Here is a 72089-nt window from a genome sequence, read left to right on the forward strand (position 1 = left end):
CAGAAGACAAAGGAAGTCCATATTCTCAAACTGCGTGTCCAGTACCAGTGCCTCAGTCCTCCCTTTCATACTGCTCGCATTACTTGAGAAATTAAGTACACAAAAAATGTCATTAAACGTTATCACATCTGTCAAAAGAACTAAAATAAGGCAATTATACAGTTTCCAGGACACACATGACATTCAAAGTCTAACTTTATATGAGGAACTTACTTGAGGCTTCATTAATAGAACTGTTTAAAGATGAGGATCTCAATGAGCAGAGCGTTATAAATTATACCACAAATTAGTACTAGTAAAAAGTAATAATATGCGTTACTTACGTTTCATGCATCCTTCAATCCCCAGGTAGAAATGGACGGATTTATAGCTATAAAGTGATGGGTAATTTGCATAACCTTTCAAAAATCGGGTTTCCTTATGTTTTGTTTCAATGCTTTGAGATATATCACTGAAATTTGTGTGAGTGCAAGCTGTCCCTACGATCGTCCTTAGAGTGTCTCAGAATTTTTTTAAAACCTTTAACAATTTTTATGCCGGAAAAACTTCCAGAGCGCTGAATTTAACCCTAGTTGATGCCTCTAAAATTATGCTCAAAAAAAAACTAAGGAAGCTACAGAAAATCTGAGACAGACTTTTGAAGAACGTTGTGACAGCTTGCTTTCCAGCAAGTTTGAGTAAGATATTTTGAAGTATTGAGACAAAACATTGGGAAAACCGATTGTTTAAAAGGCTATGCAAATTACCTATCACGAGATAGTTATGCAAACAATGGTGACACTGTGGATACCAAAATCTTCTCCTATATCTAGGCTTTCAGAAAATGTATGATTTACGGGGTTTCTGGGCTTATTAATCACCATGGAATTGTTAGATTGAATATACAAATATTGCATCATTTGCTTATGTCAGCGTAACCCGTTGCTTTGTCAATAATTAACCAAGAGACGTCAAATACTTGGTTCTTGTCATTTGATTTCCAAATAAACCTCAACAACTCTGTAAACTGGTTTTTGCTGTTGCGGAATGATAGTATGTGGTTAGCGAAGCGCATCTTGGAGTTGTTATTTATGAGGCCGATGTGAACCTTTTCCTTGTTGACTCCTGTTGTTACCTTGGCCTTGTACATGACACTTTTGACTTGACAGCTACCTTCCAATGGACATGCAGACTTGTCCCGGCTATTGCAATCAACAAGGTCATCTTAACTCTGGCCTCCGGTGATTACGATCTTATTTGAATTCATTATTATAGCCAGGTTCTTAATACAGGTATAACCAACTTTGATTGTGTTTCCGGGGTTTATTTTGAAACTTACAGACAAGAACCAAGTCTTTGATGACTCTTGGTCAATTACTGACAGAGCACCGAGTTACTCTAACATAAGCAAGAGATGCAATCTTTGTATATCAGGAAAGCTGCACATTATTAATGCTGACAAATCTACGCTGTTAAAAAAACGATCTGAGTTGGTTTTAAAATGTGGCCACCAAAACAAATGTAATATATCAATTTTAAGAACCACGTAGAATCAGAATGGAAAGTGCCAACCATACAAATCAGAGTGTAGAGCTACAAACCCTCTCACTTCTGTCTGAGAATTGCAGGATGCATGAAACTAAAGTAACATATATTTTCACTTTGTAAGTGTGGTAATTTGTGTTATTATCTATAACGAGTCTCATAAAAGGAGTCTCATAAAATTAAACTGTATGCAGCTTAGATATGTTAATTGCCTTATTACGGCAATTAATTTCGTATGCAAATGAGCTAAAAATCAGATTACCTAGTTACTCAACTTTAACCTAGAGGTACAAATGCAAATTGTTAAATGTACAGCTGACATTTGGCAAAAATCAATACATTCAGTATTGATAACTGCCTTAATTATCAAAATTCACCTATATGCAAATGAGATAACAATCAAAATGTCATAGATTTTAAAGCTACAGTTAAGCTAGACCTAATATGATCAATGCCCAAGGTGGCTTGGTAAAATCAACGCCCCAAGTCTACAATAAATACACCAGAGTTACAGTAATACTTAAATCTCACAACATAATTTAACCTAGGTTATTATCAGTAAATAGCAGAGGTTTGGTCAAATTCTGTAACTCAGTACTGATATATTGCTACATTGCAGAAATTCATCAAGTATGTTGATTTCTTACATTTACAAAATATACCAGTGCAGTCACCCTTGACTATTACCCGGTGGCGCAGCGCTGGGATCAACCAACCAATCAATCACAAAGAGCCATGCTTTCCTTCTATCTTTCAGCTTTGAACCAATCCGGCTACCATGGCAGCCAAGGGTTTTTATCAAAGATGTATCCCAACCGGCACAGCTTCAAAGTTTCATTAAAGTCTACCCGAAGTGGTGGCTCAAAAAGTAGACCCCAAACTCAAAAAAATTAGATTTGTACTGTTGATAAGCCCTCTTTAAAAGATGCCAAACTAGGGGCCTCGGCAAAGACAGACGGCATTCCAGAAAGAAACACTATTTGGGGAAAAGCTACATTTATAGATATCATTTGCATCCTTGAATTGCTGGAGCTTGTAACTGTGCTTAGCTCGCGTACGGCTTGGTTCAAACGAGAGATAGTCGGAAGCTCAAATGTCAACCAGATTATTGATGATCTTCTACACCATAGTAAGCTGGCCCTTAAGTCTTCTGGACAGCAGTGATGCGCACTGTAACGCTTCCAACATAGATGTAACACTACTTTATAATTCTCTACCCGTTTGTAACAAATCGGGCAGCCCTTCGTTGCACCATCTCGATTTTATTAGTGAGAGTTTTCGTGTGAGGATTCCACACTGATGAACAGTATTCTAAATTTGACCGAACCGGGGAGAAATAAGGCAATGTCTTGATAGCAGAGATAGTAATCGTAAGTTTCTCCTGAAAAACCAAGAGTACTATTTGCCTTTTTAACTGTCTTGTCAATGTGTGTATTCCATGAAAGATTCGAGGCTAAGTCAACCTCTTAGTATTTTACAGACTTTTTAATTTTAAGATAATAAATGTTTAAATAATATTGAAATCTATTGGTGATCTTGGTCGCGTGGCCGCAATGATGCTACATTTTCCTTGGTGAAACGACACACCCCAGGTGTTTTCCTAGATCTCTAATTGTCGGAGGTCGTTTTGCAGTGCCTCACAATCTCGGCCTGATTTGACATATCTATACTCAACACAGTCGTCAGCAAAGAGACGCCCTTTAGACTGAACACATTGAGGAAGGTCATTGATAAACAGTAAAAACAGTATAGAACCAAGTACACTGCCCTGAGGACCACCACTCACAACAGGTACGGTATCAGATGTTGTTCCATCCACGATCACTTGTTTGGTTCTGTCAGTCAAAATGGAGCGTATCCATTTCAATGAGTTACCGCTAATGCCGTAAAATTCCAACTTACGAAGAAATCGTGCGTGAGAAACCCTATCAAAGGTCTTAATAAAGTGGAGGACAGGAAGGTCATGTTGTTAACCACTGTTAAGAGCTACTGATAATTCATGGAATAAGGTGAGAAGTTGTGTTTCACAACTACGCCTCGCCCTGAAGCCATGCTGGCAATCAGTAAGTATTTGATGTTGGTTAAAATGCCTCATGATATTGCTCAGAATGATATATTCTTGTATCTTACAACATAGGCTTGTTAGTGAGACTGGTCTATAATTACCAGTTGCGAATCGTGCATCATCTTTTGAAGATGACAGAGACATTTGCTGTCTTCCAGTGCTTTGGAACGCCCGGGATATCACACATTTTCTTGAATAAAAGTTTCAGGAACACTGCATGAAAACCCAATAATCAGATAAATTCACATTAATGAGTTGCCTGTATTATGGTATAATACACGTGAATTCACATGAATCAACATGAATACAGGCTTGCTGAGTACAAAAAGTGGATTCTTGACTGTATCCATCTGTATATGCACTCTTCAGTTTAAATACAGGCACTAATCAATGTTAATACAGTAAGTATTATAGGGTTTTTATGCAGTGGAATGGGGCGATTTCAGAAGATTTTTCTTTCAGGACTCGAGCTGGTATCAAATCCGGTCCACATAATTTGTTAGGATTCAATTGCTTTAAAAGTTTACTGACGCCTTCTGTGCTGATGGTAATTTCCGGCATTGCCGGATATAAATTCCCCGTTGGTATGGCGATGTTTGTTTTATCTTCCTGAGTGAAGACCGACTGCTATTGTTTATTAAGATAACCTAATAATCATTAAATCATGCTCATAATACTTACAGTTAGGTTGGATCTAATCATATATTTACAGAAAAAAGGTTTGTCACCATCAATACCTCGACTATTGATATATACCCTTATTACAGAAATTAGTTAACATTCAAATGAGTTACAGTCAAAGCATTGAATTTCGATGTATGGCCTAACCTACAGTAATGAATTAAATATGCAAATGACCTGTAAATCTGTAAGTTGTGCCCAACAAATTTTAGGTGAGAAAGATTTCATGACAGTTTGAGTGCTTATGCAGTAACATCAAATTTGATCTTGCAATTCCTGAGAAATAGCCAATTGCGCAAATTAATTGGTCATGCAGATTCCTGTTATTTATGCAGACAACACCTACAAATATATAACCGAATATAAATCTTAGCAGGATTATTCTATCTACAAATTGGTATGAGATTCTAACCAATATAATTTAAGTTATGACTGACATGTGTAAATTCCAACAGAATGGTCATCTAGCGGCCATATTGGATTGAGTGAAACATAAATGGACATGCATATATATGCTATGGGACATTTATCAAGTATTAAATTTGAGAGCAATATGACCAGTCACGTCCGAGAAAAAGCTCTGTACGTAAGAATAGCCTAGGCATCTATAAGCCCTCGTTCCAGATAGCGTCCGGCGGTTACTAATTATATCCTCTCCTGAATTATTATATATATTTATTAGCATGACATTCCGGTAAATGCATGCTGATAAATATAAAAAAATAATAAAATTGTTTCAATCCAGTGAGTGACAAAAAATATTTTGTTAAGAAACATGAAATGTCAGTCTGCGAATAAACATGAGACGTGGTTAAGAATTGCACCAGTTGCTGTAGATATGGATCGTTATAGATTGGTAGTTAGGACAATTAAAAGGTATCAGAGTAATTTATCGTGACGCAATAGATGCAGTAATAACGATAGATTAAATCTAAATTCAAAGATATCATTTCAATACTCACAGACTCCTTGCTGATTTATTTATTTCATAAAGATTTCGTGGATTTGAGTTGCTGCAATCAACGTCGTAGTCGTAGCACGTACACCCGGAAGGACAGTGGACATCTTGAACAAGATAAGAACACATAATATTATGTATTCAGATACATTGCTAGATGAGGCGAAGCAGCGCTCATATAACAATTTCCTCGAGATTCCGTTTCCATATACAACTGCAATTTCTTAAAGAAGAGAAACGCGACTCCATTATATAAAGCTAGATAGCCCACCTATTGAAGAATATGTTATCTTCGTAGTCATGTTCACACATTCTTTTGCTGACCATGAATGTTGCATAGTAACTATACGGTACACAACCTTGCTAAAAAATATAAAAGTTTTTAACTACTCAGGATTCAACTCGCTGAACATTCTTTAACATACCACAGTACATTTCATCGTCGGTGCCCGGACAGTTTGCAACATTATCGCAAATATACTCTGCGCTGACACATGTAGTACTATTTCGACACTGGAAACTTCCACCTGGACATCTGAAGTCTCCTGTACAAGGAATTAAGGGATCGTTAAGTTATTATGGCCGGAGGGTGGGCCGGCAAATTCCTCCCGTGCATCAGTCAAAATAAGTGAACCCTCCCCTACCAATTGCACCAACATTTTGATGAATACACTTTTAAGATCACAAAAAATTCATAACACCCCGCTCCCACATTGCTTGAGTAAAGCTGCACATTTTAACACCTCTGGAGGGGAGGGCCAATAGTATACAAAAAAGATTCCCAGGCTTTATCAAATGACCCCCCCCCAAAAAAAAAAGATGCATTCAATTCTCCTCTTCTCTTCTGACTTGCTATATTTCTGAAATCCCACTCCAAGTGATTGGACAAAATTTATAGTTGGGTTGTAATTCGTTTTTGTTTGTAAGCATTTTTGAAGCGCCATGAAATTTCACACAAGCCTGTCTGAGAAGGTCACCATTTTTGCGCAACGTTTAGAGAATAAAATGAGGCAGATATGGTGCTTCATCCTTAAATATCAGATCATAATACATGGGAGTTTATTGGGCACACCATTAACATTTCCAATAAAAAAAGCTATATCTGTTCATGTAAATATGCTTGACAATCCATGGTAATGTACTTCGCTTGCTGCGGTAGTTAAAAAATACAAGTACGAAAATTTGAAATTTCGATTTAATTGATAATTTTAATTCACTAGTCTATAAGAAAACTATATAAGACTTTTTCAATACAAAACTAGCAATATATATATATTTATTGATGTCTGATAATTGACAGATATGTTCTCGATCGGAATAGGGTGGTTACAACTCGTATGTGTATAAGAAATTTGATTCCGGAACTTCACTGAAAATGTTTATTAATTATTAATTGGAGTGTATGGAAATACTGTGAATATTTTTTTTTACAATACTAAAACAATATTTTAAATCTGTGCATTTTAGGTGTTTGACAATTTATACAAATGTACTTGATTTAAAGTGTCTATGAAATGCCCAAAACAACAACTTTTAAAATCAATCTCTATTCCCGTTGAGTCTTAAGATCATCGTCGTAAACCGTGCGCTTCTTTACGGCAACAGGTTGAGGCTACCGGTAAGATATTTTCCTTGGTGTGTGGAGCGAAAACATGCTCTGGCCCGCGAGAATGATTAAGATTCACTGTTGCTCACATTCATGGCGATGACCGCGTATACCACAGTCCCTCCACCAATTTGTACTTTAGTATGATGCTGGTTGCTAATACTTTGTTGGGTATCCTGAGCGTCGCGTCCACCAGACTTTTTTGACTATAGCTTTATTTGTAAATCGGATATCAGGATTTCATACGCCATGTTAGATTAATATATCATGAATATCAATTAGGCCAATTTGACGTCATTTGTACCTGGTCAACAGTATGGATATACCTCAGCTGACTTTAGAGACTCAACCGGCCCAGACTATACCACTGTAAAGTTAAGTATTCAAGGATAGAACACTAATTGCCTTTTTGAAACACTTTTTGAACGCGTCCAGACGTTCAGAAATTTAACACTACGTGTTCAACCAACGTTCAATTTTTGAACACACGTGTTCACATTTTGAACATTACGTGTTCGTCAGACATATATTGAACACAATAGTGTTCCATGACTGAACACACATTGCACACGAAATGTGTTCAAAAAATTGAACGCATTTACGCGTTCAAAGGGCTGTAACACTCTTTGAACGCACTGACGACGTTCAACGATGAGTGTTAACGGCTAGAACACATGGTATGCACTTGTTTAACACCTTTCAATTTTGGCATTCAGTGGGTGTTCAAGCCTTGAAATAACAAAGCAGACCATTGATATACAGTAAAATTATTTTATTATAAAAATACACACACAAAATCTTGTGTAAAATACAATAATTTAGTATAAAATGGGCAAATAAGCATGGCCACTTTGTAAAGATTGTCAGAGGAAAATATCAACGGTGTAAACACTTTCTTATCACAACATTAACAAAAGAAAATCCAAATAACACACTGTAGACTGTTTTCAAACAATATGAACAAAGTAATGAAAAACAGGTTTTACGTAAATATTGTGGATTACGTCATATGTTCATACTTTTAAAACCGTACAAAAATATCTGTTTTAAAAAGCTCAGAATTTGGCTTATTGTTTTGAAAACACGTATATGTATGAATTGCATACTCCATTTTTGTATGACGGTTTCTAACAGAAATTTCCTTTTGTATAGACAAATGTAAACTTGGAAAAAAGTGCACATGCTACAATGTTGTCCACACTAAAGTAAACACAACATGTCAAGTTGTCACAAAGTGTCACAGTAAGGCGCAACATTAGAAAGTGGGTAAAGTGGGTCCAGTGTAAAACCTATTTCCTTGTCCAACAAAGTAATTCGAGAACGAAAAGGTTTGTTTGTTTGTAATATCTTTAAATAAAGATGTATATTAAAGAAATCGTACCCGCCGTTTTGAAGACAAAGCTTCGGATGTACAAATTTGAGGACGATGCCACGCATTCACCTATTAGATAAGCTCTGCGTCGCTTATAGCAAATTAAAGCTAAAAATAGTAACAAATCGAGAACAAAAAACGTGTTGATCTACAATACAAAATAATCTAAGATTTTGTAGGCTATGATCAACTGAATTTAACTGGAGCATAAGTCTTTGTAGACGGGAAGTTTCCGTCATCAGATGCAAGGGTAGAATGAAGAATTAAAGCAGAAAGCGACAGAAAGTTTTGAGTGAAAATTTCATAAAATTCAAAAATTCAGAGTGTATATTTTTCACTCTGAATTTCTGTCGGTTTCTGCTTTAATTCTTCATTCCAAAAATACAGAAACTTATCAAAATCCAGTTACTGACCCTCGAAAGTTTAAATCTACACTAGTGAAGAACTGAGGTTCTCAACTGTGTTACCAGATAGCTACCTGTACATTAATCATCTTCAATTTCTATGCCATCAGCTTCTGTAATTATAATAACTCTTCGATTAACAAAAAATCCAACTTTTCACATCCTGAAAATAATGCAATTATAGGTAATATAGCGACATGAGACTTTAAATAAAGACAAGGTGGCCTTATTAGGTAAGGAAAAGGGGTGACTTTGGTATACAGTGCCTCTTTTCGATACTGTTACAAAATATTGGCTTTTTCTTGTCATCAACTGATGAAAAGTAAAAAAGCCAACTCTCAAATGATGAAACAATAGAGTGTACAGTCTGCGATGTTTACCTAATGTTTTACATGCGATTGTGATTACCAAAAGACATTTGTTAGCTGTGATTACGCAGCGGCATGAACCTTTACCCGAAAGCGGTCGAGACGCAACGGCCCAAAACACCGCTGCGTATTCACAGCTAGTGTATGGTATAGCCACGGAAAGAAAAAAAGGTTTCTTCTAGTATTTTAGTTATTCCAAAGTACTATACAAATAATTTCAAAGGATAATAATACATATACAGGTGCTTCAAAATTTAACACCTTTTACTACTTTGGAGAAAAAACTTACCCTTTCTGGTCTTGCTTCCGCATGATCACGACTTCAGCGTGCGTTTACAAGAACAATTTCGCAACTTCCGTGTTGATGCATGACGGGATAAGAAAAGGCACCAAACTTGAACACCTAGTGTTTAGGAGTAGAACGCCTCCTGCACGCCGATGTTAAAATTGAAACGTTCATGGTGGTTATCTGATTTTCTTTTCAAAATTGCATAATTTCAATCCGTAATAAACGTGTAAAATTGTTTTACAGTATTGTAAAATTTCTGTAATACTAAGTATTTGAACACTTAAAGGAGATGGTTGTTAACACTCGGTGTTCAGGTTTAGAACACCACTGTTAATAATATGATCACTAGTGTTAACAATATGAACACTAGTCGTTAAAATATGAACACCGACATCTTCATTTTGAACACGTAAACACGCGGCTAACGTCCGCTATTTTTACAGTGTAGCCAGGTGCCTGAAAGCGTCCAGCAGAAGTTGACAAGTTCGCGTACTATTCACATTTCACATCGATACAATGCATAATGTGACAAAACAAACCCGGCGGAAAGTTTATTTTCCCTGACAAAACTTGCTAATATGTAATTAATATCATTTGATCATTGCCCCTCCGTGAGCTCGATTTACAATAAGATAAGCATCAGAGTTGCCAATTTAAGGAACGATGTTCATGTGACAGATCATTATACTTTTATTCAGATTTGCAGTTAAAATTCAAAGAATGAAATCACACAGCGAATCATTATTATTTTTGATTACTCGTTGAAACTGCTTTTTAACGGAACGGGTACTCACGAGGATCAAGTGACCCCCTCCGTGCTCTTTGAAAAATACATGAACCCCCTTATAGCAGTTTTCAATTTTAAGGTGACCGCTCCCCTGGATTTTGCCGACCCACACCGGTCGTAATACTGCACGTTCTCTAAGTCTAGATATTATTTCAAGCCGTAACAACTTCCACAGAATATAACGACTCTGACTTTCCAGTCGCATGTTGTAGAGGAAAACAATTAATATCGTTGAAAAATATATATTACGTATTTTAGCTGATGAACCTGGAGGACGACATTATGTGATGAAATAATTTATAGAATCTTCGACTATTTAGTGATCTTTTATATAGATATATTTTATTTGTAAAAAGATAGTTTAAAAACAACTGCGTTATTTGCCAAAATGTTCATTGAATTGTGGAAATAAAACGTTGTTCAAACATTGGTATTGAATATAGTCCAGTTGAAATAGAGTTAGAACAAAACAACAAACTGCAACATAATTTTTTTCTTTAGAATGCATTTTGGAGAAGTACCCAGAAATAAATATGAAAAGTTTAATCGAATCTACCTTGCAGAAATATGTCAAATTTGAATAAATCAAATATAGCTAGTTGACCATGATATTATCATAAATAAACGTGCTATTTATGGTGTTCCCGGTCATCTCTCCGTTGGTTTCGCTCTTACCTGGCATACAGAACTCAGCTTATTCAGTATCTTGGATGTGAGTCGGATACTTAACCAATTGTTAGTGGCGTCCCTCAAGGGTCTATTCTCGGCCCTATACCTTTTTCTTTATTTTTATCAACGACCTTCCCCTTTGCCTTAATACTGACCATGGTGAGTTAGATATGTTCGCTGACGACCAGACTTTGTGTGTCACGGGTAATAGCGTCAATCAAATTATTTCTCGTATGAACGATGTTTTCTAAATCTCATCGTTGGTTTCTAATAATGCAATGGCAGTCAGCACCTGGATATTTTAAATATATGGTTATTGCTTCTAAAATTAGACATGTTACTAACACCGAGGCCTCTATTTGTGTCACTATACACGAAACAATTATCTCTAATGTCTCTTCTCACATCCTCGAAGGCGTTTCAATTGATTCAACTTTACGTTGGGATGCTCCCGTTGATAATCTGTGTACGGAACTTTCTATCAGAATTAGTATCCTTCGCAAACTACGTCAATTTACCTCTACGAGTACTCTTTTGATTGTGTACAATGGACTTCCTTTCTTTGATCGATTATTGTTGCACTGTTTGGGGCAATACTTAGAAGTCAAATCATTACCGTATTTACAAACTCCAGAAGAGGTTTGAAAGAGTAATTTTAGGAGTTGACCTGAGTGTTCCTTCACGAACTATCTTGTTGACTATGCACAGTCTGGCTGCCGATTAACCTACGTATTGTCTATTTCACCGTGTTATTGACATTCAAATCATTGAATGGCCTCGCACTCCCTTTTATTTGACTGACATTTTTCATCGAATTTCATCAAACTCCCGTAATGCCAGTCATTGAAATTTGTATCTTCCAAAATTTAAGACTGTCACAGGTCAAAAGTCTTTCTCTCTCCATGCTGCGAGTACACGGAATACAATTCCCCCTGCCATTAGAAACAGCTCAAAAGTAAAGTTACGAGATTATCTTATGTCGAAGTTTACAAATGAGGGTTCAGATTTAGATTAATTAATTTTATTTTGTTGAATTGAAGATGTTACTCATTTTTATTATGAACACTTGCTGTATGTACATGTACATTGTATTTGCTATTTATACGCATGTACTTTTTCGAGCTCTCAGAGGGCTCTGATGTAAATTACACTTAGTTTTGTAAAGCAGATCACCCTCTTAAAATAAATTCTAATCATTATAAAATAATAATAACTGCCAGCCGTCCGACAAAACAACATAATTGGCAAAATGTCAAAGGTTTAACAAGCCATTTCAGTAAATTTCAAAGTCTGGCCATATTAATTTGGCTCAGGGAATCATTTGGGAGATGTAATGTTTTATAGAGGCACTTCGTTGATTTGTATAATTCCAATATGGTGGCCAACATACCTACAAAGGACATTTTCGGTCACATATCACGTATTTAGCAAGCTATTTCGTTGAAGTTGAAATTTATTTCCCAGACATAAAGAAACATATTTGGCGGTTCAATAATTCGGAAAAGGCACTTTGATAATTTGGATTAGTTAAATATTGCTGCCGAAGCGCTCTGGCCCTGATCTACTTTTGTTTATAGAAATTTTCATTATAATAATGATATGTGAGATTTAGAAGATGTAGTCAAGCACACTGCGTCCAACTATTGACGATCACATGCATTTCTAAATAACTTTGCCAATATTACACGAGATAAAAAGTTGTGAGATACCTCTCATCGTTGTGGCAAGAGTGAAGCAGGCGAAAACAGTTGATATTTCTCATGAAACTGTGTATAATAAGTGCATAACTGAGGATCTATTTTGTTTTGAAAAATAAGAAAGAAGCCCAATATATATATATATATATATATATATATATATATATATATATATATATATATATATATATATATATATATATATATATATATAAATCGAGTGTGATCATGCCATGCTACAAGAGCCCAACGAATACCCGTCGCTGAACAAATTAATATCGGTCCATAAAGGGATGCGGCCATTGCTTTTACAACCGTTAAACGGGTTTCGGCAGATCACGGTCGTGCAGTTTGCGAGCCCTCACAGGCTCGAGTCATCCATCATACAAGCTCGCTCCTCAAACCCGTTCCAGGACCATGAAGATAGTCTTCACATTAACATTGCTGGCATAAACATTCAAATACCTGTCAAATAGTCTATATCATAATATGTATTATTGTGCACTTAAATTTGTTTATCGTATCACGTTTTCTTGCATCAAACGGTCACTGTTTGCCATCAAGTTCAAGCCATATACAATTTCAAGGCTACGATAATTACTTGACGAAGACTTGTCGATTGCACACTGTTTATTTTTATGCGTAAAGATAAGCCTTAAACATGAATCTTACCGCATATGAGTATATCCTCGTCTTCTTCCTGTAAACAGTCACCAACGCCATTGCAGAGTTGATGCAGAGGAATACAGTAGGAGTTCTGACACTTGTAAGTATTCGGTGCACAAGTCATGTTCTCTTGAAGAGGGAAATATCATCGTAAGTATAATAACAAAAATAAAGATATGCCCAGAATTCAGTCAGTGTCAACTGAATTTTAGCTGACTCCCACCTCATTTACACTGAAGGCTACAAGACTAAAAAAAATACAGGTGCACGAAAGTGTTTACCTAGAAGTGAGATGAGATGACAATTTACAAGGATCAACGCACGGGATTATCACAAAAATACAATGGTCCTCCTCTTTCTATGCAATTTAATTTAATTACACAACAAACTTCAAAAGCGTATATATTTGAGATTATCTTGGTAATGAGTAAACACATTGCTCACTGGTCATCCGTTGCAAAGATATTAGTTTCGTGCATAGTTTTCGGCATATTTTATCATTACTATTCACTTTATTTCTGAGTGGTTAAAAACCGTTCACAAGACAAAGAGATTACGAAACAGAGAAAGAGGAAATAAGACAATGCAATACAATATCATACAATACAATACAACACAGGACAATATTAAAACAAACACTAAAAATCTTTTAAAAATCAAACGGTGCGGTATGCAATTGTCTCCAGTGATATTGCAATCCTAAATAGTGACATAGTGACATAAGTAAACTCTTAAAACGACTATTATCAGTACATTGCAGTCAAAGGGAACAAGCTATATATGGATTCCTAAATAAAACTGATAAATTGTTTACACGATTTTGTGAAAAAAACATCTATAATACTAGGGTATTATTGTTACAAACATGCACAGTGCGAATACATGTCACAATCAAATCACACCGAAGTTAAGGCACAATAAATATTTAAACAATTTTGCAAAAAAGTAATATATATATATATATATATATATATATATATATATATATATATATATTATATATATATATATATATATATATATATAAAATCTCAAATAATGTCAAATACATGCTCTTGAAATTTGTGGTGTAATTAAATCAGCTTGTAGGAAAAAAGGACCATAGTATTTTTATGGTAGTGCTCGAGTCGAAAACTGAATAACACAAATTACTTCAACTACAAGTATCTGTTATTTAGTTTCATAAATCCTGAAATCTTCAGAATCTGGTGCCTGAAGATTGCAAGACGCATGAACCTTATAATATATATTTTTATACACCTGCGTCTGTAATGTATCGGGTTTCGTCGTACAGTCGCTAAGTCCAACAACTTTGACGCGGAGTAAAATAACTTTAGACGTTATGGGACGCTATTTGACCTTTGACATAATAACAATTTTACGTAAACAAGAGGCTAAACAAGGGAAGGTTATACATTTTTTTTTTAAAAAGTGTACTTCGAAACATTCAGTTCTTCATGCTGTGAATGATGGTCATTTCAAAACCTGTGAATTTGAGTGAAATTATGCCGCCGACCTACAATTTGAACCACGTTCACTGCGCTGTGCAGGTTGCAATTTTTTACCCATACAGTGTGTGCGCGCGCCTAGCGGACGCGCTGAAAGCATTATCAGTCTGATCGCGCTCGCTCAGTTAAATGCGCAATGGACAGCCTAAAAACGCCCTAATTTCGACTTTTTGTGGTAAAATTGGACTAAAATGGTTTAAAATAATAAGCACTGTGCAAAATGCTTGATATACAAGCATATATACACAAATACTTAATCTGTAAATGTGCCAAATACGTCAACTATACACGTACGTATACTAATATAATGTATAAGTACAGTGTACACCTGATGTGCAAATATCTGCATTACGTATACTCTTGATGTGAATAGATATATGCTACACATGTCAATGTAATGAAATGTTCCATATACAAAGACATAAGTTATGTGTGCAATTAATTGTTTTCCATACACGTAAATATATGTAAATATACTGAACGTTTTATCAAGCATTTTTTTTCAGTGAAGGTTATTCACATACGAACGCTTCGGTATTGTCCTGCACGCTACTCGTCACGGACAATACCTCTTGTGCACGATGTACAAGGACTTAAATCCTGGTTATTTGTGAACAACCTTATACTATATATATATATATATATATATATATATATATATATATATATTATATATATATATATATATATATATATATATATATATATATATATATATATATATATATATATATATATAATATAAGATAGTATAAGGAAAGATAGATAGAATGCAGACAGAAAAACAGAAAGATAGATAGGAATGCAGACAGAAAAACAGACACACTGCATCAAAACGCAGTAATACAGATAAATTCACACTATAAGTTGACTGTATTATCGAATAATTAATACACTTGAATTCACATGAATCCACATATATACTTGCTTGCTGAAAACAAGCTATGGATTATTTACTGTATTCTTCTGTATATGCACTCTTCAACTAAAATACAGACAATAATTCATGCAAATACAGTAAGCATTATTCGGTTTCCATGCAGTGACAGACACAGTCTGCCAGACAAAGGCAGAGAAAGGGGAGGAGAGAGACAGAGAAGGAGACAGTGAAGGAAAACAGAGAAACAGACGGACAGACAGACAGAGACAAAGATTTATTGACATTACCACAGTCACTTAAATGAGAAGCATCCCGGCATCCAAGCAAATAGCCGTACGCATCAAAGTCATGGAAGCACCACAATTTGTTGTCAACACAGGTACCGTCATTGCACTGCCTGTACCCAATGGGGCATTCTGTCGACGTGTTCCGATGCTGTGAATCACAAGTGTATTCGTCTTCTGCAACACCATCAGCACATCGAACACAGTCCGAGACATTGTCACAACGCACGGACATGGGTAGACAAGCGCCATCAAGGCACTCGATTCCGGAGCACAGGTCTGTAACATTATCGATAAAATATTTTGTTTGTAAGGCTAGCTATGAAAGCGATGTTACATACAAAATGCGAAATGCCTAGATTCCGTGATGCACAAAGTATCATCCACTGATACCAAGATGTTATCAAGATTTACGGATTAAACTAACTCTCATCCACACAGTTTGAATACCGAATGATAATATGACGCATGACAAGCATTAAATGACTATGTTACAAAAAACATCCCCTAAATAAAGGTACTGTACTCATCATTGAAAGAATATTGCCTTACTAAGCTCTTTTGTATTACCAAGGTTTAAGTTGGACTCTTTGTGAAGAATGGTGACAGTGCACCTGTCTATTGGGATTTAGGGAACATCGATTGTGACCAGAAAATACGCATGTATTGAGCATTTATAATTGTATGAGTATGATTCCATTGCTCAGATCCATTTGGCTACGATGCTGAATTAAATTTGTACCCTTCTTGGTTTAAACATAAATAATACTATTTTAATTGGAAATCTGTCTTTGACCTCGAAGGGAAGAATCGAGTAGAAATCGCACGTTCATTTGCTGACCACACTCAAGACAACCCTATTTAATTTGGTCGAAGAAATATTGTTGTTGAGACAATGCATTTTTTGCTCATTGTTGAAGTAACTGAACATATCTGGAACTTATGAAAGGCTAATTCGACGAAAATCAATAGCACTTAATAAACACACCAACGTGCTCTATAGTGCATATGGCTATGTTTGTTGATTTTTTTAGGTCGCGAAAATTAAGACTTTTTTCTGTGGATATTGCGCAGGGAATTCAAATTTGTCTTAGTACACTTATTATGAGTAATATTGTAAAGGTGTCCACTCATGTACATTCTTTTTCTTCATTTATCAGAAATACGACTGGCAACAATTAGATTAATCAAGGTGAATAAGAATCTGCTCTGGCCTAAGAGTAAGTCGATGCACTTGTTGTGATAAAATCTTAGGTGGGTGAAATAATTTATTTTTTCTGTTTTCGAAATTGAGTGTTACTAAACGGTCTTTAACAAACTAAGCAAAGTAGACTTTCGTGTTCAATTGCAGCTTAACAATATTTGTTACTAAAACGCTTCATAGGTCTCATTGTCAGCTTCATGCTGCAATAGGTAACGGACACTCACGTCATTAGCCGTCATAATTCAAATTTAAGTACTTAAAATATAGGCATGTACAGGTCATCTCTTCTAAACTCTAGGGTGACATTACATACACAAATCGTGAGATCAATTAAGTTTTATTACACTCGACGCTTAATTCAATTCTGATTAGATTATGTACTTTTCTTTAACACAACTACTCACTGCCACTTTTTCAAATGTCATCAAGTTTAAATGTTTTTACGTATGAAAAAAAAATTATTACAAAACACTAATCACTAATTAAGAAAGGGATAGAGCACAAACAGTAAAACTTTACAGGCTACGTGTCTCAGCTGGGACGGCACAAAGCTCCAGAGTTGAAATAGATACTGAGATAAAGTAAACAGCTCTGTGGCTTGCTTGCAAGGTTGCGCAAAGTCCTCAGAATAAATGAAGCGTGGCAGTGAAAATCTTGAAAAATGTTGAAATTAATAGTGCTGAGTTTCCAAAGTCTTGTAGTAACACATCAGTGATACAATCTTAAAAATCCCGACTGAAAATTGTGCCGCCCCATGGTTAAAAAAGAGAACAATCAAGAACCTCTAATTACTGCTCTAAAAATATCTCCACTTGTGATTAATTGAATTTTCGGAGAACTTTTAACATGACTAATTGATTTCAAGGTCATGAAGGACAGTAACCTTAAGAATGTATTAGACAACTTTTACTCAGGTCATCTCTGGTGTTAAATGACGTACATAACAATGTTAATAAAAAATCGAAAAATGTTACTTGCTAAATTAAGGGCTTCTCTGTTAAGTAGAAGTTTCACCCTACTACGACCGTACCTTTGTCGGAACAACCTTCCTCATCACTGTTATCTTGGCAGTCTTTTTTCTGGTCACACCTCTGTTGAGCAGCAATGCACTTCCCATTGTTGCAAAGGAATGCCCCGTTGCTTCTGTTACAGCCACTAAAATCTGTAATATCAAACGACATGTAAATCAAGTGCATTTACATTTAAGATTTTTACTTCGATACTTTTATTTTTAAAGGCATTTAACGTCGACAGAGTCGCAAACATCTGAAAACATTACTTTCGTCTGACTCATATACCACTATCACATTGAACAGGTGATGTACTTCTGCAACAATTAAAGCCAATTGCTGCCACCATTTATGCAGTGATCATAATCGTCGTCATCTTGATCATCATGATCATCATGATCGTCATCATGATCATTATCATTATCATCATCATTACAAAAACACCCTCTCACTATCATTGGCAAGGGAAAATTGTATTCTGACAAAATGAGTAAGGGACACGTGAAATCAAAAACATTTTCATTATCACATGAGCAACATACAGTTTTACAAATTTTGGTCCTTCACAGTTTCACGTCTAACAAAAACCAATCCTCTAGACCTATTGGTTGTCCTTGATAGAGATACTCAACTTATAAGGAGGGGCAAGACCAGGGGTCATCCTGAGTTTTGAAAAAAAAATATTTTGAACAAATTCTGGTTTGCTGCTGACATATTCTTTTAGTGCATTGATTTGGTAAAAAGATATCCATTTAATTAGTGAGTTCAAAACAGGTCAAAGATAATGTCAGAGTAACCGAAAACGCAAAAAGTCTTGTATAGTTGATGGACCATATGCATTAGAGATCATCACATGAAGGAAAGTCAATGACGCAGTACAAAGCACGCAGCACACTCCCGTATTGGAACTTACAACTATCTCAATAAGCCATTATTCTACCCCTAAAGTAGTGATTAATTGTTGCGTGGATCTCGTATTAGTGTTTCACATTGAAAATGGTCAAATAAGTGACAACCGTTGTTTAATTGGCTGTTAAAAAGAGCCAAACAACAATCATTATTGTTGGTGATATGAATATGAACGCCTTCATTCAAAAGTATGAACAGTAAAGTAGTCTTAGATTGCGAGAAAATAAAGATCAATGTAATATACAAGGCGATTTTGAAGTCAATGACTCTTTTAAAATCTTATCACACGATATCGTGAGAAGATGAATTTTCTTTGAATAGAAATAAGCATGAAATATTTTAATTTTTGATCGCCGAAAAGTAGTATTTATAGTTAATCAATCTTCGTATTTTGCTGCTGCAGAAATTGGCCGACCAAGAAACAGTGACTACTTGATGCAGTGTATATAACTATTTATATAAAGACCGACTGTTCTGTAATTTTCACGGAAAAACTCAAAAGACAAATGAATATGCAATGAAATAATAACGAATGAGTAAAAAAACAAGAAAATATAAATAAGTAAATAAATAATAAATAATAAATAAATAAATAAATAAATAAATGATCATTTAATCGAATACGTAAATAAATATGCACATATTAGATAAATTAATGTCTTTTACTTTCAATGAATTTATCGAGCCTGAATTTGCATGTTACAAAGAATTCCTGTGAGCACGTAAAATAGCACTTGCGCACAAAGCCAATTCGATGAATGTATTCCCATCATTGATTCACTCTTTTCATATAATATGTATTTCCAAATTTGATAACATACAACGTAAGGCAAAGTTGTCTTTGACTCACCACAATGCGACTCATCTGATCCATCAATGCAGTCCATTTGGTAATCGCAATATTTAGACAAAGATAAAACCTTTCCATTATCGCAGATGAACCCACTACTCTTCAAGTATTCTGGAATGGTCAAAATGCAATTATGAAGTGTATGCTAATTTTGGAGCAAAGTATGATTTGTCTTTCATTTTATAAACTACCATTGATTTTTAAGTGAGAGGGATTATTTCCTGATGACGCTAGGTTCAATTATACAAAGTATAAGTCACACTAGAGACAAGCATATCATTTAATAAAGTTGTATATGGCATGCACATGTGAAAAGACAAGGCATGATAAATATTGAAGCTCTCGTATTGTTCATTTGCAAGTAAATACGCAATTTGCGGTGCAGAGTCCGTAATCTCCTTCATCAAAATTTTAAAGGCACAATTTTGTAGGTCTTGGTTTAGATGCTTTTGGAAACAATACGATGAATAGTAAACGTTATTTAATTGTTTCATTCTGATTAATTATAATGCGATGGCTAACAGTTAGGCATAATACAAAACACTGATACAAAATAAATCGTTAAGGACGATGGTGATAGCGATGACGATAATGGTGATGATGATGATGAAACGAATCTTGAATAATGACTATGTGATTGTACTGCCAAAAGAGCACTAAATAGCACCACCGCGAAGCAAATACTGGTGAAAAAACCCAAATCCAAACATTTTACTAAAGAACTGGTCTGACTTAAGCAGTTACAGGTGAAGTGATGGCGTTTCCAAGTGTGATTGTTTTTACTAATACGTAACTAAGTACATTTGTTACGATCAAAAGACATAAAAATGATTTTCGAGACGGTTAACACGAGAAATAATTAATCATTATCAGAAGACCATCAAGCAGACGATATCAATTTCAAAGTGAATTCAACATCGCATGACATATCAGCTAAAACACCTTCAGAGTAACAAACACAAACACAAACAAATGCAGACGAAGAACCAGTACACGACAGGTTAGAGCACTCTAAGCATGCAAAAGGAAACTCTATCTTGTTTTTTAGGAAAGAAATTAAAGTGGAGCATAAGTTTAAACGACCCAATCATAATCATCCTAATCACGCAAAAATATACAGCAAAACGTCGTTCGGAAAATTAAAAAATTGAATGTGTTGATTATGACGAAAATGTTCGCCCTCCGGTCTATGACAATTTACAATAATGTGTGCACGGCCGTAACCTTGGCTGTAATAAAAGGCCATGACATCATTTTTTTAAACTACTGTCGCTACAATGATAGTGATTGTACTACTGCTGCTACTGCGGATGATGACCACAACGGTTTCATTTGGAAATGTCAGTGGAAGCATTCTACATAAAAAATATAGTTTTTGAGAAGAGGCCGTTTTGTGGAATTTTACAAACTACGAGGTGACCGCTAGGTCGTTTGCTCAATTGAAGTACATTTGTGTAACCATGCACCAGACCTCTATACCCATGAAAAGGTATGAAGTATTTAGTGATAGGTATTGTAGTTTTTGTGAATCAGGAGTGACAAAATATTGAAGGAAGAAGAATTAAAGGAGAACACGAAGTAGAATTCGAATGAAACCATAGGGGCCAACGTCCGTTGGTTTGGGCCCATTGAAATGCAAATCAATAAATTTTAGAGAGAGACTTCACAAATAAGGTATTTAGTGATTACTATCTGTAATATCATCACAATTTCACCTTGGTTTTACCTTGTTTGTTATGCAAACTTGTACGTTTACATAAAGATCTCCGTGGCGTAGGATGTATGTAAATATTTTGTGCGGTAACTTATCATGTTGCAAACTTGCCATTCCGTATCGACTGTGTCAACAGGACTGAACATTGGTCAATCTCATTTTAGAAGAAAATCATTAAAAGTGACATTGGCATTTACTTAGAACCACGTTGAACATTGTTTCCCCTCGAGCATTTATCCAAAATTTACGTGAAGTATTACTTTTTGTCAGGGGAAGAGCTCCAACAATATGGTGGTTTCCATTGGATTCGAACTCACAACAGAACGGCACCCAGTCGCTTAGCGTAGAAGCCACAGACAAAACCGCTCGGCCAAATCCCCAATCTCAAAAAGATTGGTTCAATAATCGAACTAAGTTGTTACATTTTTCTGACTGCGACCCCTCCACACGCTGTAGAGTTCGGAACCGCTCACGCTCGTACGCTCACTCTCACACAAACTTTATCGAAGCGAAGCAATGAATACAACGCTTTAACTGGGCGAAAGACAGCCTCGGGGACAAATCTGTCCACCAGCAGAGCCATCAACCCACCAAATTATAAACAAATTATAACTTGGCCCCCTGAGTGCAAACGAAGACAATCATACCAGTACGACAGTAGAAATGATACCAAGGTTCCAATACCAGGTATCTAGGGATCTTCTATAACCTTTAGGAAAAATTACTCTCGAACTTGAAAAACAAGTGATTGCACGAAATGTTGTACATACTTTAAAAATGACATGCGGATAAAACAATAGCACCTACTTTGTCATACTTTGAAAGTGTCCCCATCTCGTACCTTGAAGTCACTTTAATTGCAAACTTTCCTTGGAAGAAGCACATCGAATACGACTTTTGGAGGGGTTTGGAATTAGGGTAAGGGTTAGTTTTAGGGTTAGCATACTTAGGGTGGTTGGAAAGGCTATTTCTCAGAGTTAATGTCAAGTTTCAAGTGTTAGAATCAAGATATTTACTTCAAATTTTCAGGATAACTCCCTTAGTTAATATTTTCTCGAAAGAATATAAAAATTGTATATTTGCAGCCATGATTTTGAAATATGACACCAGTAAATATTAAAATTTATTTTTTCATATTTTTTTTACATATTTGAATTTAATAATAATTGGATAGTATTAATATTACCAAATTAGTTATGAATATGTTGACACTATTTATTGTAAGATTTGTACGGCAGGATTTGTAAATAAAATTTGTTTTTATGATTTTACATGGGTTTATATATCAAAAAATTATTAAAAATTCTTTCAAATTTCAAAATGTGATTTTTCAAAAAGTACTTCAAATACAGTAAAATTGTGCCGTACAAATCTTATCTGTAACCTTGTTAATAGGCTGTAAAAATTCCATGTCCATATCTCATTTCAAAGTTGGATTAAATTGGTATACAATTATGTAGGAAAACTGTTATTCTGTCAAAAATGTTGAAAACAAGCCATATTTGCACCCCTCGTTTGAAGTCATAGAGCAGTTTTTTTTGGTTAATCTCACTTTTGACACCTCTTTGACACTCAAAGAATCTAAAAATGCATTTACAATAGCAGTCACTCACTCTGAATGCCAGCACCGCCTTGTCAAACTTTCCTGAAAAACAGCAAATAATGACTTTCCCTTTTCAAACATTTTATTAAAAGCTAGGGGACCTCTACCATAGTTAATACACTAAGGACTCCCCAACTTCTTCTTATTTGGTCAGTTTTTCAGAAGTTTTAACAGGCTATAACTCTGCAATGCCTTTGTGCCCAAATGTCTAGTTTTTTTATTCCACAGAGAATGTTGACTACTTTTATATTTTAATAGTTTTGTTGAAATTTATAACTGACGCTCTAGCCTTTCCAACCACCTTAAAATATTTTGTTTTCCTACCTAAGAAAATAATAGGGGGGGCTCAAGGAACTCTTTCCCTATCTTATTTCATTAAGAATATACCAAAATCAGCAGCCATTGTCAATTACTTAAGTGAATGCCTACAATGCAATCTCAGTTGAATGAACTGATGGAGCAAAGTAGAGTAGCAAAACCTGTACAAGGGCTGATAAACAGAAACAATAAAAGATTCCTTTATAGTCGGACATCAGCACAAGATCGTTAAAATGGACAATTTGAACATTTCAGTCAGCCAACAATAGGAAGGGGTTTGCAGCATCAGCCTCCCCCACACTTACGCAAATACACACAGATATAAACAGAGTCACAAAGAACAAGGAGCATGCAAACGAAGGCCTAGAACTATTTACGATATGTTAACCTCAAGTAGTGCATTCATCGTCAGCGCAAATGCTCCACCACCAAATACATGTCATTTAGCTGAAAACATCTTCAAAATATTTTTGGTCAAAAAAAAAGTTATGAAACGGGCGTCACAAATTTCAATTCCAAGATGACAGTCATTAATCAATATCAGCAGGGAACCACATACTCAAAAGTGACACCAGCCTCGGCGATATAGGACCAAATAAACCCATGAACAATGGGTGCATAAAGCAACTAAGGAACAATACCTTACTTGTCGACAATTACTCTCTATATGTCGTCTTCCACAGTGACATGATAACGATGTCACTTTGGTATGTCCGAGGCTGAATTTATGAACAGTTTGGTGATAATTTTATTTTAACATGCTCGAAACAACTTGTCTACCAATTCATTTAGCGGCATCATCCATAGCAATCAAGACTCCATGAAATAAATATTGTTTTCAAGCAAAATTTTAATAGTCATGCTGTTCCCCTATTCTAAATGAATTGAACTGTTCAAGTCGCTGCCTCAGTACAGGCTGGTCGACTTTGCTCTAAAATATGAATGATTTTGCTTCTAATGTATGTTCATGGTTAACACGTATTTTCCTGATTCCACATATTTAAGTCTCCTATAGATGTAGTACCTTATAATTATCCTACGTGCATACTGCATAGACTACAAAATAGCATTTAACCAGTGATGTTCCGTATACGTTATATTCTTCCGTGTAGCAACACCAAGTCCAGCTTGCGCAACTACAATGTGTGATTCACTTTAAAAATTTACTTGCTCAGAACTGCATGTACTGTAGAAAAACCAGTAAACTGACACGATTAATTGGCGAATTTGACCACAGACCCCCGAGGATCAATAATGTGACCCATTTACCACTCCTGGCGTATGGCAGTGGTATGAGACAATTACGTCGCCAATGTCATAATGACCGAGCTGATTTTTAAACCGTAAGGCAACAGTTGGAAAGCTGCAGACTGAAAACGAAGACTTGGCATTCCGTCTTTTGGACAAAAAAGTACATGTGTTTCAACGTGTTTGTTTACGAAATATGAATGTTTCAGAGTGATCAAGCCAATGGAAATAGACATATTTTTTTACTGACTTTAGACATACTCTTCCCAGGTTGAACCAAACTTAACTGATATATATATATATATATATATATATATATATATATATATATATATATATATATATATATATATATATATATATATATATATATTTACACACACACACACACATATATATATATATATATATATATATATATACAGACCCGCCAAAAAGTATTTACGCACCTTAGAAATAAACATTAGGCATAAAATATTACTCGAAAATTCCCATTAATGTGACTTTTTTCAGAAAATAATTAACCTACGACAGGTTTAACCCATTTTAATCAATAAAGACCTGTTGTGGAAAAGTAAATACAGACGTACGGCGAGTGTTTTCGAGCTAGCAAAAATTCCTATGGGAATTTCAATGGCGACGTACTCATTTGCATATCATTTGCATCTAATTAACGTTGGCGCCAAATTCCATGGGGTTAAATTTCTTCTATTCATATTCAAATATCGACCAAACAGGGTTTTTTAAATATAATTCTGATTAAATTTTGGGGCGGGAAAATCTGCCAGACTTGCTTATGAATATTCTGATAGAGGTCGCCGGAGGTTACAGTATAATTTTTGTTTGTAAACATTGTGTGAATGAAACCATGCCCAAAGTTCGCGAACTTCCGGAATATATGAAAGGCCAAATAGAGGCACTTCATACTCAAGGTGTCAAAAACCGGGAAATCGCAAGGCAGCTGGGCATATCCGAAGGCAGTGTGAGGTACAACATCCGAAAACTGTCGCAACATGGTACCATGGCCAACGTACAACGGTCTGGACGTCCGAGGCGAACGACTGAACGCGAAGACAGGATGTTGGTGCGGACTAGTCTGGCTGACAGGTTCGAAACGGCCCGTGAACTCCGTGCAAAATTTCACGAGGACACAGGGAAACTCTTGAGTTTAAGTACGGTAAAATCACGGCTTTACAGAGGAGCTAGCCTTCGTGATGTGTTGCAAGAAAAAACCGAAATTGCAACCCCGGCACATCGCAGCACGTACAATTACAATTTGCTCGACGTCATGTAAACTGGACATCGGCTCAGTGGTCCCGTGTTGTTTGGACCGACGAGTCAAAATTCACGGTATTTCGAAGTCGCGGGAGAGTGTACGTACGACGGCGACCTGGTGAGGAGTATGAAATACACTGTATAAGTCCAACTGTCAAGTTTGGTGGTGGTAGCGTCATGGTTTGGGGATGTTTCTCTGCTGCTGGTGTTGGCTCGGTTGTTCGTGTCGAGAACACCATGAATCGTTGGAAGTATTTAGACATACTCCAAAACGAAATGCTACCGTCGGCAATGAGACTTGTCCGGCCTGATTTCATATTTCAACAGGATAATGCTCCCGTACACACTGCCTTGGATGTCAAATCTTTTCTAAAACAATCCCCCAGATTATGGCTATCCATTTGACAATTTTACAACGTTTGATCGAAAATCTGTGGAAATTGATCGATTTGGAGGTACATTCTCGTCCAATACACAGCGTTGATGACCTGTACAACCGTATAGTTACTTCGTGGGAACATTTTCAACAAGATATTTGCCGGAAACTTGTCGATACTATGCCAAACCGGCTACGAGAAGTTATCCAGCGAAGGGGTGGACATACCCATTATTGACAGTTGGTACGAACGTTCGATTGACCTCATTAATATTCATGATGCTTTAGCGTTGTTGTTCCCATAGAGAATCGAACGATTTTCAGACCCTTGTGATACAACTCTTTTCACGCCGTGATTTTCTTGTCCGGAGTTTTTGTGAGATCAAAGATTTTACGATTTTTGTCTTTCACTTGTCACCTATTTACGAAATATAGTTTGATTTTTCCTGAAAACCTTGTACAGTGTGTGCTATTCATTGTTTTCAAAACATTTCATCGCTGAAGCTGGGTGCGTAAATACTTGTTGGCGGGTCTGTATATATATATATATATATATATATATATATCAACGAGTGATGTAACTTAATATTGACATTGTTTACGTCAGAAAAAATAGTGAAGTCAGCTATTTTCTTTAAAATAAATTTGTTAAAACGAATCACCATATTACAAAGTGTAAACTTTTCAGGCTACTTATCTCAGCTAGAACAGCACAAAGCTCAAGAGTTGAATCAGACAGGCTGATGAGTTAGGAGTCCTTTGGCTTGAAGGCATGAGGTTAGTCCGTGCAATCTTCACAGAACGAATCCAGCGTGCGAGTGTAAGTATGAGTGTGTAAACAATGTAATCCCGAAAAAGTCTGTCCGAAAATCTTTACTGTCCCGGTATTTATACTTAAATGATTATATAAGCTATCAGGACAACCTGGAATTTCTATTGATATGCCAATTGATGTTCTCAAGATATTTTTACTTGTTGTAAACATGAACTTCCAGACAGTTTTGAACATGACTTGTTGAATGCAAGGTCATGGTGGAGAATAACCTCAAATGACCTTAAGAACGTTTTGGACTGATTGAACTCAGGTCATCAGTAGGGTTAAATGACCTACATAACACACTCCCTCTTAAAAGAAAGACATATTCAAAAATCCTTCTTTTTACACAAGTGGTATTTAAAGTGTGAAAAATAATATACTCTGAATACGAGAGCGAAGTCATAAATCAAATTGTCTCCATCGTTGATATGTTTGATGTCAATTTTAAACTCGAGTAATGTGAAACCCAATCTTAACAATCTCTGGTCTTTTGCCTTTTAACATCTGCAGAAAAACAAGAGGGTTGTGATAAATATCAATTGCTATCGGCTGATTTGAAGAAGTAACATATGCTTCGAAATGCTGCAAAGCTAATATCAGTTTTAATATCAGTTTTTCTGGGATTAGTTTAATTTGTATGAAACATAGGGCACAGGGTAATCTATCCCATGACTATCATCTTGCAATAGAACAGCAGCAGTAGCAACATCACTAGCATCTCCAGCTAATTTGAAAGGCAAACTGAAATCTGGTGCAGACTAGACTGGAGCACTTTGAAGTGTGACTTTCAGTGTCTCAACTGCCTGTTGGCATTATTCTGACAAAACAAACTTTATTTTCTTTTTAAGTAAGGGGCCGTCGATGATAAAAGCTGATGCACGACAAACGTAATTCTTTCGTTTAGGGGGGAGGGGGTAAAAGTTCATTTCATTTTGTGTGCGTCAAAATCGCATAAGGATTTTCTATTGTTTTCGAAGTGCGACTTTGCAGCGAGAACGCAAAACTACCTTAGCATACATCGAGAACAGAATGATGACCACAAAATATGGAGAGAGAAGAGACAACGAAAAGACATGAAGGTGAAATAAAAAGTTGTATGGTTTTTCAGTTTGAAACATGTATGTGAAACATTTTCCTACATGTGCCCTTCCGGTATTTTTTCATAGGCGTGCGGATCGTAGAGGTGCGTGTAGGTTTGTCAGAAACAGCATCACAAATTGGTTTTGCATAAGAACTTTCGTTTTGAGGGGGAGGGAGGGGGTTTTAAGTAAAACAAAGGAATTACGTTTCTTTTGCGTCAGCTTTTATTATCGACGGCCCCTCAGTTAGTCAAAGGCTCAGTAATGGTGGAAACATTTGGACAATATACACTGTAGTACCAAGCCATATCAAGAAAGTGCACCAGTTGTCTTTTGCAACTGGGTAAAGTAACTTGTAACGGCACTGATTTTGGCACTAACAGGTTTTTCCTCACCCTGTCCTACTGAATGCCCAAGTAAGTAAACCTGTGCTCTACCAAACATATTTCATGAGGTAGACAGTCAACATTGCTTTGCTAAGTCGTTCAAAAACTTCCACATGAGTTCGATGTGCTCCTCCTAAGTGTCGCTGTACAGGAAAATATCGTCGATGGAAGCTTCACACCTTTCTAATCCAGATATGACGTCATTTATCAATGATTGGAATGCATTCAGTGACTTCTTCATTCCGAATGGCATTAGCTTGTACTGGAACAATCTGCCAGGTGTAACAAGGGCGGACATATTTTGAGCAAGATCCGTCGGAATGAACTTGGCAGAATACCTTCAGCAGATCAAATTTTGTCACATACTTGGCTTTTCCCATTCGATGTAGTCACCAATCCTCGGGATTGGAAAGTGTCTGTCTTAGTGAGAGTATTTATTTTCCTGTAGCCAGTACACATACGTTAGCTTCTATCAGGTTTTGGCACATGTACTCGGTTACTGTTAATAGGTTCAACAAAGTCATTGTCCAGCAAATATTTGACTTCTTCCTAGAGGTATTTTGCTTTCATTGGATTCTGTCTTTATGGATGGTGTTTCACTAGGTTTATTGACGTTGATATTAACATCATGAAAAAAGATGTTTGTCTTCATTACAACATCTCGTAACAACTTTTCATTTTCATGGACCAGTTTTTCACCTGTTATTGTTGTGAAGCTTGAAGGTGTGCCAACTTTGACTAAATATTCTTAGGGATTTTAGAATTTTGGAAATTGAATTTAAAGTACTTTCACTCATTGACAAGTAAATAACACTAATGACCTTCATAATGGTCTGGACTAACTTTACCCATGGGTTGTGTTACTCTAGGACTATTCATATCGAAATACAGCTAAAGCGTATTTATGCGGGATAACAGGTTTTGTCTTCGTCTGTCAGGAGGTAAGATTTAATTTAAATAACTTTTTTTATCAATTTGATAACTTAAGGACCAAAGTAACGGGCATAGAATGGTTTGCAAGGTACCGGACGAAGATGAAGAACCGTTTGATCAGGTTTGAACTTCCATTTTTATCATTCACTTTCATGAACTGTTGATATAAAGCAAGGTTTTTTCAGGCTTATTCACATTTCTTAGTAACTGAAAGGTTTTTTTTCCTTACGAAATTCTGATATATATTGCAAAATATACAGACAATAAACATCGTCTTATAGACATTTCTCTTTAAAGAGCTTGAGAGGACCATGCTCTATATGTCTAAATACAAGCTCAAATGGGCTAAAATCAAGAGACTCTTGAATGGACTCTCTAACGGCAAAGAGAAGAAAATGATTTTTTTCATCCCATTGTGTCTCTGTGTAAAAGAGTAGGTCCTTATCATATTTTTAAGGTTTCATGAAATCGCTTGAAAGCACCCTGACTTTCTGGGTGGTAGGCAGAGGATCTATACTGTTTCATGCCAAGCTGATTAATGACATGTTGAAAAATTCCATACATAAAGTATCAGAAGGCCGAATAAAGTGAAAAAATTTACTTAAGTTTTAAGTACAGTCTTTACCTTTATGTTTCTCATTGATATGGCTTCTGGATACTGAGTAGATGTACACATTATTATCAAAATGAACTTATTTTCTCTGATCTACTTTTTGGTAGCGGCAAAACACTGTTTATTCGTATCCTACTAAATGGTTCCTGAAATGTAGGATTGACTGTCAAGTGGCCTTTGGAAAGATTTGATTTGGTTTTCCTACCATTTGAAATGTGTGACAAGTTTTACAGAAATGTGCTACATTCTTCCTGAGACTAGGCCGGAAAAATGATAGAGAATTTTTTGATAGGTCTTCCAGCCCTGGGGATTTTTCATGGGCAAGACGCGATATTTCCGCACGATACCACTTTCAAACCACTATTTGATGATTTATAACCCTATCGTCATCAACCAAGACATCTCGGGTATCCATTTATGCGTGAGAATACCACGCTTTGTACTACAACAAACAAGACTATCCGAAATTTCAGCTTCTTAAACAACTTAGCCAAACACAAAATATCTGGGTCATTGTGTTATTCTTTAATATGATGTGATCTATCAAATGTCTGACCTTGGTCACCAGACGTTTTACTGGAGCTTTCAGAGCCACTAGGGATAACAGAATGATCCATGTGAAACACCTGACAGAGAAAGGTGTCACTTAAGTCAACATCTGTGAAGTCATTTTAGATTATTTTGATTGTCAGAAAGTTTCTTAGACATGGCTCGAGCGAAGACACATGTATGACACAAATCGAGAATTTCCTGTTCGATTGGCTCTGGATCCTGATTTAAACTTGGCTTATAGGTCACAAGTGGATTTGTAATGACCTTGTCCCCAGCAAGGTCTTTTCCAATAAGAAGGTGAATCCCTTCTTAAGGCATTAAAGACTAATACCAAGATTCACATGTCCAGAAACAAAGTCCGAAGACAAATACACATTAAGGAGAGGAAAAGGAATATAGTCACTGCAATCTACCCGTTAAGAAGAACTTTAAAACCTGAAATGACTTTTAGAAAAGGGCAGGGTATCTGCCAACAAACGAGACTGAGAAACCTCTGCATCTCTTAATCTTTTGACAGGGGATGCGGTTAAAATAAATCACTAGGAAACGATATTAAACCATCATGAATAAACTGTTTAAAAAGACCCATAACACTCCCTAGAGAAGAATTGACCTTGACCTCATTAATTGGTATAGGTGGGGGTTTACCTCAAAAACATGTTTCAAACATGATCAGACTCTAATTGAGATTATGAAAAAACAAAGTCCGTTTGCTGAGATTAACTTTGATCACTCTGACCTTCACGTTTCCTTCTAAATTTTAGACTTTTCTAGATTAAATTGTCGTCGTTTTTACAATAATGACAAGAAAAGGTACAAAATTTGCCAGAAGGCGATTGAAACTTGGGATGTGATGACCTAGGAGTGTAACTACAACTCTGTAAACTGTTGTCATTTGATTTTCTACTCTCTCCTGAGAAATTGATAGATGAAAAGGAGGAGTTAGAATCCCAATGAAGATGATATCGTTAATATTGTTGTAAAGCTCCCTGTGTTGTAATGGTTGATCCCACGTTAGTATTGTGCACATCGTTCGTGCGCAACCCACGTGTATGTGTATCTTGCTCTGTAAGTTTAAGAAGGGAATAGACGACATTTCTCTATGCTGGAGAGCTGAAATTGTCTAGCATCACTAGAAATAGGCTCTGGGGTACCAAGGATCCACGATTCCGAGCACCCCGGTTTTATTGTGTCCAAGGATTTATTTTGATGCCTGTTTTTGAGGCGCCTAGTTGATCTGCGACCACCTTTACTGTCCTCTGAGTGTCGGACCATACCCATCGCATCGATCGAGTGTCGAACGACATGGTAAATGACTGTAGGACTTATTACCAGAGCCACATTTGCAATGTTACCAAAACAGAAGTCTAGTCAAGTTTAGAAATCCATGTCAATACGATATGATATGGCCGTTATTGGTGTCAAGATGACAGTAATGCCACTTTCACTGCTAACGTTATGATGATATTGACGATGACAGCGATGATGATGACGACAATGATGATGCATACCAATGAGAACGGAGAAAGTTCAGATAATGATGATAGATACTTACCACACTCATCCATATTCGAGGAACTCTCATTGCAAAAGATGCTTCCATCACAAACATCAGTAATGTGAAGGCACTCTCCACTTGAACACTGGTACATATTAAGAGGACATCTACTATTACCTGTAATGAATGAAACACGTATTGCTTATTAGGATTAAGATTGCATATCAAGTCTTCAATACTATTCCTATTAATTTCTTGCATAGGAGCTACTTTAGTGGCAAACATTTCACATTCCATATCATCATTATATAGTCGATGTAAACTAAAACGCTTGCAGAACTAACAGACAATTGGGTCATGCTTTGGCAAAGAGACATTGCTCCTTGTTGAATCAAAGACATGCTCTCTTATTTTTTCCACAGTGTTTGATTTGTGAGTACCGTAATTCAGCCCATGGAGAAAAAGGCAGATGTATTGCACACAATAAAACTAATGGTCATGTTATCCCGCGTGATCAGAATGTCTCCAATTTCCTTGTAAACATCATAAACACCGAATGACTTTTTTACCTTTTCCAATTTCATCTTCCCTTCTGGTATAAGAGAACTAGTATTATTTCTTCTAATTTGTAATTTGCAACTCACCACTTTTTAAAAAATCAGTTATTTCAGCGCGATTTGCATTGGCATCTGATAGTAAAAAAAGGTTATATTATTGTAAAAAATACAACAGAAGAAAGAGTTTGCAAAGAAAGACGAATGTTCCTAAAGTTTCGATTTCTGCATGACAAACAACGTGTGTGTTCATGTAAAAGCAAGCGATGAATGAAAGTCCGTATGAAATTTGTAAATATGTCGATTTGTTAATTGTACTACTGTGGTTTGAGGAGATGCTGTTAGATCTTTACTGACCAATAAAAAGACACATCAGCTCGTTTACCGGTCCCATGACTGAATGTCGGCCAAAAATTAAAAATTCATATTCTCTGGTAACTATTCTTGTTGAAATTTACGACAAGTCTACAAATCTCATAGATATACCGGGCAACATGGCATACAATTATGCTCTCTTATGTGTAATCTTAACTTTACCCTTATATCTTTACATTCACATACATCCATCTGGTTTCAAGGTGGATGATCTCTTGCATATGAACCGATCTGTAACATTTGAGGTGCAGCTTACGTCATACCAATGGTTTGTTGAATGGAGATTGGTCAAATAAATAGCAACACAGTTCTGATGGACACTACCGTCTGGCTGTTGACTGGAGAACAGGAACGCGGTATCAAAATTGACAAAGTATACTTTGAATGTCATGAAATAAAGTACTTGTATCAGCAAATTTTATAGGAGTGGAAAAAGACATTTGGCATTCTCGCTTTTCAGTAACAGTAACAACTTTCATACAATAGAAAAGCAGGTGTTATATTTGTTAGGGCTAACAGCTGACGGTCTCCTACATTTGATCATTATAATTGGTCATTATAGCACCATCCTTTAGAGAAAAAGTAAGATATACGGGGAAAATCTACGAAAAATGTCACCAACGTATATATCTATCTATATTTAGGTGTCAATCAACACTAAAAATAGATAGGTACATGCGTGCATAGCTAGCTATATAGCTAGATAGCTAGCTAGATACACACATACACACATACATACATACATACATACATACATACATACATACATACATACATACATACATACATACATACATACATACATACATACATACATACATACATACATACATACATACATACATACATACATACATACATACACACATACATACACACATACACACATACATACATACATACATACATACATACATACATACATACATACATACATACACACATACACAATACACACACACACACACATACACACATACATACATACATACATACATACATACATACATACATACATACATACATACATACATACATACATACATACATACATACATACATACATACATACATACATACATACATACATACATACATACATACATACAACATACATACATACATACATACATACATACATACATACATACATACATCATACATACATACATACATACATACATACATACACACATACACACATACACAACACACACACACACACATACACACATACATACATACATACATACATACATACATACATACATACATACATACATACATACATACATACATACATACATACATACATACATACATACATACATACATACATACATACATACATACATACATACATACATACATACATACATACATACATACATACATACATATGAACTTACGTATGTACATACGTACACACGCTCACACATACCTACCTACCTGCCTACCCACCTACCAACATTATCCTTCACTAATACATACCCTGTGGTACTCCAGTCAGAATACATGAAATGGCTACCATCAGTCCAAGTATACATCCCCTCGGACACTCTATCAGATAAGCCTGGGATACAAAGGTTAGGATTAACATATGTTTTTCAGTGATAAATCTTCCGGTCATAGCCCCTTTATAGAAATTAATTGTTTATCCAAAGGTGATGATATGCAAGACATGATAATGGCAAGAATGCACGTGCCCTGTTTGAGGATAGATTCGATAACAATTACGAAATTAGTATGACTATTCTTTATTTAAAATTGATAATATGGGGTAATTACGAAAATACCGCAAGGATGCACGGGGACATTGGCGCAGCGTATCACCCGATGCGTGAATGCCAAATTTGCTAATCCTGTACATTTGAAATTTAATTTCCATTTATTAGGTTATAAGAAACACATAGATATTTGTGAGTCACATAGAACGTCTGAGACTCTTGCCAATTTGCCAAATGGATGATAACAATGTAAAACATGAAAAGATCACTCTGTAGGGCAACAAAGAGGTAGGAATGTTGTGCTTTGAGAGACTTGCTAGTTTTAGTTATATACCTATCATATTACTCTTTGGATTCTCCAGTTTGCTAGTGCCAAACCTAAAATAATATATGATTACTAGCAAATTTACATAGATATCTAAACAAAATTGTAGCGCTTCAAATTGACATTTCGGACCTATGAAAGTAATTATTTGCTAAATACCAGTTTTACTAATAACACAATATTGTCCGTAAAGTGTCCCATCGATTGGACAGGATTTCAGAATCGAGATGAACTTTGTGATCAAATATATCGTCGTGATTGATCGACGGCCAGCCTGAAGACGGCGCAAATACGATTTCAGATTTTCATGGAAATAAAGGGCAAAAATTAGTTTATATCCAACCAAATTGAAACTAAAATTTTGACGAATAAATGGATATGTATATCAAGACAGGCAATCCGGCTTTAGTGCTTGCCCTTTCCGCATATAGTAAGCTCTTAATCGATAGTCCTATGACCATATATAACAGCGGAAGAAAACTCACCGAATGTATTCGACTATAAGCCATTGAAATTTACAAATTTCATTGGGAATTTAAATGGTTTTTTTGTTCACTCGGTCAGAAAGGCCGATCTGTCAGAGAGTTTTAAATGAAGATGCATGGCATTTGCAGGTATGTATGGTAAAAATTAGTCACAGACTCTTTGAAAACTATCGAAACACTCGGAGGCTTTTATGTTTAAAATGATTTCCGAAAGCTCGTTATATTGTCAATAGAGTTTGTCTGTAACACAAATTGCCATTTCTTCAGTTGTGATGTTTATAAATGACCACTAGAAAGAATGTGATTTATTATAGTGGTCAGCGATTAAAATTTCTTTCTTTCTTGTCATCTGTTGAAGATAGTCAGCCACGATGGTTCGAAAGCCAACTTCACGGAAAAATATTGACAGCTTGTGATATAAAAATTCATTACTGACAGTTTATCGAGGAAACTGATGAATGTATCTGGCTCAGATTGTTTAATAACGGTACCGATACACATATAAGCCAAGTGCATTGGGTGATTTGCACCTTCAGCAATGATCTTTTCTCGACTATTGTAAGGGAGGACTATGCTAATTAATGTTGGTGCTCTCACCTATGTACACAAATGTCTTTGGAACTCCAGACACCATGCGGTGTACAATGTTGGCTTCTTTTGCCGTTACAATACTCGATAATGTCGCGTTGTCTTTCAAACAATGTAAATCAGCTTCTGTCCACGTCAAAGTGATATCAGGCTTAAACATTCTGTAGCACTTACTATCAAAGAAAATCCATCCTTGTATACAGTTTCCATCTAAAAAAGAGGTGCAATTCTGAATTTGTTTTATACATGACAACGATGTTTATAAATACGACGCTGATGAATGTTGTGGTGATTGTATGATAATGGTGATGATAATTTTTAAATATGGTGAACTACAAAGAACAAGCCACCCAGAGCAGAATATTACAGAATTTTCGAAAACGTGAATAAAGAAAACTGCCATGCTAAATCTCCCTTTCTTAAGTGCGTGGATTAACAACCGACCTAAGTTGTTGCCGCCACAATGCCATACAGCTATTGAGTTCTTTGAAGCATGCGCACTTACATGTACATAACCATCATAGCGTTACATCGCACACAAACTGAAGCATGTCAAGCAAAGTAGATTGTACATACTGTTTTCTAGATCTGATAGTAATATATCCATTTTTCTGAATTCGTAGCTAGCCAGGAACCCACGGCTGTTATCATCAATACTATCAGATGTGAAAACTATGGTCATTTGGCTGAAGTCAGAAAGATTTTCACCGATTGGTGGCTTGGCATTACACAGACGCCGCCGACTGGTGATGGTCGACATGTATCGACTCTTTATCTCGACATGGTCTGCGAGACAGTTGTCTGACGACCGTCCAACGTCAAATTCAGTAAACACGATGCTTACGTAACTACTGTTATCAGTCTCCAAGATCCATGAGCAAAGCAACATGTCCTGATATGGTACAGGAAAGTCTACTGTTGAAATAGTACCAGTGTTGTGCCTCGTACATACCATCGGGTTTAGGCATACCCTCGACACGTCCTGGCAATTCACTACGTCTAGAATAATGGAAGCATTTATCGTTCAATATTTGTTCAGGCAAAAATACGAAATTATAATTAGGGAATAACATAAAATATGTTGGATAGCAAGCAAATTGACTTGAATTTTTTTTTTCACAACAGATCAACTTGACCTGCTATATTGACCTCTGACTGACTGACTGACTGACATGTTATATGCAAATGACATGTACAGAAGTTTTGACAGAATTGCAAACTTAGAAATCAAGCACTGACAAGGGCTGCTGATAACTAGAAAGTTATCGATATTTATCAGACAATACTGGACACATGAAATAAGACAATATGACATGAATTATTGCATACTTTTTGACTGTTATGAAGTAGTGTAAAACAATTGTACCTTGACCTGACCTTTTTAAAGTGACAAGACATACTTGCAAGGAGATATTACGCAACGTTTGCAAACATCATGATGATAATCACTAAATAAAACGCAAGTACAACGACAGACATTGTATAGGGCAGATGTTCAGTTAAGTACAGGACGCCAAGTTCAATACGGAATTGTGATCAGACAAGATGTTTACTGCCAGAGTAACTAAATTTGACGAGGATTTATTTTACTACGTTTTTCAAGACTCCTGTCAATAACCCACATGCATATCAATATAATCGACACCCATGTGAGGCGTGCGACAATTTCTGGATGCACTGCTGGAATTGGATTGGATATTGGTCAAGATTAAAAAGGCCTGATACAGAATAGACGGACGTACTGCACAGTAAACTTTAAGTTTGATTAAATTGGCTTTGCCAGAAAGTAAAATGACAGCAAATATGAAGATGACAATAGAATAGCTAAGTGAAATCTATCAGATGTTGAAAATACCAGGCGAAGATAAGACAAAGGATGGGAAATTGCTGCTCTGCTGAAGATTCACAGATTTATTGGTACTCCAGGGAACTTGAATGACGGTGCAGAAGAAGGGGCATTGACAATCATCACTTAATGGGAGAAGAACGTCACAGAACTAGGGAAGAACCGCCAAACAGGTGAGGGAAAAAACTCACCCCATAATGGCGACCAGCAAGATGGTCTCAGGGAACTACCCCTCAAAATGGCAACAATGGAGCTTCGGGTGTGGCACCTGGGCAGTCACGTGATCAGCCAAACGCCGCCAGCTCTGTGTCTACTGTGGTTCATATGAAACACATTTAAATAAAATGTCAACTTGGGGAGCCTGAAGAGACTGTTCCAATGCTAGTTATGGACATAATGTATAAACTGGATGATGGCAGAAGTAAGGGGTACAGTGAGAAGGAAATTGTCAGAGCTGTATCACAAGCTTTGTACAAGACAATATAATTTGGTAAGATGTTTCGAAGTAACAAAATGTGATTTTTGAAGACATAAAGAATTCTCTGAAGGATGAATACTTGCAATTCGACTGAGGGGACATTTACAGAGAAATGGACACTGCCATGCTGAGAGAATCAGAGACATAGCTGAACTTTGTGTACAGAGTGGTAATATTACGTAATTTAATACTCCTTGCTGCAATGTATGTAGTTGAGTGGCAGATGTACCCAAAGGATGCTGTTGACAAGGTATTCCTGATGGTAATCAGATCAGGAATTCGAGACCAAGACTTAAAGAAGATGCTAGACCTGTATCTCAAGTTGGGAGACAAAGGTGAGCTGAACCACTATGAAATCCGTAGAGTTGCTCTACTTGCCAAGAAAGAAGAAAAGAATAATGAGCTAAAAAAGAATTACTGCAGCGGCACGGACTGCAACAGCAAGTGCTGCAGATGTGCAAGTGGAGAGAAAAGGAAGGAAAGCAAGCTCCAAAATATCTGCAGATAAGCAGGGCTAAGAAAGGTAAAAAGGAAGTAAAGAAATCGAAATTGGATGAATTAATTGCGATTATGAATTAAATGCAGGAAAAGCGGAATGGAGGTGGACCGAATACTATATCGGACACAACTCTCTTCCGTATGTTTGTGCTAATTGTGTTAAATAAGGACGTTGGGGCTGTAATCACTGTTTCATCTGCAGAGATACAACCCACGTCAAAGCAGATTATCCATGGGGAGGGCAAGACACAGAAAGTCGGGAAACGCCAGCATGTTACCCCCAAGGGACAGGGAATAACCAACCAGCCTGACGAGTCCTGAAGTTGTAACCACTGCCATAAGAAAGATATAGAGACATTCTACCGGTTTCAGCATTTAATGCCTGTATGTATTTTTCAAAAGACTGTCAGGAAGCACATTGAGAACATCATCGTGTTGTCTGTAAAGTCATAGAGCAGGTGAAGGCCCAAAAAGCATCAATGTAGTTCAACAGAGGTACCAAAAATGTCATTTCCGTATCATTTTGCACCCGTTTAACATGACAGGTTGACAACATTTGTGGGAAAGAAGTGTATGGTATGGTGTCGCATCTGGGGAAAGAAAGTACAAGCATTGTGGGATACCGAATCAAAGGTATGTGTCATCTCACAGTCATGGAAACAGACTTACCTGAACAATGTGCCACTAAAACCAATAGAATCTTCACCGGGAGAGGGTACAAAATTGAACATTAAAGCAGTAAACAGAACAAACATTACTTGGAGTGGTTTGATAGAAGTGGACTTTGAACTTGGCAGAGACGATACATCTAGGGAGCGATTAAAAGAACTTATCCTGGGAATCAAAGTACCTCAGACGACCCTGACTGCCCAATCATTGTCTATAATGTGATAGAAGAAATCTGCAGGGACTAGAGCCAAGATTCGCAAAGACAGGTAGAGACAATTCCTGTCTCATTTCCGTTATTTGACAAACAAGCATGAAAGGAGTGATCAGTCTAATTCAGGACAACACTGAATTTGCACTTTCACTGTGGGAAGAAAAGGTGTAAAGATTCCAACTGGACAGACTTTTTATGTAAAATGCCAAGCACGTACTGGAGCTAAGACCCCGGGAGCTAAGACCTCTGATATTTGAACTATATGCCAAATATCCCTAGCGTGATGAATTGCAAGTACATGAACACTTAGCAAAGTTACAGCCTTGATCATTACACTGAATCAGTATACCATTACAGAACACAACAAAGCATGACATAACTCTCAGAGGCCGTACAGCACTGGGACCAATCCAATTTATCAAGTCAGTGATACCGTTAGAAGTCCGTGAAGAAACAGAGAAAGCAGATGTCAAACAATAACAATCGGAAGTGGTTATCAGGGCAACAGCAAACAAACAGACAGACCAAGTATGAGGAACATAGGAAGCACCTGTTGATCTAAGTCACCCGACAGAAGCCGAGCAAAAGGCAGCAAGACTTATGTTGTAGGAAGGAGCTGGAGCTTTTGCCAGAGATGACAAGGACATTGGATGTATAGAGAATCTGAAATTGCATATCAATTTGACCAATAAGGAGCCAGTCCAGCAAACTTATTGATCTTTACCTCGTCCACTATACCATGAAGTGAAATAATATTTAGAAGATCTCATTGATCAAGGATGGGTAACCAAATCAAAGTCTTCATATTCATCGCCCGTGCCTGTGTTCGGGGAAAAACGGAAGCTTTCGACTGTGCATAGGCTATCGTGAACTGAACAAAAAGTCATATCCGGACTGTCAACCTATTCCACGCATTCAGGACATCTTAGACGGGCTTGGAGGGAATTCTTGGGTTTCTGTTTTGGACCAAGGGAGAGCATACCACCAGGGTTTCATGAAGATGAAAATCGATCGCTCACAGCATTTGTGTAACCCTTGGGACTCTACAAATTGGTGCGCATTCCCTTCGGACCATCTTTCAAAATACATATGGAAGATGATTGCATGGACTAAGTTATGTCAACTGTATTCCATATTTAGACAACATCTTAGTCTATAGCAGAACATTTGAGGAACACATAGATTATATCAGAAAAGTCCTACAGTGTTTGCAACAATAGTAGCTGAAGGCAAAGACATGTGACTTATTCAAGACAGAAGTCCACTATCTGGGAAGATAATATCAGCAGACAGATACAGACCAGATACCACAGATACAGCAGCTGTACTAGCTCGAAGGAAAGAAAATCCTCAAATGTTGGTGAACTGCATAAACCGCAAGGATTGATCGGGTATTAACGATAATAGATCAACGACTTTTCCAGAATATCCAACCACTGTAAGACCTGCCGTCAGAAAACATCCAAAGTAAAGAAAACAGGAAGGTTCAACTACATTCCGCTCAACCAATAGTGTGGACAGATCAACACATGCAAATATTGGTCAGCCTGATCACCTATACAGTAAATGCACGTGTGGTGGCCTACCAAGACTATGAGCAGCCATATGTACTTCACACTGACGGCACGTTTTTGTCAAGAATCCTGTCTATAAACCCAACGCATACGAATATAATCTACACCTGTGTGAGGCGTGTAAGAAATACTACATTTATATAAACAACTTCGTGATAATTAACAATAAGAATAATAAATATTTTGAGTAAGCCAGGAGGGTATGGAATGACTAATTATGGAGTAGAATGAGAAACATATAAAACGGATATTTTATTGATAATTATTGAGCTTGACTATTAGTCATTTTAAAGCTAAATTCCATAAATGTGAAACATTGTTTCTATTTATGGGTCAGCATGGTTTACACATCTCCACTTTTACGACTTAAATCCAAAAATAAACAGATAAATTTGCAGCTGAATGGGCCATGTAGGTAGTTGGACATGGAGTAGTTTTAGGCTATTAAACTAAATTCAATTAGTCATCATATAAGTTCTGATTTTACAACACATACTCTTTTTATATAAATCGAAATTATATCTTTTTATTTTCTTATTAATACAGTTTACGAAACTGCTCGCAGTGTGAAAACGAAAGAAGTTTTACTTTGGAAGATGAAGAGCTTCCAAAACATAAGGAATATGTGACAGTCAAAAAATTAATCGGAGACGAGTGGGGTAACTGCACTGGCTCACGGTCAACGTCGTTATTAAGATAGTTTGTGCCTAAAATTGAAAAAAAATTAAAAGTTAGTCCACATTTTCTTCAAGAAAACTTTTGACTGTTTCCTATGCACAATTTGGTACAAAAGAAAGAAAGCACCCGATATTTACCTACAAAATGGCAACCATCCGTCTGTCAATACTATGGCGAAATATACATAATTGATTTTCGGGAAAAAAAGAAGCCGATTAAATCTCTGAGATACAAAATGGGTCCTCTAAAGTGTTAGACGAAAATTGCATTGCAACAGATTGACAATCCAAATATGTTTTCCTAGGCGCATTCTCCCTTCAGACAGGTCAAAGAAGATGATGTTATAGTATTGAAGTTACCGTCATACAAAAAGATGTAGTATTCCCAACTTAACGACTCTGATGTTCTTGTGCCATCTTTCCAGTGGGGCCGTCGCCCAAACACACATTCTTGATTGTACCTATTGTACAGCACGTAAGTGCACGGTTCTTCCAACAGCTTTTCATAGAAGTTTAGGCAGAGTCTTTCACACTCCTCTCGTGTTATTCCTTGCGTAGATATCGGTTGGGTAGAAAAAGCGAAAACTTTTGTATGTCCCATTTAAGAAACCACCTGCAATGAAATTTCATAACATAATTTAACTGCACCAATCGAATAATATGAAGAAACGATGTAAAATTTAACAAGCGACATATGAGTAAACTATAACAAGTTTCATTGTACGGGAAGTTGGACAAAAGTACAACGAAAAATGCATTACGACTACTCCATGATCTCTCATACCTTGCACTTTCGCTAATATAGATCAACTACTTTTATCAGCATAACTTAACCGGTTTCAGAAGTCATTATATTGATTTCTACGTCGCGTAGTCAGAACAACGTATCAGAGAACTTTAATGCCAACTAGCAATGTCAAGGGAGAAATGAAAACCGTCTGTGTGCACAGTACAAAAAATTACCCACAATTCTCTTTGATTTGTAACCTTGAAGATTACTTTTCTTACAACTTTTTCAGTTCTGTATGCAAGCAATAATGTGCAGCAACAGAATAAATGATAAACAATATCAAGTAAAAGTACGTTTACAAATTTCTGTGAAAGTTTCCAAATAACCATTAAACAACCTTGGAAGTCACGTCCTGTAGGTACTACAAATGCCATACTTTTGGGCAGCAATTTATGACGAACTGAATGGGTCATTCGCTGAGAAAACGTAGAATGCAAATTTATTTTGTCATTTCCTTTGGGAAAAATCAATATCCTTTTGTTTCAAAAAGCAGGTGCAACTAGTCTCCCTACTTTCCATCACATAATTATGTATGCACGGCTGAAGACACAATCAGTGGAACACTTTACAAAATAGCTATCTCCTCTCTCAATCTTGCATAATTTTCCAAATCATTTAAAAGAATTGAGAATTGAGAAGAATGGTGTCCTTAAAAGTACGTTTTCAGAATTTTTTACAACCAGTCTATGAATTTGTCTACACTTGGGTTACCTGGTAGACTTCTCTGGGGAATCTCTGAGGATACAAATCATAATGAATTGTGGGAAATCTACAGTACTGTGGTGTGTGGCATAGTCATAATGGAAATGTGTATATTGGTAGCAACAATTTTCCACGTCGAGTGATCGCCGGAGAAATCAAACAATGTCAATTTTCAAACATTTCCCTGCAGTCAGCAGAATCCATCTTGACATTGAATATAATTTTGACCTACCTTCATCATGGGAGTATGAAGAAAAAAGCCAGACCTCTGCCTTCGGCTTCATAAAAGCTTCATCCGCTGTTTTAAATTTAATCATCGCCCCATAAGCCAGTACAGCAGGCTGTATGGTATGCATATTACCATCAGCTGTATACACCTTGAATTTAAGAATTGATAGATGTGTATTTATTTTTTTAGACAAAAAAAGTTTCTTGAAGCCAATACGGTGGCAATACTGTGTTTTCAAAGGTTCAAGCTCACAACATATAGTAGCCAGTCACCTAGGGGATAAGTAACATACAAAATCGCTCGGCCAACTCCCAACTATAAGTGGTTCAGAAAGTAGGCTACGTTGTTCCAATTTTTCTGACTGCGACCCCTCCACATACTGCAGAGTTCATAAAGCACTTACGCTCGTACAATCATTATCACACATCGTACACAAACTTTGTCGACGTAAAGAATACATAGCTTAAAGTGGGCAGAAGAAAGTCTCGGGGACAATTCTCTCCACAAGCAGAGCTATGAACCCAGGGTAGGTAGAAAATATGTTGTTTCAATCGGGTTCAAACTCACAACATACCGTGGCCAGTCACCTAGCGGGAATGTACCGCGCGACTGCAGTAATTTGGCAAAAGGAATCCCTCGGGTATAAGCAATATCAATTGTGTCGTTTTTGTGTGATACTTGCCTTAAAAGCAGACCTCATCATAAAGGCAAAGACGACTATAATGTGGTTTGCATTTGTGGTAACACGTCCAAAAGAAGCGGTAAATTACGTTGGATAAACCTGTTTTGCCTTTCTCGACGGTACTGCCGACCTTGATAAAAAACATGCACGAGCGCTTTTTCTCTCATCAAACACTCCTTATGCTTTCCCTGCATGCGTTGTTCCCGTCCTTCACTTACCAATTCAGTTTCAGCAGGATTGTGCCATAGAGTTGTACTTGATGTATTACTGTAGACGATTGTGTATGACAAATAGCCAAAATGAAAATTTCCTGCGAAATGCAAATGGACCGCAACGCCAGTCACTTTCTTTATGTATTTCAATTTGATTACAATATAGTTCTTATTTGGCACCCACAAGCCCTCGCGATAAAAGTTTCCATTGAACCAAAATATCATGCTCTTTTCGGGTGCATGATGACCAACATAATCATTCACTTTCAGTACTGTAAGATTATATTCGATCCCTATTATCCAGTCATTGAACATAGGTCTGATCATTTGAGAGCACGTTCCTTCACAGCCTGTAAGCAGAGAAATATTTTCGTTAAGCAAGGTTATATTCACAATCACGTTGAAATAGTTATCACACTTTAAAACGAGATCCAACTTTGCCGCATTGCCTTTCCAATCTTTCTTACTTCGACAAAATTGAACTTAACCATTTGTCAGTTTTCAAATTGCTTAATAGGGACATTCAGATTTGGCGTCCTTTTTACATTGTTTTGAGACATAAAAGTACTTATAAATGCACTAAATATATAATACCATTCTCTAATTAATAATAAGATACGCTATAATGTTGCAATGTGAATTGAAAAAAATAAACATGATAACCATTACACTTCAATAGATTCTATGGTAACGTACTTAGGGTGGAAAATGTACATTCACCAAGTCAGTGGAAGCGGCTTGGATTACTAGATGACTGACATGGGCATGTTTTCAGTCAGACTAATCAAGTGTATGCACATTATATGAATTTAGTAGGAGCCACTATGCATTGATTATATCCTTTGTACTACTAGTAGACAATATTGAGTCCGAGGCTGCCTAATGCTGAGTTTAATGATGTATTCATTGCTTTGGTGATGATGTGTAAAGGCGAATGTATATGTGCGAGTGTTTCGCGAACTGTGCTCTGCATGGAATGTCATGGTTAGGAAACGACAACTCATCTTGGTTTTTGAGTCACTGGTGTTTAGGGTAATAATTTGGCCTGGCGATTTTCATTGTGAAGTATTTTGATGAAGGTGAATATTTGCTGTAATCAGTGAGATAAAATCCGGTCTAGACTTTGCTGGACTTCTATCTTCGGTGGATAGTACTACTGGTGAACATACTTGTCTCCGAGGCTATCTGAAGCCCAATTTGGTACGATATTAAATGTATACGTATGTAAGGCAATTATCTGAATAAACGTCTAAAATTAATGAGTGTTCTACCACATGCCGACCGTTGGGAAATTTTTTTCTGAAGAATGTCACAACATAGCTGTCTACATGAGACAAGACATTCATCACACTATGTCTATCGTATTATTGATTGGTTGTGAGTATACGCATCATTTTATTATCAGTCCGGCGAATATTTTCAATCCGAGCCACCACCACAAATGTTTTGACCCAACTTGATATTTTTTATGCACATAAAGACAATTTCAGACAATAAATTTCTACCTAGTAGATCTGACGATCGCGTGAATGCGTGAATCTTTACAGGTGGTTGACAAACATACTTGATGCGTTCTCATTCTTATTGTAATATTGCTCTGCAAATTGCATTAAGCAATTTACCCTTGGAAGAGATAAGAGCAAATTTTGTTTGAGTTACCTATCAAATGTATGAAAACGTTCATACTTACCTTGGATATCTGCAGCTGTGCATAAAACTCCTCTTACAAAATTCCTCCTCATTTTTACATCTCCAGACTCAGCCAAAGAAGGGTTATTGCACCAATCTGAAGCTGGAATCCTTTCACTTGGACCTAGCGCTAGGATCTTATCCTTCACCCAAAATAGTTCACAGTATACTCGCTCTAATCCAAACACCTTAGCTGTGTACAGATCTTCTTGAGATGCCAATGTAGCATCGAGCTTCTGACACGTTTCGGCAGCTTCTTGGTGTGTATATCTTCCCAGTACAACAAATGCGATTTCTGAAGCGAATTACAATGTATGGTCAGTAATATGCGTTAAATCGAGAGATTCAACAAAAGAGAAATTGTCTCTTAATATTATAATTTCCTATAACCACCAGAAGACGGTTTTCACCTATATCAGAATGTGTGATATTCTCTCTTTTTCTGAGCAGACATATTATGAGCTTTTGTCATTTTGTCGGAGTCGCGGGGAAATTATTATGACCACACAGACGCTGAAGAGAATGTTATAAACTAGGTACAGCCATAAAAATCACCACCAGGCTGTGTTTGAAAAGTACATTACTGCCATAGCTATCGCTAACAACTAAAAATGTTCAAATCAAAATAATAAACGGTACAAATGAGTTTCTATCTAATTATGTAGGTATCTTCCCGGCTCGCTTCTGGAGGACATACGTACTTTCCCCATAAACCTGTATAAAGGGCATCGTCGATATAATTTGGATCAACACGAATCACTTGATTTTGAAATTCACATTCAAGCAGTGTAATTAGTTCAGTCACATATATTTAGGCTATCCTGTGATAAAGGAAACAGATTTCTTCTACTCAAAAGTGGCCGAGAGGCATTTTGATGTGTGAAGAGTCTCAACTTCACGGAGTCCAGAGGACGAACATGCAAGCCCTGCATTCATTGTGTAAGATTTCCTGTAGGTCTCAACAATAGTATGGGCATGTAGTGAAATGTATACTTACTCATTTCGCATAAAGTACCACTGTAACCAAGTGGACAAACACATAAGTAGCGTTCCCAAAGAGGTACACAGGTCCCTCCATTTCGACATCGCTGCTGGTCGCAAACGTGTGGTAATGGATATGCTGTTACAAAGAAAAGGAAAACTAATATCTGCCTGACGTAAATAGTAAAGTGTCAATAACGAAATTGGGCATTGCAAACGAACACTACAACGTGTGGAGCAGTCTCGATCAGAAAAATTTAACAACTTGGCCGGCTATTGAACCACTGTTTTTTGGGAGTGGAGATTTAGCTGAGCGGTTATCTCTGTGGCCTCTCCACTAGGCTACTGATGCCGTATGTTATGGGTTCGAACCCGATTGATAACTGGCAGTATTTTCTACCCTGGGTTGGTAGCTCTGCTTGAGGACAGAATTGTCCCCGAGGTTATCGTTCGCCCTGTTAAAGCGATGTATTCGTTTCTTCGCTTCGATAAAGTTTGTATGTGCGATGTGTGATAGTGAGCGCGCGTGCGTGAGTGCATCACGAACTCTACAAAGACAAAGTGTGGAGCAGTCTCAGCCAGAACCAGATATGAACTGAATTGCCTCGCGTGCACATTTTGTAAAGTACTTCTTGGGGTATTGGCTTTTATGACATTACATTGTTTTTATTCCCGAAATTAATCCAATCTATCTAAATTTGACATATTCCCCACTGTATTACGCAATGAAAAAAAGAAAAGAAACCATTTGAAAAATCATGATCCAACAATATCTGTCGATGCAAGTGCAAATGGCTGAGCAGGCTCTTGACTGGCAGAGGTCGCTTTTGCGTATAAATTCTGCATATTTCACATAAAATTGCCATGTAGAACGAGTTGACCTACTTCACAGTATCTCAATGCGCCCAAAAACGATACAATCATCTGTGCCGCGCCGTGTAGCAGCAAAATGAGTTCGTGACCTTTGAAGTACGCGTTTCAAAATAAATACCCATGGGAACCTGCTCACCACGCCACGCAACTCATGTACAGCTGACTATGGTGCACTTGTCAGGCGATGGTCGATGATTCTGGTTATTGCCTATATTGTCAAGTTCAATGCCTAATTTACGGAAACACGAACTCTGTCTAGTGTATTCGAAGCTCTGCGTACAGGTTGTGCACACGGCCTCTACCACGTGGTGTCCTGTGGACAGTGTGGTACAAGCGGTCGGCCTACCACCGTACCGCCGGGAAACGCAGACCTATTGTACGCAGGAGCTAGCCTACTGCTGCTGATTTAACATCAATGCCAACATGGAAATCTCATGAAAAATTTGTCATTGTTGGTTCTGTAGCTAATACAATCTTGAAAAGCAACTTAAAAGACACAGACTGTCAATACGTCGCCATAATATTATGCTGATCTCAGCGGAACCATGCCGGAATATAAATTCGCTGACACACACACAAGATTGAAAAGTGTCACTCTACATCTCATTCTCAGAGAAAAATGCATTGATCAAATATTATGACGCTTACCTTCGATAATCTAGCTTTTGGTTCGCTATGTCCAGAGTAACCCACACGATTCTTAAAGTCAAACGTCGACACGACGACATCAACAGTCAAAACTCAAGATTAGCGATCAGCGCGGCCGAGTGACTGAATTCAGAAATCACTTTGTGTAAATGTTTTAGTATAGCGCCCTCAAACATACTTATTTAGCGTCCCATAGACTTATACAGGCCACAAATTTTCTTTTACTCATAACTTGATAAATTCGCAAAGCACAACCACCAAAAACTAATCAGTTCTTGCAAATTTGAAGAACAAATTGAGTGCGAAATGTGATCGGAATCTGCCAAGCCGTTTTTGAGATATCGTGCTAACAGACAGACACACACACACAGAGAAACGCCTAAACCATAACCTCGCTGCGCGCATGCGCACGCGAGGTAAAAATGTAACAACGTAGCTGGCTATTGAACCACTTTTTTTTGGGAGTGGAGATTTGGCCGAGCGGTTATCTCTGTGGCCTCTCCGCTAGGCGACTGATGCCGTATGTTGTGGGTTCGAACCCGATTGAAAACTGGCCGTATTTTCAAGTCACAAGTCCAGCAGGTGAAAATCACACGTGTGTGTACACATTTTGTCAGGATACAAGAGTTGAAATATGATACAGGAACATTGGAAGTAAAGTGGCTATGGAAGGCTCTTTACAAATATTTTTTTTCAGGATTACCTGGACATGAAGGTTTAACGGTAAGTTGTATAAATAGGGGATGGAAAATAACCTTGGAATTGTGACGAATGTGATCTCCCAAAATACGCTCGCTAAATATGATTTTAATTTGCATGTGCGAATGAGGCTCTCACTTCGCCTCTGCTTTCCATTTTTCATTGCCACTGATTCAGATTGGTGTATGGATAAGGATTCAGAAAATCACATTACCTGGCATCGAATTCTCATGCGTTTTTCGATTCAAAAATTTCCACATCCAATAACAAGAAATTGTTTAATAGTTTTACGAAAAAAGTCGACAGGCATATGTATTCCAGAGTGTATTACCTTTGTGTAAAGATTGATAGGAATTAGTGCGGGAACATTTGAGTTACAGCTCTCGACATGCAAAAGTCAGATGAGATTGGTCGGCAGACAGCCATATTTGATTGTATCAAAAATATTTACATGTTCATATTTAGGTCATATTGTATTGTCCTCGTGCAAAGTTTGAATATAAACGGTTTATATCTAAGGTGCATAATGCCAACAGACATGGAATTTCATGGCCGTCTGGTAACCACATCTGAACTTATCCCAAAACAAATTGTGTACATATGTCCGCAATAGTGTATTACCCTTGCACCAATCTTGAAATAAATCAGTCTAGGCATGTCTGAGATACTTCCGCGGACGCACTACATTCAAGCTATTAGTCCCCGCCCAACTTCGTCGGCGGCGGGGACTGAAAACGACATTGACTTCGATGCATTTTATCTCAAATGCAGGTTGGATGCGATATATTTGAGCAACGTTTGGCAGCTTTAAATCGTTTTAACAAAAACACCGAAATTTTCCGAATGTTACTATACAAATTAAAGTACTAACAACGCATATTTCCGCCGCCCTATAAAGTGCATTGGTAATAGCTAACACAGCGCTTTCAAAATCGAACGTAATACATGATACTTTCAATGGGACGCATTTTTTTTTTCATTTTCAACAATTTATGGGAAGTTGTCGTCCTCACTATTCTACGAGTTTCCGTTGCAAGATAAAGATACAAGGAGATACCTAAATCGAGGAATTAAGCGTAGAATTCTATACTCATTGTAACCGAACGCGTCCGTAATTATTATTTCATATTTGCTGTTCTATTAAGAATCAACAAATTGTTGCACGCAAAATTTACGTTATGAGATTTCCCTTGACTTGTGCGTACTATTAGGGCTTGTTGAACTGACAGGTTTTGTCTACCCGTCACCCATTAATATGAAGGTTTTTTTATCGCCCCTGCCAATAATATTTTTGTTTTGCATATGTTTGCTCTGCCTTTTAATATCGTGTTTTGTCATACTTGACTTTATGATCACATTATTAAGGACGCGATTAAAACGACCATGCGTTGTTCATCAAACTCTAGCATTTTGTAAGCTAAACTGTCGCTGACCCGACTTTAGAATTCATGAGAAGGACAAAGTATGTAATTGTAAATATAATTTAAAGTTAGCAACACGTCTTAAATGTCCACTGACTCTGTTGTACTTATAAAACAGTTAAAGTTAAATTTTTCTACCCAATCATTCTTTAGTTTTGAGGCACAATTATAGCTAAAGAAGTTTAAAGGTATGCATCAATCAGATTTTAAAGAATGTCTTGGGTTGCTAAAAGCGTTCTCCTGAAAGAATATGGGTTTTAGACAGTGCACATGCATACATGGTCTCAAGTAAAAAGGCCAACGAGTACAAGCAGGTGCAAAATTATTACATACTTACAAATTATATTATAAGCCAACATGAGCCAGCCTTCAAATAAATATTCACTTACAACACATTTCTCCGGGGTTTTCCATGTGGCATATTCGGTACAACCCGACACCTACAGGACAAATTAAACTTTCCATCGTAGGAAAAACATTCCGGCAGAAGTTCTTCTCCAGAATACCAGTATAGATTAACCAGTCCAAAAAGGCTCTATTCTTCGGCCGTCTTTCTGTCAAAGTGGTTATCCAAGGCAAGCATGCATAGCCTGCAGCACTTGTGGCCTTCCTTCCACGGTAGTCATATCCCTGTTTGTTCCAATAACACTCCCCAGCACCGCCAATATGGCACAATAAGATATGAAAAGTAACTAGCCTGTAGTAATCTTAGTAATCTATCGAAATGTTTGTTTCGTATGCTGCCATAAATTTGCAATAATTTAATAACGGGCGTAAATGAATACTCAATCCGTCCTCTAGTGAACAATACACACACACACACACACACACACACACACACACACACACACACACACACACACACACACACACACACACACACATACACACACACACACACACACACACACACACACACACACACACACACACATATATATATTATATATATATATATATATATATATATATATATATATATATATATATATATATATATATATATATATATATCGAAGTATACATCTGTCCACGCGGGAAATTACATTGCTAGATGCTAAAGCAGAACGTTATAAAGAATAACACGAATTACTTCAAGTACAAAGTAATGATATATGTTACTTTAATTTCATGCATCCTTCAATCATGCAATCTTTAGAGACAAGAACTGAAAGGATTCTTAGTTCAACACTCTCATATAAGTGTTGTCTAAATTTGATAAATAATATTTGTTTCAGTGGCGACATTGTGAAACTAACTCAGACCCTTTGTTTAACAGCGTAGATTTGTCAGTATTGTAAATGTGCAGCTTTTCTGATATACAAAGATTACATATCTTGCTGATGTTAGAGTAACTTGATGCTTTGTCAATAATTGACCATGAGATGTCAAAGACCTGGTTCTTTTGTTTAAAGGGCAAGAAGAACTTTGAAAGCTCCATGCAGTGCCGATAACTTTCATTACGGGATTATTGCATGTGATTAGCGAAGTGCGTCTTGAAGGTGTTTTCAGTGAGGCAGATGTAAACCCTCTTCCATGTTGTCCCCGTTGATATCTTGACCTTGTAAAGCACACACAGTACTGGAGATTTCCAATATCTCGTCATGATTTGTACACATGGAAACTCCTCTGTGAAGTCTACTGTGTCTGCCATGTATAGACAAAATTCACAGACTAGTTTTTTTTTTTAATTTGAAATCGTATCTTGAAAGGACACCTTTCTTCTCAATTCCCATTTTAAATGATTCAGAAAAGTACGCGTGATTAAGTGAGAAGATAGCATTTTTGTAACATTTTCCACTATTTCTTTCTTCCACCATACAGAATAATATAGTGGAAGGTAGGGAGACATAGTTGCACCTGTTTTATGAAACAAAGGAATATTGATTTTTTCCAAACAAAAAGAGAAAAATATTCATGCTAAGTTTTATCAGAGAAAGGCCCCTTCAGTTTGTCATAACTTGATGCCTACAAGTAAGGCATTTGTAGTACCTGCAGAATGCGACTTTCATGGTTATTTAATGGTTTAATTTTAAATTTATACGAAAATATCTAAACGTACTTCAATAGATATAAATAATCATATATATGTTTTGTATATTGCTTTCAGGCAGAATGGATAAAGTTATAAAAATTATAAAGTCGTGTTTACAAATCAAAATGAATACTGGGTAATTTAGTGTACTGTACCATACCTTTGATTGACATTTACCCTTCAAAGGCCATGTAGACTTGTCCCGGCAATTACAATCAGCTGGTCGATCTTGACGTTCTTCTTCGGTGATTACTCTCTTATTTTGCGATTTGATTATACTAATTTATTCATACATCTGTAACTCTCTTTTATTGTGTTTCTATTGAAGATCTTATGAAGTTTAGTCCCCTGTTTATCAACAAGTTGAAGAAAATTACTTGCCGATATTAGTTTCCACGTTCTTGCTGAAAGGGGTGAGCCACGTGATGTTACGTTTCATGTTATTGTTCCTTCTCGCTGATTTGTTGGTCTTGGCATGTTCAATTTGATCTGTGAACCAGCTTGAGTTTAAAGCTGTGTTGTAGTGCACTTTTGTATTTATCAAAGATGCCCTTATCACTGTATATTGTTGAGATGCTTTGCGTATTGCGTCAGGTATGTGTTTAATTATAGTTGGCGGGTTATTAGACTGCTTATGGACATACCTTGTTTGGTTGTTTGGTTTACGGTACGGATGGAACTTGCCGTCATTTAGATTAAATGTAAAGTCAAATAATTTCTTTTTCTGATTTGCCTAAATTGTGATCTTCAGCCCCTTTCAATGAAAAACCTTTGTGATTTCCTATTTCATATTTTCCGCCTTGCTGGCTGTGGTATTCCTGACTACACCAAGTCCGTCGTCCCGGTATAAGCCAATTAGATCATCATCATATTTCTTGGCGATTGCGCCAAGGATACACATACTTACAAATTCGCATATTTCAGCACCGTCGAAGCACCCCATTTTGAAATCGACTAAATCCTTATGCTATCTTTAAATCCAGGTTATCATGTCCATAAGCTGTCTAATTACCCGCCAACTAAACTTAAACATATACCTGACGCAAAGTATCAACGGGGACAACATTGAGAGGGTTTTCATTTGCCTCACTGATAACATCTTCATGACACGCTTCGCTAATCACATGCAATCATAACGAAATCCATTACGAAAGGTATCGGCAATGCACGGAGCTCTCTAAGTTCGCCTGGTCCGTGAAACAAGAGAAAAAGGCCTTTGACATCTTGCGGCCAACTATTGACCAAGCATTGAGCTAAGAATCCTTTCAGTTCTTGTCGAGTTGGTTTGAAAATGTTGCCACCAGAACAAATATTATATATATATATATATATATATATATATATATATATATATATATATATATATATATATATATATATATATATTATATATATATATATATATATATATATATATATATATACTGCTCATTGATAACATAGGTATAGATGTATTGATCCATGTTAATGCGTATATATATATATATATTATATATATATATATATATATATATATATATATATATATATATATATATATATATATATATATATATGCATCAATACATCTATACCTATGTTATCAATGAGCAGTGAGGAGGACGGATTTAATCAATCATACAATCCCTGTTGTGGAATGTATTAAAAAGTGTTGCGTTCCATTTAATGCTGAACTAAGCCTTGTACTTTCAAAACAAGAATCATTTTAATAGCTAAGTTACGTGGTTTACAACATCGAAAAAGCAAATCACATGTTAAATGTTCAATTATGAAACAGTGCACATTCTTAATCCAGTTGTCAATTCCTTAAAAACTGAAAGCTTTGTAAAGTTATGATGTACCTACCATACGTTGTGTACACTTCTAGTTCAATGATGCTAAAGATTTTTGAAATTATTTTGTTGCCAAGGACCATCAAAGCATATTTTGAGTGAATCCATTTGTCACAGTAAAATGTAACCCACACTGTGGTAGACCCAATGTATTCTAATTCAATGCAATCGCCATATCCCTTATCGATATCCTGTAGAGTTAGGCGGGTACAACATGGTAATTCTGTATTCAATTGGTTTATAAATAGAATATGCTGAAATCCAATTCCTTCAAGGTCTCGTACTGTAAAGGAAGAATAAATACTCAGTTCCGTTTATATGGCACCCTACATGGACCTGGTATACCAACAAAGAGACATTTTGATCCTGAATTAATTCTAGCCTGTATGCTTTACATGACAAATCCTCCAACCATAGCGATTCATATAACTCAGTGCCAAATATTTAAGACAGGTGCACAATACTATAAATCTTTGTCGTACCAATATATTATCATCAATATGCAGCATCCGAGATCAGGTCTAAGTATGCGTGTCTTATGTTCTCTATCAATTTCAACACACATAAACAACTACTACATTGGCACGATATAACCTAAGAGTCACCAATAAACAAATATTGTAGAGCTAAATAGCATGATGTTGTTGAGTATCAGCTCTCGAGTTTGCTAAATTTGCATTTCCGTGGCAGTATTTTGAAAGTTTTGAAGTGATAAAAATACTTTTTAAGCACTACGATTGTAAATTTTGGACCTTAACGTCATAAGGCAGATATGTCTAAAAGAAAAAGAGATCACAAGAATGGAAACAAAATTTATGAACTAAAGGTCAAAGACTTGCCCGAAAAAGCAATGACAGTCAGCAAGGTATTTTACCGATCCTTATGTTTGTAAAATGGTTTCAGAAAAAGGGAGTTACCACATATACTCCTTTTATATCCTTATTAATCAAATAACAAACAAATTATTCATAATCTTCTGATAGAATTATAATCACGTTACTGAATGTTCTGTGACCAGATGTCATTCAAGCCGGATGAAGCATTGGCAGAAGGATTCCGATTCTTTCTATTATCATATCGAAAACAAAGATATGGTCAGATTACGAAAGGGGTTTTCGGTCGCCTCTTATAGGAAGTTGCTTCCTTAGTTTTTAGGGTCAAGAGTTATTTTTATCAATAAGCTTTATCCTTCGTCTGTGGAAGATATGCATTCAGATCAACCGTTATTTTCATTCTAAAGGGACCTTTTAGATAACCTAAACTAATATCAAATTACATGATGATGAGGCAGAGCTTGGTGTTTATCTAATTTGTGCAAACTCTCAAGTTCAAACTTAACACCCCTTGATTGTGAAAGCGTATGAGTCGTCTGGATTCTGCTTTGAACTATAAGTTGTTATAGATCCCCTAAAGTCTGTCATATTTGCTGAATCGACACGGAGTCCGTTTGTCAACACTTAAGTATGGCGGGAACTCTATTGTTCTACCGTATTTTCGTAATTAAGTACGCCAAGTCAAAGCAATAACGAGTTATTCGGTCAGTGCGATGCCTCTAAAGTACAGAAGGACATCGAAAGGAAAGTCAAAACAGAATACCTCGCAAGGATTGACCAGATGTCTACACAACACCTTAAAACCTTCGGTAAATGGAAGAAATGGTTTCTGATACGAAACAAGATTGACTAGACGTCTCAGCCGACAACATAAAATCAACTTGCCATTACATTGGTAGTGCAATGAACAACAGCCTGGAATTACGCATCAACCAAGATAACCACAATCTCCATTAACACCACCTATATAGGTGATTTGTCGAAGACATATATGTCTTCGACAAATCTGAATCTGTGTTTCTTATGCCTGTAAAATCGAATAACTTTCAACCTTCAAAAAGGCAAGAAAAAGTCCAAATCAAAGAAAAAAGTCGCGCTGTGGAAACTCCACCTAAAACAGCCAAGTCGTCTGATACTGAGAGCCATTGCATTGAAATGGCAGTTTGGATAGATCTTGCAAGGTGAAATGATTCGATGCAGCTTATGTTTCCTATTTTCACCTAGTATATTTGGACATTGACGATGTCGAATCCAGTCGATACTTCTGGCCATGCAATCATAACATTGCTTTTGTGATGAGTACGATTTTGATATTCAGGATTCAACGGCATACTTTCGAGACTTTACTCAGCATTGCTACAAGAAAATGTAACACTAAATTAAGGACTCATTATGCCACAGGAAGCCAACGCCGAACTAAAAGCTCGCTTACGAGTAGCTACGATCCGTCCTGTCATCAACCGGTTAAGGACCACAAAACAATAACTTCAACGGTGACACAAACTGATGATCAAACCTCTCGGTATCATAACACGCGTAGTTTGCATGGTCACGAGAAACTTTGTCCAAAGCAACTTTTATTTATTGGTGACTCTCTACTTCGCTATATATCACCAAAGAATAGTGACACTGCAGTATACTCTATACCCGGCGCTACGGTCAAAGACATCGCCAAATACGTATCATCTGTCCGTCCTGACGTCGTTTACAACGAAATACTTCTACAGGTTTGTACCAATGACAGAGGCAAGATGGACGCAACTGAATTAATCACAGCGGGCTACTAAGTTTTCCTGTTAAATTGCCAAATCCAAGTCGAATGATCGAGTGACAGTGTTTGAGCATTCCACCGTGAATAGAAAATCCTGATGCTTAACCTAAAATTGATGATCTAAAGAAATACCTTCCCGTCCTTTGTCAGCTTGAAGATGTTACCTTCATCGACAACGATAACATATTTAAATTTCGTAATAACACCATCGATTGATTATCGCTATACCGTGATGGACTTCATCGTAGCTTAAAAGGCATTCGGATGATGCTTGAAAACGCCCGACTTAGCCGTATATTCATGGCTGGCAAATACCACCATCGCATCGAATTTTCGCTTGTACAGAAACCATTCAACTTTTGAGCATCTCAGAGACCCCTGTTAGAAATCCGCAGTCTGGCATTCGTCGTAGCTGGCAATGCTCCAGAGGCAATCATTTCGAATATGCAACCAAGAACCCTAATCTCTATCCAAGCGTCAACAGATTTTCTACTGTGTATGGGCATGTATCAACTCATTATTATCTAAGACCAAAAATTGATTAGCAACTTCAGCTTGACAGTCATGTGAAGTGTTTCAATTGCGGTGTTCAAGAAGGGCATGTGAGCAGAGTCTGAAGTAGCTTATATCTTGTTTAAACTGTGGCATCCCCGGACGCAAATCCAAGTACTGCACCAGAAAATAGGAGACAAGCCAAGAAGAGTGCACCGTCCATCTTGATATGGACAACTTTGTTACTAATACTTATCATTTGTCAATAAAAAGCCAAATGATCCCCTCCATGAACTGAGAAATTGCAAAGGTTTATGCGTTTGCCATTGAAACATTGAACACCTAACTAAAAACGTAGATGAACTTCAAATATTGTTTAAACCTTTTGAGTTTACGCGCAGAAAAGATTGTTCCTCTGCAATAGGTAGTGGTCTTCTTGTCCATGTCAATACCGATATTTCCTTCATATGTAGGTCAGATCTTGAATCTGACAGTGTTGATGTACTTATTTAGGAGATTGTTATAAATAATGCTCATTCGCTCGTTGAAGCTTGTATGTATAGATAAACGTCTTCTTCCCTTTCATTTGATATTGAGATGGAATTTTAATTGAGTCTATTTACCGTAAGTTCCAAGACAAGAAATTTACTTTTTCAATCTAACAATTCTCTGGTGGTTAATAAGCTCAGATCCCCTGTAAATTGTACATTTTCTAACAGCCTAGATACAGGGATACATTTTGGAAACAACAGTGTCACCATTGTTTATATAACTATCATGTGACAGGTAATTTGCATAACCTTTCAATAAACGATTTTCCTTATGTTGTGTCTTGATCTTGAAAGCAAGCTACCACAACGCTCTCCCAAAGTGTGTCTAAGATTCTTTACATCTTGCTTTGTTTGTTTTGGTTTTTTTTGAGCACATTTAAAAAAAATCAACTAGGATTAAATTCACCACTCTGGAAGTTTTTCTAGCATAATAGTGTTTTAGAAGGTATACAAAAATTCTAAGACACGCTTTGAAAGATCCTTTAGACAGCTTGCACTCACACAAACTTCAGCCTAACATCTCAAAGCATTGAAACAAAATATTAGGTAAAACAGATTTTTGAAAAGTCATGCAAACTACCTGTCACTTGATAGTTATGTAAACAATAATTACACTATGGCAACCCAGACGCTTCCCTAGGCTTTCCGAAAATAAATAATTAACGGGGGTTCTGAGATTATTAACCACTAGTGAATTATGAGCTTATAAAGGTCAATTTCTTGTTTCGAACCTTAAACGCAGAGAAATAATTTTATTAGGAGATTTCAATTTTAACATTTTGTCATCACACGGGAAAAATATTACTTGTACAAGTGTACAGAATTTTTAAATCTCAGTCAACTTGTCAATATTCCAACCCGACCTGTCGCAGTTACACTTCTTGATCACATTTATGTCAGCTGTCTCAGTAATATTTTTATTTGTCCATGTCCCTTTGCTGGGTCTTTCAGATGAATACCCTGTATGTGTTGTCAGACGTCACTATGCTCATCATGAAGGTACAGATAATCATGTTTATGTTAAATGCAAGAGCGATCGTAATTTTATTTCCAGTAATTATATAAGCGACCTTTATTCTGTCTCTTAGCCCTGTTTCCGCGTTTAGTGATGTCAACAGTTTCTTCATGACTGGAAAAGTTTTTTCAATGTCATTCTGACATGCATGCTTCAAGCTTAGTCAGGGATGTGCATCTTATGAAAGTTTCACGTACATAGTCACAAGACATTTGCCGACGCTTTTAACTCTTACTTCACCAGAGTTATTTAGAAGTATCGTCATCGGCTTTACCGTGAACCAGACTTTGCTATCATAGAAGATTGGACATCATCACAGATGGGTTCAGTACCAGCGTCTTTTCGAATTCCCCCGATTTATGTTTCTTTGGGAGGAACATACTTCTTTACTAAAGAAAGGTCAGAGAGAGGGTAACGATAACTTTTCTCTAAGACTTCTCAAAATAGGTGCAGTTAGTATTGGTGATTCTCTTCCGAAAATTTGAATATGTTAATCGCAAATGTTTACTTTCCTACCTGGTTTAAGTGCGTTAGAGTTGTTTCCATCCATAAAAGTGAATATGGGCAAAACAAATTGAATTTGAAATTATAGATATATTTACATTCTAACTGCTTTATCTAAGATACTTTAGAAGCATGTTTATAAGCCCTATATAATTACCTCAGACAAACAACCAAATTGGTAGCTGCCAATCTGGCTTGAGACAAATTCGCTTGTGTTAAACTGCTGTTCTTAACAGCACGATTGCAACTAATTTTGGATGATTGGATTTTCATATTTTTCAAATTCCTCAAAAGTGTTAGGTGCCATATAGCTGAATGTTGCAATATTGCAAATTACTCATAAAACAAGCGTGTGATGTAAAAAGAAAAGCAGATGAGAATACATTTGTACATTCAATCGGCATTAGTTCACCATCCAATTATCCCCAATTAGTTCCAATCGTGTTAATCTAACAAACCAACGTCTGACGAATATTGATGATGGAGTTTACAGTAGTTTATTATTTTGAGGTGTTTCTAAGGCATTTGATACAAAGCTTTCAATCTACGGTGCAAATAGTTCACATTTAAAATGGATTTGCTCTTATCTTATAGGTCGTAGTCCATTCGTTTACTATTTAGGTGAAAACTCGAAGGTTTTGCCTACTGTGTGTGGTGTTCCACAGGGTTCCATTTCGGGGCCGCTTTTGATTGTATTTTTTATCAATGACATTCCCCTATGTCTCAAATTGGAAACTTAGACATGTTTGCTGATAATTAAACGTTATATGTTTCTTGCTCAATATTAAGAAAGTTGAAGTTAAAATCCGTAACATTATTTTGCAGGCGTATCCTTGGGTTTCAAATAATGCTGTCTGTTAACACTTCTGAGACAAAGAGAATGGTTATGGCGTCACGTCCAAAAGTGAATCATGTTTATTGATTTAAATTATCTCTTGATGTGAATAGTTTTGATATTGATATTGTACATGTTTTAATCACACTCTTTTGGGCATTGAGATTGACGGTACCTTAAGTTCGGATTCTCATATCGATAATCTATGAAAAAACTGTCCACAAGAATTGGTGTTTTGCGTAAGCTATATCATTTAACACCTGTTCAATTCTGTTTGTTGGTCTACAATGCCATTTTTCTGTCTATAATTATTTTTTGCTGCATTGTATGGGGCAACACTACAAAGACGAATCTGCAAAGAAGTTATGAACTTCAAAAGAGGGTCATTAGAGCCTGGTTAGAGTTGATATCACAGTGTCCATAAAAACTCTATTTTCTCGTCTTAAATGACCACCGATTGACCTTTGTACAAGTACTGAACAAAGGTCATTAACATATGGTGCAACTACTTTATGACGGCTCTGATGTAAATTACAATATTTTTGTAACTCGGACGACATTTTTAAGTAAAGTAAAATAATTATTATCAGAATGCGAATAATAACAGGTTCGATATTATTAATAGGTCAAAGAGAACATGGATTACACCTAAATATAAAAAGTGATCTATTCAAAAATCATTGATAATACCGATGCGGCAACTGATTTTGGCTTCAATTCAATCGATTATGAATAAATGAAAACTTGAGTCTAAAATTATACCATTAAAATATTTTTATGCATGAAACTAACTCATTTTGGTATATTGGAAATTGCAACTCATACTGTGTATTTCAAAATATGTATGCTGTGAGAAAGTTCAAGAATTGTTGCTTACTTCAGAAAGGAATAAAGCCCTCCAGAATTCTGGGTTTTTTTTCATAGTACGTGGTTCCAGAGTACGGTTAATTTCTCTTAAAATTGTGACTTTATACAGAGGAAAAACGATGAAGATCTTAAATTCCTTCATATTTTGCAGACTAAATCCAGTTCTCAATAGAAAAAGAATAGATCTTCATTGTGCACAAGTATTGTCATGTATTAGATGTAATACTGGGTGTACTATGTAAATTACTGCAATGTTCTGAATTAACAGACAGTCATAGTGACGTTGTTCTTAATTGCAATTGCTTTATTCGTCTCTGCAGCCGAAGATCAGGGGACTTATGGTTTTGACCCTGTCCATTCATGTGTCCGTCCGAGGGTCCACTCAGATATCTTAGACATGCTTGTGACATTTCATTTCAAACCTAGTACAATTACACCACACTATTGCATACATATGCACGTCCATTGTTTTGCATGTTGCATGCAAAATTAGTGCTTATTAACATAATAACTGATTTTTGAAAAAGAGCTCTCTTTCTTAAGAGACTGTGCCGAAGTAAATGACACTCTGTACAGATGTCGATCACAAAGAGCACTAGTAACACAATAAGACATTTGTCAGTATTGTTTCAAGTAATAGCTTATTTGCATATTTAATGGATTTTCCTAATCTCTTTAATCTGAAAAAAAATACTGAATATAATTTAATGAAACTTGGTAATATGCCTTCTTGCTTTCTACTATTATCTTTGTTGTTTCCGATGCCTTTGTCATAATGCAGAAGTGAAGAAATAACACCCAATGATATTCCAATCAGATTTCCGAAAAGGCCTTGAGCCTGATTTTACGGACGTTGTAACTCAAAGATCATCATAAATTTTAATCCATCGTTTGAACTGGTTACCTCTTTTCCAAAAATCCATGACAGGTTTTAATTTTAGATGCAGTGGAATTCATATACATATACCTTGCATTTTGTAAGTTTTGTCCATAAATTATTTTATAAAACATACTAAATTTCTGTCACTCATTACGCGTTTGCAGGTTGTATCTCTAAATTTATCAACTTTGTTACTTAAAAAGGATTATAAGGTAAAATGTTTCGTTTGCCCTGATCCTAAGTAAAACAACCACTGGCAGGATCATTTCCCGCCAATGGAAATATGCTGAACTTTATGTAGAGCATGATGTAAATTATTCTACAGCATGTACAGCACCACCAGTGGTACTTTGATAATTAGTCTGTGTATTCATTCAGTATGTGTAGTAACAATATGGCGGATGCAGTGACGCCATACAGTATACGCTCTGAGTTTGTGAGACATTCGGTCTCTAATCCAAGCCATCCGGCCTAAATTGATGTACTGCCATGAAGATATGTAACTAAAGCAATTCATGCTTCAGTTTCGAACAAGTTTGTCTGTGTTTTGGTAATTTATGGTCCATTGGAAATCTTCGATGACTCAGTTCCATAAGCTTGTAGAGCCATTGATGCCTGTTCATGCTGTGTTGCAATTCATGAAGAATTGTCATTCAGTCTTTTAAATATTACTGAACTTGATATAATACAGTTGCAGTTTGTAGCATACCGTCAATTCGAACGCTATGCTTCCGTCATTGACACTGTGGGACATTTAGAAAGTGAGTAACTTTATCCGTGTTGTGTTGTTTTGAGAAGTTGCCGAACACAAAGAAACTAGTAACTCAGCCATGTGCATTATGCAAATTAGCAAACGTTGAGAAACTTCTGTGTCGAGTGTTTCCAAAACAGACTTTCACTTGCTGTTGACTTTATTTCTTGAGTATATAAATTCAAGTACTGTATCCTGTGATGTTAGTCGCTGATAACGAGAAGTCAGTTTGCTGTCAGTTCAAAGGAAGATTGTCGTGTATCTGCACATTAAAGCCATCGAGTACCAGCAGTTGGAAGACTATACGAGTGCTGCTGTGTTTGTTTATGACTGTTTAGCATTGTTGAATTATCTGCTTGGAACTCTGTCAACGGGTTTATGTAGTCTTTATATGTTGACGCACACTAAATGCCTGTTATCAGTTTAGATATTTTCTTTTGAAAAGTGTGTCGAGTTGAACAGTATTTTACGCTTATAGGGAAAGTTTCATGTATTGAGTTCAGAGGTACTGTAATACATTTTTGGTTATAATTATTTTGATTTTTATGTCATTAATTCAACCATTTGCTTCAGCGTGTTATTTTCTGTTGAGTATATACAGCAACACCTATGCGAGCAAAAGCCCCATCGACCATGCACAAGTCAGAAAGTACACAGTCGCAGTATAGAATTTAATTATGAAATGTCATGATAGCAGTTTCCTTGTGCGTATGGCTTGCATTTAGCTTGGTTCGGGATAACCATTTTGAGTCATGTGTGCATGGTAATATGAAGTCCATAGTATTGTACTTAATGCTCAGGTTTACAATTGAATCTCGACAGTCTTTCAGCTCTAGATTTAAAGTTATCCCAATCTGTAATTGTTGGCCATTTCCGTAATAATTTAAAAAAAATAATTGTTAAAAATAAACTAGGTAAATATCACCCCTTCCAGGCCGAATCGACTGAGACTGGCGTAGATGGTAAAAACTACCATTATGGAGTCTCTGTCACTGGAAGAGCATTGACAACTGAAGAAGCGGTACATTTTAACTTATTTCACGAAATGGCAGACATAACCCTGTTGAAACAAGTTCCCACAAGCCCATGTACAACTATGTTAGTGCTGAGGACCCTTGAACGAAGATGGACAGTTATCCAAGAATGAGACAGGGTATATCCCATGCTTACACAGACCGAGACATTTCCCCCTACTTATTTCTAAATACTATGCGTAATATAAATAATTTGGAAAACAGATATTCAAAGACTTTTATGTCGACGTTTTGCATTGTAATTGTATTATAACCTTGAGAACTGTAGAAGAATTTTTTTACAGTAAGGATACTAATATACTGTGAAAAAGTCTTAAGCAAACATTTGTTCTGAGCTGGCTTGTGCCTGTCATAGACGAAAATAAAATATTCTGATGAAATGGTTCAACATTAAATTGTGTCAACTTACGTTCTTTTTGGTACACCAGTATTCGCATGCTATATATCTCCACTGCAGTATCAAATACCATGTATAATATTGGCAGATGATTATATAATAATTGTGTGGCGCAGTCGGAGTCATTCATCGGATTAACCCAGGGATTGTTTCTAGTCAAGAATCCTGTTGTCTTACCAATCTGTGTTCTCAGCATTGCATCATGTCTGATGTTTGAATTGATACCAGCATCGGTCGGACGCCTCCCGTCAGTTAGAGCATTTTTATTTGTGAAGTAATAGCTAAGAGTGAATGCACCAAGAGCGATGTTGTAAACGGCTATAACATAAAATTTAAATCAACGCGTCACGAGGTTTTAAACAACGTAAATGGACACATGCAAATTACTTCTTAACAGTACTATTCCTGCCTTTTGAGGTATAAAGGTAAATCACATTTGCACCCTCTTTAGACTAGCATGTGCTTTGCAATGTAACGTCCGAAGAGAAAAGTTTAACGTGATTGTGACCAATATAATAAATTAGACCAATATAGCTTGATGTAGCGAAGTCAACTGTATAGTCCATTTCCATCGCGAACGTATTTCATGTACAGATAAAGGTATTCGTTTCAATAAGCTTTAGAGTGTAACGTTCCCATTGATAAACAGATAGAATAATAAACCAAATATGATGAGCTATAACATATATGTAGAACAAAGACTGCATAAACGTGGGGTTTATGAATTTGTGACGAAGACATTTTTGAATGTAAGCTGAAAAGATTATGTTGACACACGAATGGGAGTGATAAACGAGTTCTTCGAGGACATTCATTTTGTACAACTTCCAAAAAGAATTTCAAGGGTTGTACTGACAGTACCGAGCTAACATGACATTAAATATCGACTGGAAGACATTGCTTCTGTACACTCCTGGTAATTCAATACTGTTTAGTGACCAGTCTGACGAGGAGAAGTTTCACCACGTTTCGTATTTCGAGGGGCGTTTACAACGTTAAGCTAATTAATGTAACACAAAATTTCCATCTGTCGATAACTCGTCGGTCAGTTCTGTTCACATATCAGCGACCTGTCTAGGTTCCTCTCTCTATCCATGTACTTGTCGGACGTACGTTCATATTAGCCATTTATAAGCACAAGGTTTCCAACTGCAACTGGTACTTTTTAATGAAGACAGAAGACTTCCAAATTTCCACAGTTGCTTGTCAAACCTTTTGGTCTCGATACGCAAATCAGCCCTAACAGAAAGATTTTATTCCAAGTTATAACCTATCAATTTGGTGGCATCTCGAAGATAATTTGCCGCTCCCTTGTAATACAATGTGAAAAAACTACACCTTATTTCAAAATGTTGAGACGTACCTGTAAGCTCGTACAAAGCAGTGCAAAAGAGCATTTAACAAGACGTCAGTAAGAGTGCCCTTTATCGCTCTGACTTGTATTTTACATCAGTTTTTAAAGTCCTGTGCAGTTTAAAATGTTGTTTTAAAATTAACTGATCACAGAGTAAAAAGCATTTTAAGTTTTTAGATGACTAATCACATACAAATACATAATTACTTGTTTTCTAATCTTTGGTAAAGCTGTGAATGTCGTCAGACTTACTCTCTAGGTAACAGCCTATTCCAATTCTTCGAACATTAGCCCATACATTTGGTCGCGATCAGAAAACTGCGACTACTCAGCCCTATTATTGGACCCTTCATTCTGAGGCATGGACTTGAGCCGAGCGGTTTCGACAGCTAACAATTTATTTTTTTATTTTATTTTAAATATCTTTATTCAGGGTATCTCAATAAGCCTCGCAAACTAGTTGATCAGCTTCTTTCCATTGAGGCCCTCACTCAGTATAAAAAAAAAAAAAAACAGCAAACACTCAATAAATATACATAGAATCACAAGGACAATAAATTACAGAACTGTGACAAAAATCACATACTATACAGTAACTATACATAATGATCTTTATACAGTGATTTGAAGTGATTAAAAGTATTTGCCTGCTTTACGTGATCAGGTAATGAATTCCATAGCTTTCCACCTCTATGAGTAAACTTACGTGTTGCATAATTATTATGAGCTGGTTTAATGTAAACAGTGCTAGCATTACTGAAACGTGTATTGTATTTATGTGTATTGGAGACTCGTGTGAAGCATTCTAACAAATAGTGTGGAGCTATACCATGGTAACATTTAAACATCAATGAGCAAATATGAAAATTCTGTCTTTCTAGTAGCGAATACCAGTTTAAAGTTTGCCTTACTTGACATGACGGGGTGTAAGGGTGGCAATTTAGTATTAATTTACCAGCTCTATTATGTAATATTTGGAGTTTAGACAGTAACTTACTAGTACAGTTTGACCAAACGACATCCCCATAATCAAAAATTGGCAAAACCATAGATGTAACTAACATTTGGCAGTTTTCTGCGGTAAGGCAGACCTGATTCTACGAATTATACCAAGCCTCTGTGAAATTTTTGCACTTATTTTGGCAATATGTGAGTCCCAGGTGAGAAGTTTGTCGAACCACAAACCCAAATATTTGAAAGTATCAACTTGTTCCAAAGATTCATTACTAACTTTGATATTTAAATTAGTTGAATCGCCGCGCAGTTTTCTACGCGGTCCAAACATCATACACTTTGTTTTCTTAACATTCAATGTCAACTTGTTTTCGCTTAACCAATCATTGATTGACATCATATCTTCTTGCAGTTTAGTTTCAATTTCTTTAGTATCCTTTGAAGCGTAAAACAGGGCAGTGTCATCTGCATACAGAACCACTTTTGAGTTGCTAACCTGACCATGAAGGTCATTGATGTAAATGATAAATATAAGGGGCCAAGGACGGATCCTTGAGGAACCCCGTAGTCAACTGGAGAAGATCAGATGTCACAACCATTTACAGAGACACATTGCTTTCTGTTGAATAAGTAGTTTTTAAACCAGGTATACTCATTTTCCTGCAGTCCAATAGCTGAAAGCTTATCTAAAAGAAGTGAAACATCAACGGTGTCGAATGCTTTCTTTAGATCTAGAAAGACGACACCCGTGTACAAACCCTTGTGCGTATTTTCTAAAATGTAGTCAGTGACATCTACAAGAGCAGTAGCAGTGGAATGAGATGGGCGGAACCCCGATTGATGTACACTAAGAAAATTATTGGAAGTTAAGTAGAAATACAGTTGTTGGTGGACAATTTTCTCAAATACTTTAAGGCAGATAGACAGCAATGATATAGGTCTATAGTTTGAAGTATCTAGTACTGACCCATCCTTATACACAGGACAGACCTTTGCAATTTTCCAATCATTGGGTAGATCACCCGTTTGGAGTGAGTAGTTGAATATAGTAGCTAACGGCCAAGAGATCACAGGTGCAGCGGCTTTCAGCAATTTGGGTGACATACCGTCAAAACCAAAAGCTTTCTTGACAGATAATTTATGCAGCAATTTTTCAACGACCTCAGCACAGGTGGGATTGAATTTAAATGTGGTATGCATACGGTTGGAGGAAACAAAGGGTCTGTGATGACGACTTGTGGTGAATTTACTTGCTAAATTTCTTCCTACTGTTGAGAAGAATTCATTAAAAGCTCTAGCTATACCGATGGGGTTTGTGATATTCTTGCCGTTAACCTCTAAACTGCTAACATTTACAGACTTTTTTGATGATGGAAGTGACTGTTTAACAGCAGACCATAATTTATCTGGCTTTGACATACTCTCAAGAATAAGGTTATTGTAATAGCCCGATTTTGCATCTTTCAGAATTATTATGCTGCATGAACGGGTGCCACTCACCGTAAGTTCAAATATAATTATACACATTCGTGAACTCTACGACTCTACGACGTAACTGTTATCCTTCTACTTTTGCATCATTTGACATGAAATCGTAGGGAAAATGCCTGTACTTACGAATGTCGAACGGCTTGAAGCAGCTGGACGTGTATTTGTCCCAGCAACATCCGATTCCTATGCAACTCCTTTGATCAGGTGGAGAAATGATGCACTCTTCTCTATGTGAAGGTTTGACCCCACAAGGCGGCCCTATAAAGCACATAAATGTAGGTTCATTTAATATAAGAATTTTATTTTATTTTTGCAGGTTGTGATATATTTTTGCCACAGATGAGTACCTGTGTGGCCCTTTGAGCAGTGTTAAAATCGCGTTTTTAAAGAAAGGCCACATTAAGGTGGCTTGCTGGTAAGAAAAAATGAAATCAGGATTTTTCTGAAACTTTGTACAGATGTCAAGCTGGGGTAGATATGTTAAATAGTAAAATAAAAAAATATAGTTCCCATGCAAATTTTGGAGATATGGCGCCCTCTATATTGTGCCACGAAAACATTTAGCTGAAATTGGTAAAAAATGTTGTATTATTCGATTAACTAATGTTATTGAATAATAAAACTGAAATAAAGTAAAAACAATTTGACAGATTTTATACAACACAAGTCCCCGTATTGTAATATATTAGTTTTGTGGTCTACTTTTGAAAATATCAGAAAATATAGCAACGTTTCCATGAATAGCGCTTTTATAAAAAGAACAAGTTTGGCCAAATTTTGATATTTTCATTACAAATGTCATGATCTGAAATCTACGTTATCTTTAAAATCTCGTAAATTATGCCCAACAATATATAGATTTCGAATCAAACAAAAAAATGAGGGTCACCGCAAAATTTTTTAAGATATGGGCATTTTTAATACAAAAAATGCTACACTGAAGCGCCCTCTAGCGACAGATCCCTGTTTAGTTTGATATATTCGAAACTTTTTTAATGAACTCTCTGCAGATAAATTAAGCTCTTAACCCAATCACAATATATTAGGTATTAAATAAAGTTCAGTTCACTTAAATACTGCACACTGCATAAAAAACACTATAATACTTACTGTATTAGCATGGATTATTGCCTGTATTTTAGCTGAAGAGTGCATATACAGATGAATACAGACAAGAATCCATTGTTTGTATTCAGCAAGTCTATACTCATGTGGATTCATGTGTATTCACATGTATTTTTCTATAATACAGGCAACTCATTAATGTGAATTTATCTGTATTATTGCGTTTTCATGCAGTGGCAAATAATCCCACATTTGTCACCCTTAAAACGGGCCTGTTACACAGAGTTAGCTATCTTGGTGTGAACTGTTTTGACAAACCAGATTTGAAAGTCGCACAGCAAAGTAAATGTATGCTATATCACGACAAAAAGACCACTTCCGGAAAGAGCGCTCGCGGAAAGAACTTTCGTACGCGTGCGCAGATACGAAGCGCAGTACCAATATTCGCGTTACCCGCAAGCTACGTTAAGACACAACCACTCAAGATTGACCGCAACTTGACGTAATGGTTTGCTGCATTTCTCTTACCGAACATTCACAGCTGCAGCTACTGGTGTTTTAATCTGCCCATCTCTCTTGTTTTGCTCATTTTAAGACGTGACTTTTTACTCTCTGTTGATGTGTTGTTTACTGTCATTCAGACAATCTTTCTGTATCGTGTACGAGATGGTAGTAGATTGTTCGTTTAGAAGTAGATAGTTGAAATCCGAAACAAGTATCAAACCTTTCAATTAATAAACTCTCTGCAGAAAATTAAGTTCGTCGCCCTATCAATGTATATATTTTCTGAGAGCCTAGATATTGGCAAATACTGTGTTTCGTATAATTTGACATTTTTTACATAAACCACGTGATAGTCAGTTTGAAACACCTTATTTGGTTTTTACATTTCGTTGGACTAACGCTGTAGTACTTCCTGTCGAAATTAGCATGATCAAAAGTTTGCATGTCAGTCTTCCGAATTTTGTTTGCGATTTTGATTTTGGCTCGAGAACGACAATTATCTGACCGATAGCTGATCCATAGTCTAACACCTTTCCAAGTATTGATATAAAAGGTAGGACAGATCAAAACAATGCCAGACACACTTTGGAAGACGACCCGACACCTTTTGATCATACTAATTTTGACTGGAAATATTGCAGTGTTACTGTTGGGAAATGTTGAAACCGATTTTTAGAGGTTTTTCAAATTGACTGTCACATGGTCCTACTGTATACATTTGTCACATAATACAAAACATGACATTAGCCAATGTATTGGATTTAAGAAAATATATAATGTGATTGGGTTAAGTGCTTAATTATCTGCAGAGAGTTCATTAATTGGAGCGGTTCAATACTTGTATTGGAACCTTGATAAGCCTCCTATTAGTCTGGTGCCGAAATTCTGAGTTACTCAAACCCAGAAATATCGGCCAAAAATGGTTACCGGTGGTTTCTGTATCGTCAAAGCCTAGTAAATCAGGATCTGCATTATGCCACCCTGGCAACTATGGGCATTTGAAATGTTCAAGATGGTCGCCAATATGTCCTCAAAACATGTGAATGGAAATATCTCAGCTCTATGAGATGCTATGAAAGTGTTTTGGTGTCAAGTATCTGGTAAACAGGGTCAAGAATTCATTTTTTTTCATTGTCCGACATGTGCAATCCCTAATTTGTATAAAAATCAAAGATAACATCCAAAACGACTGCCAAAACAGCTAAAGTGTCATAGTTCAACCATGATATGCTGCTGGAGTTATTATGGTGCCCTTTGCCAGGTAAAGTGGGTAAAGAAATGTATATCTTCCATTGACAGACATATGCAATCCTTAATTTTCATAAAAATCTAAGTTGGCAGCAAAAACTATTATAATAGCCGTATCTTAGCCAACGAACCATTCATGAGACTTATTTTATTGTGGCTTTGTCATGTTTTGTTGATCACAGAGCATATCTTATGTTTTCTGTACATGGAAATCTCATTTCAAAAGGAGGTATTTTATCCCACATTGGTTGTCTCATATATGACACCATATCTTACTTTATTCAGCGTCTTCGATGCTAATTTTGATGTGTTTGGATTCGTGTGAGAGATCATGGAATGTAAATTTCCTGTTATATAATTCCCCAACCATTCATTTACAATTAATTGTAATTTAGTATATAAATCATATTTTCCTGTAAACATGAATGATAATTTTTCCGAAAAAAGAACTGGGTTTCATAAACTTTAGAAAAGCTTGCTGGACATGACTTTGCAATGGAACCTGTAAAAGTGATTTGTCTTGGTCATTTTTATTTAACCTGAGTCCAATGTCTGATTCATTTTTGTGCCAAACTTAGTCACTCAGATCCATTGCAGGAT

At 36.5% G+C, this 72089-nt stretch overlaps 1 protein-coding gene across 1 annotated transcript; it reads left to right on the forward strand.

Moving 5' to 3' along the window:
* Positions 1-25482: 25482 nt before the first annotated feature.
* Positions 25483-25908, forward strand: LOC139129223 (uncharacterized). The gene has a single exon (XM_070694865.1). The coding sequence runs from the start codon at positions 25483-25485 to the stop codon at positions 25906-25908; it is 426 nt and encodes a 141-aa protein (XP_070550966.1).
* Positions 25909-72089: the final 46181 nt, after the last annotated feature.

This window comes from Ptychodera flava, chromosome 3 (genome assembly GCF_041260155.1).
Source record: "Ptychodera flava strain L36383 chromosome 3, AS_Pfla_20210202, whole genome shotgun sequence".
NCBI classification, from domain to species: Eukaryota; Metazoa; Hemichordata; class Enteropneusta; family Ptychoderidae; genus Ptychodera; species Ptychodera flava.

Bases quoted from the DNA above. Each gene is read 5' to 3' on its own strand.
- LOC139129223 (XM_070694865.1), top strand. From the start codon at position 25,483: ATGCCCAAAGTTCGCGAACTTCCGGAATATATGAAAGGCCAAATAGAG.